The following is a 72,089-nucleotide window of genomic DNA, read 5'->3' as shown; positions in this document are numbered from 1 at the left end:
CCCCTGGCATCCTGTTCCTCCTTTTCTCATTCTTTCTTCTTCTCTATTTCTCCTTCTATTTATTCTCTCTGCCTGGCAGCCCTTCCTGTCTCTCTCCCGCCTTACTATTGGCCATTCAGCCCTTTGTTAGACCAATCAGGTGTTTTGAGCAGGCAAAGTAACACAGCTTCACAGAGTTAAACAAATACAACATAAAAGACTGCAACACATCTTTGCATCATTAAGCAAATGTTCTATAGCATAAACGAATGTAACACATCTTAAATTAATATTTTACAATAAAGTGGATTTGGATTTAGAGATTAGGACAGAATTTCCTAATGGCCTAAACACATTTCTACCAGTCTTTACTATCTGCTTATGTGAAACACCATTATCAGCACTGAGGATTATAAAATCAATATTTGGATCAACTCTGAAAAACTTTGAAGATGTTCCATGTCCTTCACTTATCAAATATCCAGCTAAGGTTTAATTTTTTTAAATTAAAAAACCCACAGCTATCTCATTAGTATGCAAATTTGTTTTCTTTTTAATGAATAGTGAAAACTACATGCTGACCAGAGAAATGTTTTAAAATAATTTATGATTTATGATCACCAAATGTTTCATTTGCATACCTACTTTATACACTCATATATCTAGAGTCATGTAAAAATTTCCATGGTGAAAAAAGAACACAAAAAGTTTACCAAACCATGATCTAGGTAGCACTGAATTCTGTAAGATCCCTTAATAAAGTGTTAAAAAAAAAAAAAAAACCTCAGTATTCTTGTAGTTGTCTGTCTACTTCAGCCATGATGATCTCAATCAAGTATGTACAGTGTTAACTGTCATCTCAAAAAAACTCAAAATTTATTTATCCAGTCTACAGATCTCTTCGGTACTTTGAATTTATTTATGCGACTTCTTTCATTTGGATCTACTCTTTAGAATTTCTCTAAGCCACCAACATAGAAGCCAAAGGAAGCTCACTGTCTTCACCAGATGCTGTCCCAGCTGGTGATAATACCATCATGAATGGGTCCTTCAGGGTTAGTATGCCAACTTGCTTTGAGCCTCATAGGCCACATAGGAGTCCTGGCTCATGCTCTCCAAGACACTCTGCGGGCAGAGGCACCCAGTGATAGAGTAAAACTTCACCTTAGAGGTCATTGCTGCCAACCTCAAAGCCATGTTTGTGCTAGGCAAAGACATTGTGATAAATATATTGACTTTTTCTTCATTTTGATCTGTCAAGGCCTTTGTGGTAGATCAGCAAGGAGACTTAAAGAGCGGACCTGCAGCAAGAGTCAAGGTTGATTTTTCTTGATGAAAATATAATCTATTGAAAAACGTAAGGTAGGTGTGCTGTAATCCCAGTACTTGAGAAGCTGAGGCAAGAGCATTTCCAGCTTGATTCTAGCCTTGGCTACATAGCAAGACCCTATCTCAAATAAAAGCAAAAATAAAATAAAATTGAATAAGGATACAATAAAGTAGCTATTGCTTAGTGCAATTCTGAGCAAAGACTGCCAAACATCAATCCTAAATGTTGAGGTCCTGAAATATGAAAGTCACTGAAAACCCGTGATGCTTAATGAAGAAACCCCTCGTATTGAAATTCTAAATGCTGGAATCCTGAAAATCTTGTTTGAGAGCATTTTAAAATCAAAGTTAAGCCAGTTGGCATTTGCTGTGTGACTGGGGTAGGTTGGGGTGATCTTTTCAGGTTTTCCCATGGTCACTTGGCCATTTGAATACTCTATCTCTTCAGTTAACTTCAAACTCTCAGACTTCTCTGAAAATTGTTTTTAATTAGCATATTTACTTAAAGTTAGTATATTTACTTAAAATTCTACTTTCTCCTACCTTTTTTTTGTTTCTGAGTTGATGACCAGAAATAAAAACTATTACATAGCTGGGTCTCAGTAATATATATGAAAATATTATAAATAATAGTTCTAAATGAATTATGTTTGGATTGCTCTTCCTTAAGTGATACAATCACAAATAGTATTCACTGGGATGTTTTTCTTAACAAAGTGTCCCCTATCCTCCTTACTCCTCATGATGAGGAAATAATAAACAAAACTCAACGTTTTTCCTAATCACTGTTGGAACAGAAACCAACTAATATTCCATGTGACATGAATATCAGAGAGCTGGTGTCACTGTGGAAGAACCAAATCTGAATATCTACCACTCACCAGCTGAGTCGTTATTCAACATTCATTAAGGAAGTAAATGAATAGGAGACAGAACACCACTGCTTATATTCTCTTGCATGCATTTCTTTCGACTTTAAAAATTGGAGTAGAAAGTGGTTTCAGTTAGACAAATTTCAAATTACATTTAAAAGTAACAAAACATAATCATTAAAAGAATCATAAACCTCTGCAGTAGCAGATCAGTTTAGAACCAAGGATTCACTTTTATTTCATCCAACTATATAATTTGCTAAGTAAGAATATATTTTCTTCATTTTTTTTGCAGTTGCTAAATGTGGGCTACACATGTTCATTCAGTAGACCATTCTTGCACATAGTGTGTTAATATTTAGAAAACACTGTTAGGGGATGGCAGGATAGCTCGATGGGTAAAAGCACTTGCTGCTGAAGCCTGGCAACCTGAGGTAGGTTGACTAGACTCCATATAAAGGTAGAAAGAGAGAACTGACTTCACAAAATTATCCCTGTACATTGTGGCACACACTAATAATGTAATACCGATAATAAACTATTATAAAAAGATGTAAATTTTCCACTGGCCTAAGGAAAAAAATACCCTAAAATTTGAAGCTAGTTATCCTTTGATACAGTTTAGAAAACCAAAACATTGACGCATAACTTAATGAACCGGATGATTAAAGATAACAACTTGAAGAGTGTAGCACAGGTTTTAAAGCTTTTTAAAGCAGGCTTGTATTCACACCATTCTACCATTTGAAACTGGTAAGGTAAGCAGATGGTAACAATTTTATGTAAGAAAGAATAGTATTCATAGCATAAAGAGACATGTCAGTGTTTCTTGCCAAGGGTAGACCTTTGTAATACATCAAATGAATGTAATGACTCTGATTGGGTAACAGTGGTGAAAGCATGATTGTTCGTTCTCAGTGGTGTGGCTTCATTCCAAATGTTCTCCTTCTCAGCTCTCAACCTAGAATAGCAAGGTGTGCCTTTTGTTGGCAAGAGCACACCAAGGGGCACACCAAAACAGACTTTTCTTCCTTACACTGAGTTAAAGACAAGTTCCCTGCTGGCATTGTGGACGTGGCTACTCACAGTGATGTAGTTCCTTTCAGTGAGGGAAGTGGGGAAGGGAGAGAGAGAGAGAGAGAGAGAGAGAGAGAGAGAGAGAGAGAGAGAGACCCAGTGGAGAAGGAGAGATAACAAGAGAAAGGAGAGAAGAGACTAGAGCAGAAGAGAGGAAACAGTAATGTATACATATGTGCTAGCTCATGGGCAATTTTTATGATAATTCACAAATAGCTTCTTACACCCGGTCTCTGTCGTTTTGAAAACATATTCAATTTATTGCTATGAATTTCCTAGTTTCTCTTCTACTTTTTCTTTTTCACTAGGTAGACAAAAGAAAAAATGTAATTAGCTGTTATAAATTTTTTTTGCACAAAGCCAAAGTAACAGCTGAGGTATTGTGCATTAATGCTTTGTTAATATTTTAGATTTCAGTGTTGACATTAGCAACTAAAAGTTAATAAAAATAAACTGCTATGTCATGATAATCTACAGCAACTGTAAGACTCTGAAATCTAATGGAGATAAAACTCTGAAATATGATGGAGATAAAAATTAATCTAAAACAAACATTTAACTTTCATATAATTAACAGTTACTACCCCCATTTAGAGTGGTCATGGGCCACGGTAAAAAAAAAAAAAATCAGGTCATATGTATCATTCAAATAGTTTGTTAAAATTCTTGATTGGTGAAAAACTATGATAATATGATTTAAGTCCTTTCTTTTTGATAAAAGTGAGAATGTTCTGTGTATTTTTATATACTTTAGTAATTTTATCACATAATTACTATGTAAAATAAGGAAAAGTCACTAGAAATTAGCATGTACTTTTTAATGATGCTTCTGAGTAAACTGGTCCCTTTCATACTCAGATTTTGTTCTGCTATGGTGATTAGGGAAAATTTCAAGTTCTTTATTATTGCCTCATCTTGAGGAATGAGGACGGTAGGGGACAGTTTGTTAAGAGAAATGCCCAATTGAATACTATTTACAATTGTTTTTGTTACTGATTAATAACTCACAACAATTTTAACATGGAATCCTCTTTATAATAAAATAAATAAATAAAATAACTCAATTTGTTATACATATTAAATTATGTGTTAGCTACCTATTTACAATAATTTAGATTATCAGTTTATTAAGAAAAATGCTTATTTGTGCTCACAGTTTGGAGGTTTCAGTCCATTGTTTGGATAAAAAAAAAGAACTACTCATCTCATGGCAAGGAAGCAAAATAGAGATGAGATCATCTGTGATTTCAACACCCCACTTCAGGCCAATCCCAGCCACAGGGAACCCGCACTAGGTCCCAGGGAAGTTAGTATCACTTCCCAATGACTCCAAGAGCCTTTTCAGATGAATTACCCAAGCCATAACAAGTTGAAACAAAGGTAAAATGTTATAGTTATCTTCCCAAACTACTGGTGGGCTAGGCAGGACCAGGAAAACTCCAGCTACACAGAACTTAGGCAGAGGCAAGAGAATCAGAAGTTCAAAGCAAACCATAGCAACAGAGTCAACCCAGACTACATGACAACCGTGTCTCAACAAATAAACAAAAGGTAAACAACAAAAACAAAGAATATCCAAAGTGACATTGGAAAACTCTGAAGTTCAAGTCAGAGAAAGTTTTTTTTTAATGATAATGATAAATAAATAAATGCTTTAAATATGAAGTTTAACAGAATAGACTAGTTTTCATTATGTTAGATATTTAATTGGTAATAATGTGAGCTGTGCCATTTGGTGGCTTCTTTAATAAACTGTTATGAAATGCCCACATTTCACCTCTGAGAATGTAATATTTCATTCACATAAAGTGAGATCTTAAATCATTGTCTCATTAGCTATACTTCTCTTATAGACGTTCAGTTATAACAAAATTAGAATGTTACAATAAATTGCCATTTTATCAAAACTCTGTCTATGGAAGCCTCCACTAGATTACTGAGTGTGAAGCAATTCAGTTTTGGGTCAAGGTTATTATTCTTATAAAATTGTCTATCATGTTTCATCTGTCTGTCAAATATCAATTTAATACTTTGCTTATTAAAAAGTCTGAACTTTTTTTTAACTTTCAAAAAGTCTTGCCAGGCGGTGGTGGCGCACACCTTTAATCCCAGCACTCGGGAGGCAGAGGCAGGCGGATCTCTGTGAGTTCGAGGCCAGCCTGGTCTACAAAGCAACTTGAGGCCAGCCTGGTCTACAAAGCGAGTTCCAGGAAAGACGTAAAGCTACACAGAGAAACCCTGTCTTGGAAAAAAATGTCTCTAAAGGGTATATATTATTTATTAATAGTACTTATAAACTTGTCGGACCTGCCTAAAATAACCAACTGAAAAATTCAGGTCAGCAACAAAGTCTTTGAGAAACTTGTCAATAAATCAATGATAATTTTTTCAGTATAAAGGAATCCAATGCATATCATCATTACAAATCTAAAAGAAATTGAGTTTTTCAAGCACAATATTTTGTCATATTATTTCACATTTTAATTTTTATGTTTATATTTTACCTAACCAAACTCTAATGTCGTTCAAAATGCTATAAAATGATTGGAAATTACATTATCAACATTTCTTTTCAGCATTGTTATAGTGACCACTCTTATAGCTACGAAACTTTTTCTTCATTATGTGTAGTTCACTATAATTTACAATCTGACGTGTTCTTTAACTCTCATCTGGAACTTTATATTATTTATATTGTATAATTATATTTATATTATATAATTATATTTATATATATAATTCTATTTATATTATATAATTATATTTATATTAATGAGATATTTTTAAAATGCTTTAGTAAACTTAAAGTTCCCAAGCCTTTCCTTAAAGTCCTAGAAGTGGGGGACACATTCCTATCAGTAAAATTATGTTTCACTGTATATCGATCATTTCATTTTGTCAGGCTCCCTTGACTTGCCGACAGGAATGTTTACCGGTGGAAGAGGAGCCCTGTGAACTGTTCCTTTGTGGGCAGTGCTCTGAAATCTGCCCAGCATTCCACTGGATGCTTGTATTAACCACATTTCTGCATGTGACATTTGAAGATGATGGTCATATCAAAGTACAAAAGGGTCATGTTACTTCGCATTTATATTTCCCTTGTTTAACTTTTCCGTTTTTGAGAAACAAGATCACAAATAGCGTTAGAGGTCCCAAACCAGGCTCCTATGACCAGCTAGTGTAGAACTAGTAAATCAGCTGACCAAAACAGATATTTTCACCTGGAAAGAAGGACTTGATTTGTTTAGAAAAAAATGCTTTGCATGCCCACTTTGAATAAGGTATTCGGTGTTGTCTAGTGCTTCTCTGCTCACTGACCCTGCCAGGCCGGGTATTTTTCCCTCCCTCTTAACTAAAGCATGAAATGAAAAACCCCCAAGCCTCAAATCTCAACAATTTCAAAGATGATCCTCTAGAGGGCACCAACGTGCTCACTGTTTTAGATGATGGGGGATGGGGTGAAGGTGGGAAAGACAGAAGTTTTACAGAGTGAGACAGTGTTCTTGGAAGTTCCTCACTCCTCTAACACCGAGGCAGTAGGTTAGCTCGCCTTCCTTCAGCTCTTTGATATTTTAGGGCTTCTCCTCTGGTTCTCGGAGCTCTAGCACACAGCACACTTCTCGTTGATGAAGGAAAGGACTTCCTTGCAAATGGAATCTTCAGCAGTACAGATTTTCCTCCACTGACTGGCACAGCATTCTGCAGGATGCCTGCACCAGTAGCAACATCACCATCTCCCTTCTGTCACAGTACACGTTCATCTAACTTTCAAGAAACTAACATAACTTTACAGCTCTGTTCTCCGAAAAAAAAAAAAAAAAAAAAAATGTGAGCCATACAGGCCATTTGTCTTGGCTTCTAACCAGCCCTGTTCAGCAATAAGCAAATAAATAGATAAAACTTCAGGGGAAAAAGAACTTTACTTTCTCATAAAGGATTAGAAAAAAAAATCATCACTGTATTTAAGCAGATTCCCTCAATACATACAGTGCTTCTAGTCACCTAAAATAACATCTGCAATTATCTGCAAGAGCAGTGGTCAGGAGGTCCTCTCAAGTGTTCTTAGGCTAGAACAATCCCACTCCTTACTAGAAGCAAGAAAATGTATGTCCAGTTACCCACCTTTAAATCTTCCCCATAAGGTCTCATTTTGGAGGCTTGGTTACTTAACGACATTCTATCGTAAATAATTAATAGCACAGTTACCTTTTTGACTGATTAAACCTAAGTGCACACCAAGGAGCCTTATTGCCTTTTCTTTTTAATATGTATCTACCAGAAGAGGGAGCAGTCCACCTAGTCTGTGAGTACTTGATCTGTCTATCTTACTTCAACCCTTCGAACAGGAACTACAGTTTTATGTGAGTGTGCATTTGGCAGTTTAGAGTTTTATTTTGTGTTTATCAAAATAAAATGTAAAGGAAAGTAATAACTCTAACTTACAGTAAGTAGTGGGCAATGAGTGTTTAGGGAAGGAACTACTTTCAATTACTTTTCTGAAGGAATTAAATGAGCCGAGCCTTTGGTACAGTCAGAGTGGAATCCTGGAGGAAATAGAAACGTAATTAGGAGGTATGACTTCAGCACAGTAAGGACTATCAACTGCTTCCCTCCATTTTATCGAAACAATTTTAACCATTTACACAAGAAAAGATCAAGTGGTATTGGGTGATTTTTTTTCCTGTTATATATCTTGCATTTACATTATCTTAAGAAATAGAGTGTATAATGGACAATGTAAAATTATTTTGATGCAGTCACTTGAAGACTGAATAGTCATCCATTTTTACTATTAATCATAGTGTAGAATACATTACCTTCAAAGACCACCCAAAATGTGTGGTCATTTATTTTGCAGTCTAAACAATAGGGAAAATAATTATTTCAATCTGACCTGTGTTGTGATTAGACTATGCCTATGGCTGATGCTAGGCTGGGTAAGTCCTGTGAACCTTTCCTGAGGAGACAGGAATACATATCTATTCACCCAACACAGGGCCCTCATGCCAGAAACAAAAAGCCAGTTCCACCCAAGTGTGATTTGGTCAACCAATGCGCTTAATTGGGATTAATTACAATGATGTGGGCAACTAATGACTGGCAGTGACACTAAGAGAATACTATCTATTAACTAACTATGAATCCTGGGGTGGGACACTTCTGAGTCCCTTCCCCAGTCTATGGCAAAAATAACGAGCCCAGTTCTGTATAGGTCACCTTTGGGTAATTACAGCCGCTCTCAAGAGGGTTAGGATAATGCCCAAAGTATAACATTCCATGCATTGAGATTATTACATTTATTCATAAATTTCTTTTAAGTAATAACTTGCCCATGTGAAATAGTAGAATGTGGACATATATGAACTAAGAAACTCATGTGGACACCTGTTAATATTTAACTCAGAACTAATATTTTTCCAGGGCTATAGTGAAGGAAGGTTTGGTAAGTCAGAGCATGGAGTCCTCTCAACATGATAACCTGTGAACCGGAAAACTATTTTCTCTTTGTAGCCTGGCTCACCTCCCTTCAAGACTCACCTAGCTGAACGCTCTGCTACGTTTCTGAATAGTCTTTCTCGGTGTCTCTTTTAAGCCACAGACACTTCTCAGCTCACTCAGTCTTGGGAGAGAGGCTTGGGCAGAGTGGATGTGAGCCAAGGCTGTTACTGGAATTAGGGCTCCACAGGGCCAGGTCAGTGTGAAGATGGTTGTGGTGTGGTGTTTTTTTTTTTTTTTTGGTGTGTGTGTGTGTGTGTGTGTGTGTGTGTGTGTGTGTGTGTGTGTGAAGTAGCTTTCTCTCTGAAGCTGTCCCTGTTTGAACTTCCAGTTCCTTCTTCCCCTGTGGCCTAAATGGAAAGGGTGAGGAGAGCTGCATTTCACACTGAGCATTGCTTTCCTGTGCAGCAGATGGAGTCCCTGGCTACAGCAGCATATATGTTGAGTTTCTCCATGGAGATGACACAGTATGTCCAACTAAGTTTAAGTCCATTAATACTGATGTGATAGACAATACCATTTCTTGTGTTACATTCACTTCTCCCCTCCAGTGCAGTTTATGCAGTGTCAGCCAGACATTTTTAACGTCACTATTGAAACATCTTCCTAAACACCTAATGCAAGAAAGTTCTTCCCAAAGTTAACAGAAGCTATTTTTTGTCAGAGTATATGATTATAAACATCAATGAAATGGCATTAGGATTTTAATTTCTTTAACAGCGAGACTATGAGCTTTGGCGAGAAGGTTATGTTCTCTTCAGCAGTTTTCACTGGAGAATGACTTGAAATTCCCCAGTTTTCTTCCAGCTTTCAACTTGGCTTGACAACTAAGAGTATTCCATGGCCAGTAGGAACTAATAGGCTGAGTGGGAGGGCTACTGTTCCTCCTCTGCCTGGTAACCTTACAGATAACGGACTTTGCCTTTCCCTCTGTACATCTGAGCTGCTGGGAAACCTGCTGAGGGGACAATGAGTGGCTGTCAGCCATGAAGTGATGGAGAGCAACATTCAGGACCAAGGATTTGCCCAGGCCCCTTCGAGGACCCCAGGGAAAGTACTAGCAACACATACATCTGCTCTTCTTACATTTTTGTGAAATTTTCAATGCACTGTACTTTGATGAGAACCATGAAGTCTCCTTCTCTTCCCTTTCTGTTTCCTCAATGATGCTTCTCTTGTTCAATAATGTGGAAGCATCCAGAGATTTCTGGGTCATGGGAAGTGACTTAGGCTCTCATCTACCATTTATAATGGGATGAATGGGCTTGTGTTATTTACATTTTTCCAGGTATAAATTATTGCTAACTGTCTATATTAGAAATAACTTCTTTGATTAGCCATACTAGAGGGAAAAAATCTTGCTATTGTATCTTAGAAACAGTACAAACTGTTGTCATATAAAGAAGGAAGAAAGATCATTCATCCAGAGAATAAATGATCAAGTACTATGGAAGTGTTTCATATAGTAACAGATAAGCTGAAACATATTTTCTCATTTCTCAAAATCCTCTTAGGATCCTCCTTGCAGATCATGTCTGTCAACTTCTCATTCCTGTAAGTTACTCCTGACACATGCTTTTTTATGAAGAAATGAGGTTTTTTTAGCTCACAGTTTGGAAGATTCAAGAACATGGGATCTGTATCAGCTCAGCTGTGGTGAGGGGCCCATGGCAGATGGGGTATGAGCAACAAGGGTGGCAATGTAGCTCAGGGCAGGCGGTCTTTTCCTCATCTGGGAAGCAGAGAGAAAACAGAGAACAGGACAGGCAAGGCTGAGTTCTTCTTGCTCCACTTTCCCAGGAGAACTCAAAGGGCTGTGTGAGAACTACGCTGTGAAAGCATACCCTGGAAGACCTCGGAACTCACTGGGTCTTCTTAATGTCCTGCAAGTCCCCATAACACTGTCTCGGGACCAAACATTTAACACATGAACTTTGTGGGGGTTAGAGTGTATCTGAAGCACCTCATTGGAAATGTATTTGTGGGGGACTCTGGTAAAGAGCTCCAACAACTTAACTTCTGGTTTCCTATCTGGGCAACGAGAACATCTTTATTAAGAGAGAAATAAGGGTGTCAGTGCTGATCTCTTGGTTCCTCTTCTAAAAGAATTGGGTGTTTCCTTATACTGTCAGAGAACATGATATCTCACAACAAGTTTCTGCTGAAGTTGTTAACACCTTTTTTAAAGAGCTGAATAAACTAAGATGCAAAGAGCACGAGTGTTTATGACTTCCCTGAGTTCAGAATGCTGACAAATGACCTCCGTCCAAACTCCACACTGTCTCCTGATATAGCCAGCAGCAGGCCTTGCTAGAAAATATTCTTGGAGCACAACAGCCTAGTTGGCTGACTCTCTCGTATTGCCAGCTTTGAGTAAGTCACTGAGAGTCTCATGGTGTCTGTTTCACTGTATGTGTGTAGGGAAAATGTCCTTTCCTAAACTTACTACAAATGTTTTCAGCCATACTGACAGGGGATCACAAAAGTTCTATGAGGGCCTGGGATAAGAAGCCTGGAAAAGTTCCATAGTGTAAGGATTCTCTCTCTGTCCCTCCCCTTCCCCGTCTCTCTCTCTTTTAAAGATAACAGATAGCAATGTCTTACCCAGTGACATCCCTCTACCACTCTACCAGTGTATGAACAGTGTAGCTCATGTTTATGCTAGTGTACTTTCCCATGTGTGTCTTCTCTTTGCCCACAAAATACTTAGGTCAATAATAGAATGTACTTGATAGGTTTTTAGTATGAGAATCCACTTTTCTGTGCTTTTTAGTAAAAATTGATATTACAAGGAGGATGGTGTTTGTTTTCACACCCGAATTAACCTAATGAATAACAAGATAGTGTAATTCTCCTAAATCTTTAGATTACCAATTTCTCCTCTTGTTTCCTTTAGCATTTTCCATAATTGAGTCATTTGTGTTTTACTGAATGGCTTTTGTGGTTGCTTGCGTATTATGAATACAAATCTATCACTAATACAAATGTCATAACAAATTTCTTTTTAAATATTGTCATTTAATTTGATGTTTTATTTTATTATGCCAAATATGGCAAATTTTGATTTAAATTTTATTGGTTGAGAATTTTATATATGAGTTCTCTATTTATATAATTTCTATCCCTCTTTTTCTACTTCTTCCATGTCACCTTACACCACACACACATACACACACACACACACACACTCTCAAATTTATAACCTTTTTGTCATAGTCAAACATAACAAGTTTACTTTTGTTATTGTAATATTTTTATCTTGTCTGAGAAATTCTTTCCTTATTTGATAATATAAAGATACCCCTCTTGGCTGGGTGTGATGGCATATGCCTGTAATCTCAGCACTGTGGAGGCTGAGAGAGACTGATTTTAAGTTCCAAGGCCAGCATGGGCTACAAGTGAGACCCTGTCTTTAAAGGACAAAGCAAATAATCCTTTATATAATCTCTAAGATTCACTTTAAGAGTCTTTAATGGAATCAATGTCATATTTATTTGTGAAGGCAACTTCATTTTTCTATATCAAAGACATTTCTTGTAAGACAATTTCTTGAATGACCTAATGCAACTCTTTAATACAAAATATCAGATTTGATATACACTAAACTTTCACACACACACACACACACACACACACACACACACACGAGAGAGAGAGAGAGAGAGAGAGAGAGAGAGAGAGAGAGAGAGAGAGAGAGCGAGCAGTGGGGAAGAACAGGGAGAGAGGCTTGTTGTTTGCTGGCTTTTAATCCCTGAGAAAGAACTGTTTTAATGACAAGCAGAGAAGACTTTGTTAGTGAAGGTAAAAAAGGCTCTGTGGCAGCACACATGGACAGCCTTGGTTATTACTTCTTCCCACACTGAAAGATTTTGGTTGCTTCACTTTGATTATGCAGAAGTTATCATGTGATGCTCTCTACAAAATGGACCTCAGCAATCACCTTAGAGGTGACCTGGTGAACACTTTTGTACATAATAAAACTCAGTATACAAGAAATATCTGGGTGAGCTACCATTTCATCATCATGATGCTCTTTATAGATGGGATCTCTGCAATTCTGGTCTTAGGAAATACCACCCTGCCAAACTTTGTCAGCTCTGGTTCCAACAGTATCAAGAACACGGCTTTTCCGAATATCTAGGAGATGAACAACCTTTGCTTATGACTTGGCTTTCTAGGTTTTCCAAAGTCAAAATTATGCAATCTTCTGAACTTTCATCTGGGATCATTTGATTTTGTTGAGGTTTGTCCAGATCAGTTCTAGCAAAGGACTGATGTGTAGACAGACTTTGTGTGTATAGCAGGACTTTGTTTTGTATGGGCCTCTTAAAGTAAAATTTGTGATTATTTATATTTGAAAAAATTAAAATCTTCTTATATATTCTGAAAATTTTACCTTCCCAAACCATAAAAAATAATTATGATATATCCGAAAACTTTGCATCTACATAGAGTAGTGGAGAAGACTCACTGGCTCTGGTTTTATAATCAGAGTGTTCACCCACTCACTCTATCAAAAGATGTATTTTTCCATGGATTGTTCCCTCCAGTCCTTGTTTGCTATGAGAACCTGTGGTACTTAAGCCATCTGGTCTTGATAGTAGGGGAAAAGCTAACACACTGTCAGGACATGCCTGAGACCCTCATCTGGCATGGCCTCAAGGACTTATCTCAGATTTCACCCCAAACAGTCAGTTTTGTTGAAAGTTCTTTCAAGTGGAAGATTACTTGACTAGACTTATAAACAATGAACTTTAAGATACAACGTGGTGTAATGTTCATAGGTTGGACTTTATTTATAAATTATTCTTCTATTTATAAAAGGAATAAACTGGAATAGCTTTATAAAAATTCAAAAACACAAGAAAGGCCACAGAAAATGTCCAGGTGTGCTCAATATTTTGAACTCAAGTTATAATGATTGAAGTATAATTCTATCAGGCTTGAATCTAGAAGCAAAAGTGATTTCTTGTATTGGAAGTCTGGAAATAGCAACGAACTAAAATAAAACAGTGTTGGTGAAGTTGGAAAAAATAGGTGGAAATATTTTCTCAGAATATGTCCCTAGGAGATACTATGGCCTTTGCGTGTACCATTTAATTAAGGCGATATCATAATGAATGTAGTACCTTGGGCACATTTGGGGTTTTCAGATATTATCTTTTGGGTTAAACTTCAAAAGTCGACTGACCTTTGGCTTTTGCTATTTTCTTATAGTCACGAAAAACATGATTCTTGCTTTTCACAACAAACCAAATTTTGACATTTTCTTGGTAGGAAATTGTTACCATTAGATTGGATTTTTGTGAGGTGTTCATGTGTATGCAGAGGGTGGAGTTTGACTTCAGGTGTTTTTCTCCACTACTTTCTACTCTATTTTTTGAGACTGCATGTCTCAATGAACCTCCATATTACCAAGTCAACTAAATTTGCTGGCCAGGGAACCCCAGAGACCCCTTTCTTTCTGCCTCTCCAGTGCTGGGATCTAGGCTTGGTCTGCTGTGCCTGGCTTTTTCCATGGGTTCTGGCAATATGAGCCTGTGTCCTCGTGCTGAAGTACAGCAGACATTTGACTGACTGACTGACGCATCTCCCTAGCCTCCCATTTGTAGTTTCAATTTTTTATTAATTAAATGATAATTTGGCTTAGAGTCACTCTACATTCATAAATCTGCACCACAGGGGATGAGCATTTTCTTTGACCTGAACTTGCTTCTTAGTTAAAAAAAATAATAAAGAAAATTTCTTTTTCATATACTTTGTGATCTATGATTATGCCAATAATGATAGGGGGAAGCTCAGTTCTATAATCAGCTTAAAGGTATTTGCCATGTTATTATTAAAAAAAATGACTAACTGAAAACTACATGATGAGGAAAATAGATTTCCCAAGAGTTGCTGACACCCTTGGTAGGTATTTTCGGGTGTTGATTACCAGTGGAAAGCAACCAGTCTTAGGACTTAAGAAGCAGGAAATCATGATCACTGACTACTCATAAATGCCAGGACAGAGCCACTTCTGTCTAAGGAAATTATATTCACCTTGGATGGCTACAGAAACAGAATGATGCCAGGCTTATGCCACAAACTGAAGATCAATTGCAAGGTATGTTTTACCAAATTAAATAGCTTTAGAAAAGTTCCGAAAACAGTTCATAGCTGAGTGCATGTTTAAGACATATAAAGTTGCTAATGTTCAAAGTAGCACTGAGTGCCAGAAACAAAAAGTTGTCTTTTGAAAAAGACAGAGGAAGAAAAGGAAAATTGTGGAGAAAACAGTAAAATGGCAAGGAGAAAGGAAATGGGTCTGTATATCTTTAGATGATTTTCTCCCTGGTTTGCATTCCTTTAATTCTATCCCTGTCCCTCGGATTAGCAAACTGAGCCAAGGGCTGGCTTTAAACAAATCTTGAGAAGCCAGAAGTAGAACAGGAAATCTGGTTAGATAGAGCAAGGCAATTTGCTCAACATGTGGGTGCAATGTTCATCTTGCTAATGGATGGTCTGTGAGCCGAATAGTTACCAACAGATAAACTATTAATTTAAAGTAGAAATCAAATCCACCTTTTGGGATTTGAAGAAGTGAAAAGCTTTTCTTACATGTTCCTTTCCAAATAATCCTTTTATAACTACAGGCAATGTTAATTTTGACATATTCAAAATGTATAGTTAAAATTACAATTTCACCTCAATTTATTCTATGAAATCTTGAATGAACTTGGATAGACTGCTGCCTTGGCAAGTGGCGAAACGTGTCTTGAATTTTTCTGATTCCTCGCTCAGCCATTCTGTTGGCCATCTGGACCTTAGCCACTGTTCACGTCTCAAAACACACACCTAGTACTTCCTTCCTGGCTCAGGCTTAGCCTGACTTTGCAGAACATTGCTTCCTTTATATAATAATGTTGAGGGCAGAAAGTCTTTGTACCTCATTTTTATTTTTTCCATATCAAGAAATGTGTCTCACCTTGGATTTGACCCTGTATGCTTCCTGCCGTTCATTTTTTTTTTTTTCAGTCAAATGAGTGTTCTTTTTTTGCAACAACCAGCTCTTTCTAAAGTAAAAAATCCTGTTTGGTTTGAACCATTCTTTCTTTCAGTGTTATATTTTTCTTAAGCAACTCATGTATTAAAATGCTATGTAACAATAGGATATGATTGACTAAAACATGCATTTTTTAATCTAGAAATTCTTTAGAAAAGCAACTCAGTTCTTCCAAGTGGAACAATCTTTTAGGAGGGATAACTGTGGAGCAAAGCTTGGTGCAACATTTTATCCTCTGTTGTCCTGCTTCTCTTTAAAATTGAAGTACCTAGGTGGGGCTATTCTTGTACTTATTTGTTGTTCTGTTAAGAGGCACTAACTGGAATATTGACAAGATTCATAGAAAAACAAAATTTAAAGAAGATAACTTTTCAAATGACAAGCCACCAGTGAAGTCAGAAGTAAGTGTTAGACATTTCAAGACAAAATGGTTAGTGCAGATGTCCACTTAGCTTGCTCCTGCCTCCTACCTCCATCACCGTTCTTGCATTGTGCAGATTTTCACTTGCACTTTTAAGAAAGCATCAATGGGTGGAGCAGGTTTGTTAAGGAGAGTGCTCTGGCAAGGACATTAATTTTGAGGAAAAGATGGGTCATCAAGTACTATTTACTTAATCTCTCTGAACCTCAACAACATTTATTTGAAATGGCTAGCCCACTACTTACAGTGTTTGTTGACCAGCTGGGCTTTTTCTCTGATGATTTTTGTGCAGCATACAACAGTAAGATTTCAGGAGCTTAGAGCAACATTCCCTGGGCATTCATGAATCTGGTAGGTGGACTGTGTGGTCTTGGATAGTCTCAAGAAGAATAAGGTGAATTCTGTGGTTTGGAGTCCAATTCCGGCCTATCTTGAAAGAGTAATTGCAAGGTGGTGTGCTGCTTCATGACAATGGGTGTGTGGGAGTGTGAGGGGGATTCCAAGATGTCAGGTACAAGTGCCTATGTCTTCACAGTGTTAGTTTGGTATAAACGCTCTGTCACTTCCACCAATATTCAAATTGGCAATGAAAGTGACATGGCCAAGCCCAAAGTCCTTACAAAAGAAAGACTTGTGGCCCAAACATTTAATCTATCACTACAGGAGGGATATTATTTTAAAATGGATACCCAAAGAAAGAAAGAAAAAAACATTTCCATAAAAGGGTACACTTTTTTAATCCAAATTACCGCACATACATACAAATAAATAACCTAGTTGTGCTTATTATAAGTATATATTTATTTCAGATAAAATAGACTATATTGGGAAGCTGGAAAGATGGATTAGTCAGTAAGATGTTTGCCACACAAAGATGGGAGCTGAGTTTGGATCCCTCACACATACAAAGCCAGGATTTGTGGTATGTGCCTGTAATTCCAGCACTAGAGTGCAAGAGATAGAGGGAACACAGGAGAATCTAGCTGCCAGACAGGCCAGCTGAATTGATGAACTCCAGATTCAGTGAGAAACTCTGTCTCAAAAATATATGGTGATCTGGGCCTCAGAGATTCCTCAGTGATTAAGAGTGCATATTGCTCTTGCAGAAAACCTGAGTTTGGTTCCCAACACTAATGGCTAGAGGTTCAGAACCATCTGTAACTCCGGCTCCAGGGGAGTCTGAGATCCCTGGCCTCTGCAGACTTGTGCAATCATGTGTACATACCAACCCCCACCACTCTCACACATACAGATGATTTAAATATAATTCCCCTTGTAATGAAATCTTACCAATCTCTTTAGGTCTAAAAGAAATTACAGTTTTACTCTTAATCTTGACTTTCATTGAGTGTTTTAGGCTATATGCAGATTTTAGAGTATAGGTGAAATATTTTACAGTTGGACAACCATGAAAATTTTTTGGAGGAATTAGGATTTGAAATAAAAGGAAAGGAAAGAGATAAGATATCTGCAGCAATTAAAGTTCCTTATAATTTAGGAAAGGATTTGCTCAAATGGCATTAAAAAAGAAATGCTTAGAATCAGTAAGAATTCAAAACTTGGTACTGAAATCCAGACCAATGAATGAAGCAGGCCAGATGCAGAAATAGATGCCTCCCGACAATGGCGGGGTTTTTAATACTAAAGTTGTAGATGCTTCAGATGTGTTTGCAAACACTGGTTACTTAAGCATATTGTCTATTTGCCCATGTTTTGCTTATTGTTTATAAAGTCATTGGTCACCCAATATTTTATTTTGTAGTAATTCTCTCTCTCTCTCTCTCTCTCTCTCTCTCTCTCTCTCTCTCTCTCTCTGTGTGTGTGTGTGGGGGGGGGGGTGTTCATTACTGTGTATGTGTTTATGTGAGTGCATGCGAGGGGATGATGTCAGTTATCTTCCTCAGTCATTCTCCACCTTAGTTTTTGAGACAGGGTCTCTCACTGAACCTGGAGCTCACTGAATTAACTGACCTGTATGGCAAATAAGCTCCAAGGATCCTCCTGCCTCTGCCTACCCAGTTCTTGTACTGCCTTGTCCAGGGCTCTAGAGATCCACACTCAGGTCCTTGTGTTTACACAACAAATGCATTATTGACTGAGCCATCTCCTCGTTGACCATTTTTAGACCAGAAGCGTTGATAAGATCTGTACTAATTCTTGGGCTATATCTGTACTACTCTCAGGAGCATGATTGGAGGTTATATATTACATAAAACATTGATCATTTCTTCCCTATTCCCAGTGTTTTCTGTTTAATTTGTCTAGTTATAATCAAATTTCATTAATACCTCCCCTGATATGTAGTGAAAGAATATTTAATACTTAGGCACTACACACACACACACACACACACACACACACACACACACACACACTTCTTTTTTTTTTTTTTTTTTTTTTTTTTTTTTGGTTTTTCGAGACAGGGTTTCCCTGTGTAGCTTTGTGCCTTTTCCTGGAACTCACTTGGTAGCCCAGGCTGGCCTCGAACTCACAGAGATCCACCTGGCTTTGCCTCCCGAGTGCTGGGATTAAAGGCGTGCGCCACCACCGCCCGGCCACACACACTTCTTAATTGTAGAGCTTATCTATATGTCAGACACTAGGATTTTCTATTCATTTTAATTAACTCTTATTCTGTAAAATTGTAATTTAAAGTGGAGCACAGGACTTTTCGTCAGCTATTTCTTCACAGGCTAGCTAATGACAGCCGAGGAGGCTTTCATCCCCTTCAGGCAGAAATGAAAACCTTGTCTGGGCCATTAATTCTTCTGATGAAAAGGTGAGGGCTTCCCCTGTCACAATACTCCTCTTTCAACAGTTCTTCCCAATAAGCCTGGAAGCCTGGTACTGCAAACACGCCAAGGAGCACATCTGCAGGTCCATAGGGAGACGACGTCACCCCGGAATGCGCCTCAGAAACTTCTTTAATTTGAAAATAGCTTTGTATTTCTGTCCATTGTGCTTTGAAAAGGTGGAAACACTGCTCAAAACGGATGGTTTTATGTCAATGAATGCATCTTTCTATGGACATGCTATAGATGAAAAATTGGCCTACAGTGTAATTATGCACATAGGCTATAAAATGATATGTGGAAACATAACCTACCAGTTGAGATAATATTCATAACGCAATACAGCACCCTCCTGAAATATAATGTGACTTGTCTAATAGAAAGGCTATATGGAAAATAATGAATGGTTATATCTGCATTGCATTTATTTATTTAAAGAGGAGTTTATATTCATAAATTTTAACTTAAAAGAACGGCTTAGGGCGGTACTCCTTAACTAGAAAGCACTGAAAATCTGTTAATGTTGTTGGTCTGGACATACTTCCTGGAGTTATGTCCTGTCCACTTTTTACATTTAAAATCATCTGAATTGCTCCTCTGCTCTGTAGCTCACTTGTCTCCCACATACTTACTTCAGCCATAGATGTTTCCCCCCAAGGAAGTATCTTAGGTGACAATCATCTCAAACATGATGATCTCTGTTTACTTTGTGGATTCCAGTCCGTCTGCCATGCACATCCTGGAACACATGCACTGTTACGTTTGAATGTGTTTACACACTTGGTCCTTGGCTACTGGTGCTGTATCTAGAGGTTGTGCAGGCTTTGGGATAGGAGGCCTAGCTGGCACATGAGGGCCACTGGTGCTGGACCTTAAGGGTCATTGCCTGACTTTTCTTCTGGCCAGAGCTCTGCTTCCTGTCACCTCACATTTGTGACTGGACACCTCATGCTTAAACTGCTCTTCCACCCTACTGAAGACTATATACACCCTGTACTGTAAACCCAAGTTAATCCTTTCTCCCCTGAGTTGCTTCTGTCTGGTATTTTGTTAAAGCAACTAACAAATGTATTTTCCCAAGATCATGCTTTGTATTTCCCAAACTCCAATTCATCTGTGTATTTAATTGTAAGCGATAAAAAGCAATATGTACACACAACTTTCTCTGCCAAGAATTTTTAGCATTGCTGGGAAGTGGGGCAAGTATATAAGTATCTATCACTTGAGAAGTAGAAAGAGGACTGTGAAGTGGCAGAAAGGATGGCTAAATTGTGAAAACCTATGTGGCAGAGGGTAGTTTTGGTGTAGATGATCAGACTAATGTTACAGACTTCATGCACAGACACGAATATTAAGAAAGGCAGAGAAGCACATAGAAATTATTGAATGTTTTTTTAATGCATAGAGACCAGCACAGCTGTGAGAGAAAATAATTTAAAGGTGAGCCACTGAATCTAGTGAGTGAAGAGTAACCAGACTAAAAAAATAATGACAAAGTGTCTCATTCAAACCAAAAAACAGGCTAATTTCTTTCCTAGACATTGAGACATATTTCAAGGAATTTTCTACTTGTGACGTGAATATGGGTCTGAACAGTTACAGTCTTTACAAATTCAACTAAAGCATCATAATATGCCTGGCCTCAGCAATGGCATTTATTTCTCTGTCTTAGTTTTGAAATTTGAACTTTATGCTAAACAATTCATAACAATTTCCTAGGGATGATGACAATAAATGAGGCTCTTTATAAAACTGTGTCCCTTGTAAACTGTTCCTTCTTCACAATATATTACAAAATCCATCCCATGTGGAATGAAGAAGATACGATGGATAAATGGCAAGTGATATGGTTAAGAAATAACATAGCACAATTTTCTTCATGGCTTTGGATAGGCAAGTATTTCTCCTGCAGGGTCAAGAGCTATTGAAATGACTTGGGGGTTAAGAACACTTGCTGCTCTTGGAGAGGACATGGGTTTGGTTCTCAGTCCTGATATGGTGACTCACAACTTTCTGTAACTCCTGTTCCGGGCCACCTGACATACTCTTCTTGCCTCCATGGGCACCAGGCATGCCTCTGGTACACATACACACAAACAAGCATGCACTTATTCATACATGTAAGAGAAAAATAAATAAATCTTTAAAATAAATAAATAAATCTACACCAGTTCTATTTCTTAAAATACCAAGCACATGGAATCTATTATTACATATCCTCAGGAGAAGAATTGAAACAATGTCTTGACAGATGAGATATGGGGTCATAATGGTTTAGAGCGACTGCCATCCCTACAACACATACTCACTTTTGGAAATTCAGGGGTAGGCTAGAACGTTTTAAGGTAATTCCTTACTCTGCCCATATATAGAAAATTACAGCATGAAGAACATGACACTGGCAAAAGAAGAATCATTTCAGAAAGGCGTGGCTTACAGTGTTTTGGGCTGCACGTACTAAATACTCAAGCCAAGCTGGTGTGGCTTAGACATGCATTTATAATCTCACATAACAAGAGAATAGAGGCGGAGATGGTCTAGTGATGTGTCAGTAGCAAGGAGAAACGGGCACACTTTGTCCTTTTGCTCAACAGGCAAAGAGGTCTTTGCCTTTAGTCTATCTGTCTTCTTTACACATGACAGCTGATTTACAGATCTCAGAAATTAGCACTTAAAGATACATTTTCTTTTTATGGACCTCTTTTGATCACAAAAGAAAACCTTTCCAGCTCCTTTCCTCAGCCCTGACTACAGGCCTGCCTTCCTTGCAGTATGAGCAAGTACTGCTTGAGCTGTCTGTTAACGAAGCTAATCACTGCTCCTCCAATCTGTTGTGATGACTTGCCTAGAACAAGCCACTCTCCCAGGTTGCTGTCTGACATGAGGAGGTAGACACCCCATAGTAAAACCAGTGGCTGTGGACTTGGAAGGAATAAAGAGGTGGGAGATCTGGTGTTGGCCAGGTACCCAACGATGTCTGCTACACGATAGCAGAAATGCTACCACCCACCGTGGCTTTACAAGGGAGGGACTGCTTCAGCCGAAAACCAAAGTTCTGCTTTGACATGAATTTTGTGTGGACACGATGTTTTCTTCTGTTTACAAATAGACTTGGCAACAGTAAACCAAAACATGCACAGTCTACTTCTTGAGTATTCAAAACAGCTTATATACTGAATTGGGAATGAAAAGCTTATTGAAAGGTTAATGTTTAGCATGGCGACTATTTAAGCCATTCTTTTATTAAAATATGACAATTTCCTTACCAAATTTCTTACCATTTTAATTTCTTTAATCCCAATAAAAATCTTTTCCAAATATTTCAAATATATGCAGTTACTTTTAACAGGTTTAACTCAGTTCCCTGTGTGGTTTTCAATGATGCATAAAGTGTGTGGTATATTCACCGTCTCCATCTTCAGTAATACGAACATTCCTCTACAAAGAACTCGGACCGTGAACTCGCCTATCATTCGCGCCTGCCAAAGCCAGTCTTCTGAATCCCAGGCATGAGCATCACGAATTATTTCAAACCTACAAATTTACGGCCATTTTGTGTTTAAGAGGCTGAAGATAAAAACTGTGAGTCTCCACCAAAGAAAGTTCTACGTGGCCCACAACTTACTCCTCCTGATCTCTGTTTCCCATTCTTACCTGTGCCAGGCAGCAGGGACTCGCCGGGCACAGAGGGGCAGCTAGCTGGGCAGTGAAAAGAGGCAGGTAGTGCTTGGAATGATCTGAGAAGCCCTACCACAAGGCTTTTATTTGATCTTGTGTGAGACTCCAGATACAAAGACAAAGTAAACCTGTTGCGATGAGGACTCACTAAGGAAGAGAGACAGAGCTGAACTAAATAACCCACTTCAAAATAAAAATGCACATGTACAACACCGCACTCGGTAGGGCGACACGTTATGAATTTAAAGTTAGTAAGTTCCTACTTTAGGTTGCAACATGTCTGTCCTGGGACTGAGACTTGAACTCCTGTTAATTTGTCAAAGATAAATTAGTTAAAGGACCCTCTCTTATTTTCACAAATGCCAAGTGCTGCGATCTCTTTTGAGAAGTCAATGTTGCATGTTTTATGACTGGAGAAGAGGTCTCAACTGTCAGTCAATATCTGCCTCAAAAGTCTTCTGAACCCCTTCTGCATCTGGTCCTCATTAAGGCTTCTAAGCCAAAGAATGATTTCTCCCTTCTAGAATCTAGGGCCTAGAGACCTATGGGTCCCCATGAGAGAAAATGAAAAAACATTTTTCCCTTCATCCTGGCCCCTAAATCTCCTTTTGTGTGTACAACACCGAAGGTTCTGAGCGCACCTCCACCCACCTCAAGTTCTGGGGCCAGCTCCATTGCAGCCAAGCTATTGAGGAATCTTAGTGCCTCATCAGAGAGGAACAAGGGGGACGGTTCCCGATGGCAGATGAGCTGAGAGGGGCGGGAGAAGTTGGGGCTCCCCCCCCCCCCCAGGGTCCAGACCATCCCCGCCCCTGTAGCAGAGGCTCAGAGCACGCCCACGAAAGCTCCTGGCTTGCTGCTAGTCGACTCTCTCGTGGGCCTCGGGCCAGGACTGGGTGGAGGTGGAGGTGGGGGTGGGCAAGGAGGGCTCTGGCGTCACGTGCCTGAGCAGGGACCTCAATAAATGCCCGCGAGCGCTGGGGAGCGGCGGAAGCGCCTGGCGCCGGGGCTCTGCACGCTGAGACTGCACCGGGCCGAAGCTCGAGGTCGCCGCTCGAGGAAGAAGCTCGAGGAGCCTTCCCCTTTCCCCACCCCTCCTCCAGCATCCACGGCTCAGGGACACAGGGGGGCCCACTCTGCCCAGAGAGCTGCTTTCCGCGGCCACTCCGCTATCTAACTCGGGGCCTGCGTCCGCTGCTCCTCCCAGGTTTGCGAGGAGTCGCGGAGGTAGGGACTTCAGCCAGCTCAGCGTCCCTCGGTGGCCCGGTCCCTCCCCATCGCCGCGTCTGTGCCGTCCTGTGTGGAGAGGCTGGGGGCAGCTGCGGACACCCGCCGTCCTGCTCGGCTCAGCTCTCGCGCGGGGGACACCACACTGGAGAGGTAAGGGCGACTCACAAGCTGCATCCAGAGAGGTCCAGCTGCCAGGTTTTCCCAGCTCCCCTTTTGGAAACACGATCTAGGAAAAACACCAACTTGTAGAGAGAGGTCTGGCCCAGACAGGGTAGGTGGGTTGCAGGGCAGGAACCCGCGGCTACAGAGATGAGCCTGACTTAGTTCATACAAGTGACTTCTTTGGTTTCACGCTGTCCTGGGCGCGCCCTCTCTGCCCGGTTTGGTGAACCGCGGGCTCCTGCTGTGTCTGAGGGGCTTGCTCTCAAGTTCTCCCGGAGCATTCTTGGTGAGGTCTGGTTCACAAGTTGGTCACAAACTTTGCAGAAAACATAACTGATTTCTTCATCTGCGGGTGGGTCAAAGAAAAGTTGATCCAGGGACCCGAGCCATTCATTCGCAGTTATTCACCGGGCCCTCTCCAGGCACCCATGGGTGCAGGCACGGATAGTGTAAAAATCCGCTCGCAATTTCAGAACATTATGGACATTATGAATAGCTATGAACCACAAATGAGATACTGGGTTATTGTGCCTTAAATTAAAAAAAAAAAAAAAACTCTTGAAAGTTTCTACAGAAAATATAAACCTCTAGACAAAAATAAAACACTGTACTAACTGTATTCTTTGAAGGCTAAATGTAATCTGTTATTTAAAACCTTGTAATTCAGAAATTATTCTCAAGCTTTGAGCTTCCTGGCTACTTTCGTCCTTGACTTTTGGCTTCATGGGTAGCTTGGAAAAATATTTTCTGCAAACAGTGCGCTGTGAAAATTCTCTGTGGGGAAATGGGGGCCATAGAAAAGGTGTTTTCAAAAGCTGAGTGGTTGCTTGTTGAAGTTTGCTATTAGAAAATAAATTCATCTCAATCACGTGACATGTCTTATAGCCAAAGGGAGTGGAAGAGCCTATCTTGGAGATTTTCCTGAGGCCGTTCATTATGATGTGTACCGCTCCGGAGTGGCTCAGAGTGACCGCACTGCTCTTCGTGGCTAGAGCGGTTCCAGCTATGGTGGTTCCTAACGCCACTTTGTTGGAGGAACTTTTGGAAAAGTACATGGATGAGGATGGTGAGTGGTGGACAGCCAAGCAGAGAGGGAAAAGAGCCATCACAGACAATGACATGCAGAGCATCTTGGATCTCCACAACAAACTGAGAAGTCAGGTGTACCCAACGGCTTCTAATATGGAGTACATGGTAAGACATCTTTCACGTGGGATATACCAAAGAAATGTTTATTGGTGCATTCAACGCCATAGGTAAATTACTTCACGCTATTCCTTAATTTTTTTTATCACATGTTCTGTTTTAATTTTAAGTTTTCTTCGAGTATATCCTTATCTGCAAGCTCTTTCGTTCATGTTCCTGTTGTTAAGAGCATAAAATTAAGTAACTTCCCATCCACTCTTCCTACTAAGCATTCTAAAAACCTTTGATCCGACCTGAAGGAAGCTCACCACCCTCCTAAATGGCCTCTGTATTGACATTAAATTTATTTTTATTACATATATTTATTTTTTGTGTAGGGGGTCCCCATGCCATGATGAAGGGGTGGCAGTCATAGGTAAACTTTCAGGAGTCAGTTCGCTCTTTTGGCATGTGAGTCCAGGTCGTCGATCTCCAGTCATCAGGCTTGGCATTTATGGGCTTTAGCCATCTGGCCAGCAGCCCCTGTCTTGACTTTCAATTTACTTAGTAGAAAGATTCTGCCCTAATGCTCCATAGAACCTTCCTGTAAATGGTGGAGCTAAATAACCAAGACTGAGACCTTGTGGAGAGTTTTGTATTGTTGGAGCACAGGTATGTCCCCAGGTAGACTTCTGTTTCTTGCAAATATGAGAATCACTTTATGGTTGTTTTATGTTAGACTGCTTTGGCCACGGGTTACCTCCATGTATTTATTGTTTGTAAGCTTCAAAGTATAAATACAACTCTAGGCAAAGAATTAAATTCTAAAGAATCATTTTGTCCTTAATCACCTCTTATAAATTAACTGGCTTGGGAAACAAAATTAGTTCTTTAAAATTATTAGCATGCCTTACATATTTATACAGACTTTCAAACTGTATTATGTTACTCCCGTGAACTCAGAACGCACTGTGCTAGTGAAGTCTGATAGCAAATACTTTGATGACAGCAAAGCGCATTTAATGAACATTCACAAGCATAGTTCTCCTTTAGACACCGTTGTAGGGTGCAGTAGTGACAGCCATTCCAGATGTCCCTTTTCTCCCTGTATTTACCTTAGTCCTGATGGATATCCCTTTAGATAAATTTCTAGAAACGTGGCAGTTCTAACATTCCATGACCCATACAAAATAGTGCATTACATTATTTTAACTTTTACTTGAAAATATTTTACCCTAAAGAAAGCAGGCAGCATTCAAGACAACTCATCAGAAACTGGGAATTGGGGCCCATGTGGAAGGTAGAAAGAAATTCTGGCATCATCACTAACTGACTGTGTGAATGGCCACACAGTAATGTAGCTCTGCTTCATGTTCCTTAAGGCCATGCCAGGAGGGGTTGTGATGATTCACTGAGATAGCCTATAGTTTAATTCTTTAAGATACATATTACGAGGCAACGATGTGATTGAAGAAATAAGTAATGGAATTTTAGGCTTCCTCACACTCTTTACATTTGGCATCTAAAGAGATTGCTCCCTCTTTTCAAAATTCCATGCAGGATGTGACATATCATGCTTATTTTGGAGTGTTTGAGATGAAAATTTCTCTAACTTCCTTCATTAGTGAGCCTCCAATGAGATCAAATTGTGGAGCCTCTCTAAGTTGACCACTGTTCATTTATTCCATGATGGCTGGCCATGAGTGGCTTTATGTGTGTGTGGTTGTGTGTATGTGGTGTATATGGGTGTACATATATGTGTGTATGTGTGTGTGTGTGCACACGCGCGCGTGTGCACATGTGTGTTTGTGGGTGCACATGCACTTGTGTGTGCATGCATGTGGAGGTCTATCACTCCCTGCCTGAGCATTATTTGAAATAGGGTCTCTCACTGAACCTAGAATTCACTGAATCAGCAAGACTAGGTGGCCGATGAGATCCATGGGTCCTCTGGTCTGTGCTTCTCCAGTGTTGGCATTACAGATTGACACCACTTTGCCTGGCTTAGGAGAGTGCCTCACTCAAGGGAGTGCTGAGGATGTAACCAGGTGCTTGTGTTCTGTGGTAAGCACTTTGTAGATTGAACCATCTCTCTAGTCCCTCCACTAACTTTTTATTTAAAATAAAGAAGAACTTGGGGCTTCAATCTCACGAAAGGGAATGTGAGGATCTCTGTATGTGATTTAATATGCAAAGCATGAAAAATATTCTGTGATTTTTTCCCCTATGTCTACTTACAAAATAAAAACAAAAACCCAACAATAACTACCCAGAGTATGTTTGATGTCTAGTTTGGGATGTTTATTTGGGTTTCATTTTTGTTTCATTGGTTTCTTTCTATCCTTGAAATGTAGATCGAGAAAGCAGCCAGGGTTTATGTTGTGTTGCCCTGAGATACTACTAACATTGGAGCTGTGTGCTGGCTTTAACCAGACTGTAGAGCTCTGTGCTCCACTGTAATATTGAGAGATATTAATTTTAGAATACACACTGAAGGGGTATTAAAAAGTGATTATTGGGAATATTATTGACTTTATGAATTTCATAGGAATGAAAGTGCAGATACTGATCAGTCATTTAGAATATAGTTAGCTCAATGATTTAAAATTATTTTAAGAAATAAAGCTTAAATCTAAAAGTTGGCCATAGAACCATTTTCTGTGTAACTTTAAATGTCCACTTACACTCTATATGTCTTTTCAGATTAACTGCTGAGATAGCCAGTCTCCTTATTTATAATTGGTTCCTATTTCAGTCCTACAATAGCCGGACCACACACTGACTTACTAAGGTCATGTCCCCACTCCTACCCTATCCTTACTTCACTTGTAAGTTAAAACCCTACTGTTGAAAGCTATGACTTTTCTTGAAGAGCTTATAACTTGACAGAGGAAAAAGAATAGATAGGCTTGAAATCCTCACATACATGGGATCACAAAATTCTTTGATCATGCCTATGAGTGATGCCAAGGGAACTGAGGGTAATGAATGGTCCTTGTGAGAGATTTTCAAAAGTAACTTTGAGGTGCGTGCTGTTTATTCATGGTGATCAACACCACTAGTTGAAGGTAAGAGCAGATAGCCAGTGTCAGTCTCTGTCAGCCTGCTTTGGGAGAATCAGACTAAGTTCAAGCACAGAGCTGGGGAAGAATCTTGAACCACAGAAATGGTGGCAGAAACTAGAAACCCTAGGGAGAGTGATTTTCTACATTTGGTTTAGAGAGAATTGAGAATTGAGGCGTAGGCATCAAATGAAGGGACAAGGGGATTACCAAGTAAAAACACTGGCTTTGGATGTATACAGCAGCAGGCTCACATCTTGTCCCTGCTGCTTACTGGAATGTGAACTCTGATCGTCTGCTGCCCTTCTGGGCCCTGGCTACGTTAGTGGTAAAGCTGGTGGAAAAATACAAAGCCCAGAGGTTGCACTGAAGTGAGATGTTTGACTCTGTGGAATGGATATGCCTTCTTCCAGCCTGCTGTCATGTGGGTTTATGACTCTGTGGTAAAATTTGGTCATCTATATTCTTCTTTTATTCAACATTGAAAATGTCTTCACAGTAGAGTTGGTCATCTTTTCTTCAACATTGAAAATGTCTTCTCTGGGTTTTGCTTTATCAATTCCATTTAAATACCATCAGGTTTCCATGGCTCTGTCTTCCATACTTCCATCTGGCAACCCTCTCTGCACTTCCTTCATGTGTTTCCTAGTATGCGTGGGGTGGTCTCCATGTAGAGTCATTCCACAGTAGTAACTTCCAAAGAAAGCCAAAGGCTTGTATTCATCTTCAAGTCCACATACCTGATTTCCTACCCACACCCATAAATAAATAAACATCTGCTAATCCAGGCCATAACATTTGTCTCACGGATCTCATTAAGCCCATCTCTTCTGGTTCATTCTCACCTTTGTTCCTCAGCTCAAACCTGCCTTGGCAGCACAGCTTCCCCTTTAGCAGGCTGCATGAATTCATTCTTGTTTTATAGCTCAGGTCACCCTCCTCACAGCTGGTAAAGCTGACTTTCTCCTCAGCTTGGCTGTGTTGGTCACTCAGTTGAACAAAAGTTCATTGGACTCCTCCATGGTTCATAAGTATCTAGAGTTAACTCAGGAAAGGAAACACCTGTAGTCTGCACCAAGGTCCTCAGCTACATGTGTTCACACTGGCACACTTGCTGTTCTTAACCAAGGACATGCTTCTTTGGCTTTTTTCCCTGTTTGGTATCATCCACATTTGGATGCCTGAGTCCACCTCTTCCTATCAGACTCCTGTTTGTCCCTCAAAACTGAGCTCAGATGCCATCCTTCTTATCCCTCATCTAAAGCATTTTCTGGTGTGTAGCCAGAAGTTTCTCTGGTCCTGCCCAGCCTGGCAGTCGGGATGAATCTCTTGTACCCGTCTCCCATAGCCGCTTGGTTCCAAGTAAATACACAGAGGCTTATATTATGTATAAACTAAAGAGCTAGCTAGCCAGAGGCTCTTTCATCTTAAATTAGCCCATTCCTATTAATCTATGTATTGCCACTTGGCTCCTGGCATCTTGTTGTTCCTTTGGCAGCAGGCTGGCATCTCCCTCCAACTCCACCCTTCTTGGACTCGTCTTCAGTCTGAATGTATCATCTAACCTATTTCTGCCCTGCCATAGGTCAATGCAGCTTTATTTATCAACCTATCAGAGCAACACACATTCACAGTGAACAGAAAGACATCCCATAACACTTCTCCTTTTCTGTCTAATCAAAAAGGAAGATTTTAACTTTAACAAAGTAATATTACATATAATAGAACAGTTATCAAGCAATAATTACAGTTACAATATCTAGTCTATTTGTATTTGGCAAAGTTAAAGAAAATATTCTATCACCTGTCCTATATTTGTGAGTCTAAAATTTCATAACTAATTTATCTCTTATCATAACCTAGGAAAAATATAATTGTAACTTGTCTTCAACTACATCAAGGACCTCAGAAGGATATAATATTACCTAAATGAACAGGAAGTACATTGTAAGCAACTTCCATAATTCTAGAAATGACAGAGACAGCTGGCTACCTGGACAGTCATCCAAAGTTCCTGTCCAACATTGATGCATCCATCTTCAGCCTATAGGCTTAGAATCTCTCAGTCACCTCTCCCTATGTCCTGCAGAATGTCTGGCAGTCTCCTCTGAAGCAGGAACCTGAAGGACCATCTTGCTTTGTTTTAGCAAAATGCAGTGGTCATTTTCCTTTGAGTCTTGTATGTCCAGTTTGTACAATATCCTGTCAAGCAGTTGAGGCAAGGGTACTTTTTTGCCTAGTGGCTAACTTTTGCCACAAAGAAAGGAACTCCATCAGTGGGTTTCTTCCATGCCCATCATCTTCCTTGAAGTAATTGGTGCTGCTAGGAGCAGACGTGTCTCATTGTCCAGAAAAGTCTAAGTTCTTAAAACATTTTAAATGCTATATTCTGTAGGTCTTTGAAGTATTTGAAGGTTATTTACCTAACTGAAATGTATCTATGTATACCTAGAAAACTTAACTAACATGACTATAAATTTTATTATCATAGATGACTAATTATTAATCTGTATTTCCTAATTATACATTACAATTTTAAATGAGTTGCATCAACATAATACCTTAAACAAGAGTAGAAATATATGTACAGTATAACAAAATTAACTTTAAATTGTAGCAAAAACTAAAATCCATAGCAATATAAAGCATTTTAAACAAGTTGTTGCTCTTTAAAAGTAGATTCAATAATCTACCCTTTCATTCTATCATATTTATATTATCAGTGGGCCCGTTCCTCTGACCCATTCTAAAGTACATCATTGCACCTTGTTTATATTAAAGTTTCAGTAAAATATATGCATGTCTTATTTCCTTTCTAAGACTTTGACTTCCTAGAAAGGTAAGGATTATACCATATTTCTCTTTATAACTCAGTGCCCACTGCAGTAAAAGAATTGCCTATGCAGCAAATGTTTGTGGTTGGATATTATTAAATTCTAAACTATATGTGTTAAATGAAGGCATAGGAGGAAGAATGAAAAAGATAATATCTGAGACAACTGTGGAGAACACGCATTAATTAAATTAAATTAAATTAAATTAAATTAAATTAAATTAAATATTCTCTCTCAGATAGAAGCCCCTTATCTAGGCCTTTAGAGAGAAAAGGCAGAGAAAAGGTAGTGGGGATTGTACTACTATCCACAAATTTCCTCGTGTGGCTGAGAAAGTATGCCTGGGAAGTGGCATGGAAAATGAAGACAGATATAATTGGGAGGATGTTATGGGTCACCTTTAGTCAGTATAAAAAGCCATTTGAGCATTTGAATAGAAGACAAACTGATTTTAGGATTGTTCCAGGCTCCACTGGAAATGGTGTGTAGGTGGTTGGAACTCAACTTTGTGCATCACTATGATGATGTAGCAGCAGCAGTCCAGTCGACAGTGACCAGGGGTGGGCTGCAGTGGGGAGGGGGTGAGAAGTGGTAGGAATATGAATGTTACCTCCTGGCAATTCGTTTATCCTGAAAAATTCAAAGAAGTTTTGTTCCAAGACACATAAAGTTGACTCGGCTAGCAGGCAGCCAGTAGATGGAATTCCCTCTCCTGGTGAAAGATCTATCTGTCCAAACTGTGATGCAGAATTTTGAAAATTAGTGGCAGTTTCTGCTCTGGTTTGCATATGAATGGAAAACATTATGCATCCTACAAACCTGAAAAGACTTTCAGAAAGAACATTGAGAAAATTCTAGAAATCACTGATTACATGCTATTCAACACAATTCTAAGATTAAAGGAGACAGAACCCACACTCCAGCTTTTTTTTTTCTTCAGAACAGAATAGTTAGTTGTTTTCCTACCTGGTCTGACATCCTCTCTCCAAATCCAAAGTTGTCTCTTACTCTCTCTGTAATAGAAGATGAAAACTTTAGCGTTAGCCGGGTGGTGGTGGTGGTGGCGGCGGCGGCGGCGGCGGCGGCGGCGGCGGCGGCGCACGCCTTTAATCCCAGGACTCGGGAGGCAGAGCCAGGAGGATCTCTGTGAGTTCAAGGCCAGCCTGGGCTACAGAGCAAGATCCAGGAAAGGCGCAAAGCTACACAGAGAAACCCTGTCTCGAAAAACAAAACAAAAAAAAAATTTTACCGTGATATGCACAACAGCACAGAGGCCAATTTCTGTTCAGATTGTCATTGTGCTATCATGGGTGGATCATTTGAGCTCATTTTTAAAAAAGTATTATTGTTGCTTTGCATGTGGCAAATGGCTGTGTGTCCTTGAGGGACTGGCATCATTGGAGGTACCATTCTTTAAAATGGGGAATAGTTTGTATAGAACAGTTTTTGTTATAGGAAGCTGGAGCTCAGTGCTGGACATTACATAGATATTCAAGTGAATTTATTAGAATGTGGTTAAGATGTGCAGCAATAGATGAATGATATCCAGTTATGGTTCATGAGCATTCAGACAGTAAAGTCAGGAAGAGAGCCAAGATCTCCATAGATAGAGACATTCAAGACATGAGCTCTTGACTTCTTCTGAAGATGGGAGGTGTGGATAGTGTGAAGGAACTGCAAAGAAAATGGGGAGTTAGGAACTGGGATAGGAGCAATGAGGATGGGTTGTGCCAAATACTAACTGGAGAACAGCAGAAATGTAAGTAACTTGTAAATGATACTTTAAGAACTCTAAGGCAATGAGAACAAGGATGCTTTATGATGTATTTGATTGTGTGGGAGCCACTAGAAATTTGAGATATTCCAAGGTTGGTTCAAAGAAGAATTAGATAGAAGAAAGTAGCATGTCTTTTCATTTTTTTTCCAAATCAGCAGCATTTTATATAGGCTGGTACTATTCACAGTGCTAAATCTTTTCAGGCCAAAAGTTTTCAATTTCAATTAGAGATCGCGTCTCAAACCTAGTGACAGTTTATAAGAAAATGCAATATCTCTGCATATTCAGCTGTTTTTATTGTGTACCTTCATGAAAAATTGAAAAATATTCATGTATACAAATATAATCACGGTCAAGAATGATGCCGAAGGGGAAATGGGACAAGGTGAAGAGGAAATCATAAGGTCTTTGGGGACAAGACTGAATTTGAAGTGCCATGTCATCCTTAATTCCATTCAGTGTTCAGTGAAGAGATGGGGCTTGAGATAAAAATAAGGGAATGATTATAGATATTGTCAGGATTTATCTCTGTGTGGAGCAGCTTGAGTCCAAGGGAAGATTGTTATGGACATCTTTGTCCGTTGAATGCTTTGGGTTGAGTCTGAAACACAGCACGAGGCTGATAAACCAACAGGAAAGGGCCGCCAGGAGCTGGGTGCAAGGACTCATCCAGAGTGGAGGGACAGATGGCATCCTCAGTTGTCTCTTAAGGCAGGAGGAGAGGACAAAGAAGGCAACAATCTTTCAGTGTTGTTGAGAAGAAGACAAATCAACAGTGACTTCCTTAGCATGCTAGCCATTGGTCACCTTCAGTAAAAGAATACCTGCAGTGAAGTGTGCCCAGAAGCCCCACTGAAGAGCTGAGAAAAGGGAGCTGAGCAGATGGTGACGTCACCTCAACTCCTTGAGATGTTGCTGTGAAGATCAGAGAAATGGGAGGGTGACTAATGTGGACGATGGCAAAGATTCTGCTCTTCATTTGAAGAGAAAGTGTGATCACATTAAGGGAAGGACCTTGAGTAGGAGGGAGGAAGCATCGCCCCCACAACGTCAGTTCGTTTATTCCAGCAGCAAGTCAGAGGCCACAAGTGTGGAAACAGTTGGGTTCATTTGATAAAGAAAAGAGATTCTTTTTTGTGTGACTGCTTTTGGTTTTCCTAGTGAGCTCTAGAGTAAAATCCATCAGCTGAGTCTGAGCAGACAAGGACGAAGAGGGTGTGATGGGGAGTGGACGTTGTGACATAGCATCTTTGTCTCTTCTATGCAAGGGGCTTGGTGGAGTCAAATGCAGGTGGGGTTTGAGTTACTGCAAGCTCACTTGTTTCACACTGCTCAGAGTTCAGGGATGGGACCCTGGGTTGGGGATGCAGAGCTATATTGGAAGACACAGTCACCATGGACAAGGAGTTGGCTTGGGATAGAAAATATATTCTCTGACTACCCTTTGTCTTCCACTGATTAGAAACAGCCAGAGTCTAAGGAACAAGTGAGCTCAGGTAACAGCTAAGTGTGAGTTGAGCCTTGAAGCACAGAACATAGCAGGATCTGAGATGGCTGTGCAGAGATAAATGAAGACTGCTTATCATAATTGTTCTCAGATGATCAAATAGAAATACTTGAAAGCCATTATATATATGTATATATATATATATATATATCCACAATATATAAATATGAAATATATATTCATATGTTTGTGTGCATTTATTCATACTCATACATATAAAGTATCATAGTCCTTGTTTATTATTATTTATTATTTAACTCTTCAGGGAAAATTATTCCTCAGCAGTCCCTAGAAGTCTCATAGAAAATATTCTGTTTATCAAACTGGTTTTACTTCCCTAGCAATCAAGGAAAACAGAGGATGTAGGATTTATGTAGCTCCCACTAGCTGGAAAGATACCAGTTTATCATTTTGGGGAAGAATTATTAATACAGATAGCGTAGACTATGAAGATAGTTTTGTTGAAAGTATGTAAACTTACATTTGAATGATTCTAATATGTCTTTGATTTAAATGGAAGTTTTTTGTGTAAATTGTGGTTTCAGTTTATTTTTTTCCATATGCTTTCTTTCACTAATTTATCCAAGAAGGAGCTTTTCATTTTCAGTCTTTTTAAAAAAAAATGAGACACTTCCAAGTACAGCATCATCTGGAAATTAAAATTCACAACAATGGAGACAGAGAAAGAAGAAAAATAACAGTTGATAAAGTATGTGTTTAAACATATCGAGAGGGTGGTCTAGTAAAGATTGTTGGAATGAACATTTCTTGACCGATGTTTGGAGTAATTAAGGACAAGAAAAAAGAATGACCAGTCCTCTTGAAGAAACACTAATGAATTCAGCATCCAAGAAAGATGAATGGACAGGGGTGGACTCTGATGCTTTGTGTTCTTATTGGTCCTGACTCCAGGTGTTGGACATGTCAGAACTTCTCTCCTGTACAACTGAGTTGTCATTTGCATTTTGACAAGAAGCCCCTTAAACATGTAAAAGTTTGGTAGTGTAAGTTGTAGAGGGCCAGCATGGAGGAAAGTCGGGCTATAAAGGCCTTGACAGTGACGTGAGATTAATGAGTACAAATTCTGTATAAAAATGTAGGAATGGTATCAGATTAATGTCTGCTCTACCCCACAAGGATAGTCTGTCCTGTCTCCTGCATCTCTTTGATGCTGAACATGGTATTCGTGTAATGTCAGACCACTGAAGTTGTCTGTTGAGTTTATCTGCGTACTAAACTTCCATTTCAGAAATTCAACTTAATTTAGACATTATTCTAAATGGTTAGTTTGCTGCTTTCTGTAATGGTATCAAGGCTTTGTTTGAAAGTAGATTTTGAGAGAAGCCCGCCTTACATCTCTGTGGTTTCCAGGAAACCCTAGTAAGAACATCCATTGTCTCAGGGTAATGCTGCTTTCTCAGTCTCTGCAGCCTCTGAGGCTACTGAGTCCCCTCTCACTACAGAGTCCTTGAGAACAAATAAACCAGAGTCCTTAAAACCTGAAGTCATTCCCAAACTGGAAGGAATGTTGTTACAGCTCTCTCCCATAGGGCGTGTGTGTATGTGTGTGTGTGTGTGTGTGTGTGTGTGTGTGTGTGTGTGTGTGTGTTATATGTAGTTGGGAAATAACCATGTTTTTCTTTTCAACATACCTCATGCACTCATTTTATGAAGAAATGATAATTTTAGTATAGGTTGACTTCAAATTACTGCTGGGTGAATAGTTCAGAGGAAGAAAAAAAAAAAACAAACCTCTTAAGCCATCTTGATTTGATTTACAACCAGAATTTAAATAGAAATGTGTAGAGTTCAACCTACATTTAAATAGTATGGGTATAAATTATTGGCAATCTTAAAGCCTGAAATATTATGTTGTAGAACGAAAATACACATGTACGAAAAAGCACACATATATGTACTATGCTGTCATTAGGGCTTTGTAATAATTCATCCAAGACAGCTATATTTTCAGCCCTTTATTCTGGAAAATTTTTTAAATTTACATTGTTTGTCTTGACCTAGACACTTAGGCATGATTAAATTAGATAATCACTTTAAATGATTACAAATTAATATTTATTGAATATTGATTTAAAGTTAAATTTAGTTACATGATTCTCTGCTGTAGTTCTTACAGTCCAAAATGATTTTGTGAATATATTTATATAGGTATGATTATAAATGAATTCTGTTGATTTTTTTCTCTTATTTTCAATGGGTTATAAAAATACTTGATGCCTTTAAAATAAGCTGTTTCTTTTTTTTTTTGAGATTATAAAGTGATCACATAATTCCTCACTTCACTTTCCTATCTCCAAGCTCTCCCATATACTCCTCCTTGCTCAAGGCCTTTTCAAATTCATGGCCTCTTATTTTCACTAATTTTTGTTTTATATATATATGGATACGTATGAGTTATCCACAGTATGTACTGAGTTACTTTGTATTTCATCTGACAGATTTTATAGTTAAGGAAGGTTAGTCTAACATGTTTGAGCATGTTTTAAATTTTATTTCACTTTCTGTGTAACAGATATAAACACTGTTTTGGAAAACGCAGATTTATGAGTTAGTAGCAATTGAATATCTTCTCTCAAAAGTTCCAGTTTCTATGGAAAACCTCGCAGCCCAGAGTATACAGTCAAGTGCAAAGCAAGAAGAAACTGGCTTTCAGTAGTCTCCAGGACTTTCCTGTGGGCTCATCTGGGTGGTCCTTAGGAGAGGGTGGTGGGTGTGAAGCTCTCACTTATTTACTGGACCGGGGCCACCATCACCTGAGGGGCTGTACTTTCTCTGGTCTCAAGCCTGGGCCAAGAACTTTCACAGCTGCTGCTCCCTCTGTGTGGTCCCTCCACAGTGTCCTTCCCGCCAATTTTCCTCTGTGATTGGCTGCATAATGTATTGGCTCAAGTTAGTCAAGATGTATCTGAAAAGAACCGAATAGAAGCTCTGTTTCATAACCTAGCCCCAGAATTCTCAGGGCCTCATTCCATTTGTTAGAAGTGAGTCACCGAGGCTCTGATTGAAGGCAGGGAGACAGGCATTCTACAATAGGTTGCATAGGATGAGTACTTAAAAATCAGCACATGCTCTGTTTGTGCTTTTGCTCTTGTTTCTGAATCTCCTTTAGCATGAGGTTGGCCTCCTGGGAAACCTATGGATTGGTGTGGATTTGTAATGTGATTTAACGCACTGTGGGAAACCCAAGTTTTAAGATTGGAGACAAAACATTTTTGTCTTTTAAGGACACTCTACATTCCTGATGACTCTGCCTGAAAATCTGATTGCTTTGGAAAGTGATTGTTTTTTCAAATTTTCTGGGTACAAAAGGAAGACAGCATTTTGCCCGTGAATGAAGTATCCATTCATATTTCTTATGTAAATTTTTGTTGAATAGGCAGCAACAGTGACTTGAATATTTTGTATAGTAAATTAAAATGTGTTATTTAACTTAAACAAATAATGAAATTAATTAATAGCTTATATCTGCAAATAAAGTACTTACCTGATAAATATTTATTGGCAGCATATACTTTTGATGTCTGTGGTAATTTGGAATATTTGATATCAATCCAGAGTAAAAGTAAAGTTTTTAGTGAAAACCAAGTATTGTTTACCTCTCTTGAGTTTTTGGTTGGATGTAGAAATGTTTTTGTATTTTGGGTAAATAATAAAGGTATAGTATATTAAGAATATACTTATCTAATGTAAAATTTTATTTTGTGACTATGAAAGTATTTTCCATATTTCAAATCCACAATTGAAAAAGAAGAAATACTCATATATGAAAAATTATATGAATGAGGAAGAAAAATTTCCATCCCTGTATGTGTTTGTGCATGTGTGTCTGTGAGTGTGTATGAATGTGTACGTGTATATATGAGTGTGTGCATGAGTATACATGTTTGTGCTTATGCATGTGCATGCACACCTATGTTCATGAGTGTGTGCATGTGTATGTGTGTGTGTATGAATGTGTACGTATATATATATATATATATATATATATATATATATATATGTGTGTGTGTGTGTGTGTGCGCACAGGAGTATACATGTTTGTGCTTATGCATGTGAATGCACAGCTGTGTTCGTGAGTGTGTGTGTGTGAGTGTGTGTGTGTAGGGCCGAGGGATTCTTCATGAGACCTTTCAGCTGTGGTCCTATTATGGTTCTTTCCGCTTTTAAAATCACAAGCAGCAGACAAGTTTCCTTGGACCCTGATCCTTACTTTCTTAGCTTCTCCATTACCTCTCTTCTAAAATGGTGGGGAAGTCAACATGCTTGAGTTTGTCTTCTATTTATTTTCTAGCCTCTATGGCCAGATTTCTCCGTCACTGATCTGGACTTGCTCTTATCCATGTATTGCTACTTAGCGAACCTTCTGTCTTGTTCTCTTTTGGCATCATTGCCCATCTACTCTTGAAATCTCTTCGGTCTTGTTGAAGTTGAATTCACCATTAGCTATCTTTTCGCCTTTATGATTTATTTTTCTTGGCTTTTTTTCTTTTTTCTTTTCTTTTCTTTTTTTTGTTTTGTTTTTTCGAGACAGGTTTTCTCTGTGTAACTTTGCACCTTTCCTGGATCTCACTCTGTAGACCAGGTTGGCCTCGAACTCACAAAGATCCGCCTGTCTCTGCCTCCCGAGTGCTGGGATTAAAGGCGTGCGCCACCACTGCCCGGCTTTTTCTTGGCTTTTAAAAAGTACCATTTCATTGTTTTTCTCCCTTTGAGTTTTAATAATTCTAGAATCTTTATCACTCTCATTGTTCTATGTCGTTATTAACATCTGTATTTTTCGTTAGATCTAACTGCCTTTGTGTGTTCTTACACTCTATTTCGTGTGCATGTCATTGTCCTATTGGTGTGCACATTGCAGTCTTGTGAAATCCCACCAAAGGAATACACAGACAAGTGACTGTGATTTCCTTTATGCCTTGGTGATAGCTGCATTGCTCCGCCATTTCTTTTCCCTGTCCGCTTACCCTCAGTTACCAATCGACTTTGAGGTGTGTAAATACCTGTGTATTGTTTTTTCCTGTCTGCTCTTCTGCAACCCCGTCCCTTAAACTGTTCAAATGTTCCGTTCCTGGGACTGTTTTTCTGTCCCTTCGTCATGTGGGGTCCTGTTCAAAAAGTGCTGGTGAGCTCAGTTCTACATGGTTTTGTGATTTTAATATTGTGTGTAGTGCCTATGTTCTGAATCAGTAACAACTTGGACACTAAATCCAGAACTTGGAAAACTCATTAAGTTATCAATTTGTATTTTCTTTATAAATTATTTTGTAAATAAGTATCATATGTACTCTATTGTAGTCAGTTCCATTATTTTTTCGTGTATCCAACATGTATTTATTTGTCACTGTGTCTATATAACGGACACAGAAAATAGACTAAAGGTCTACCAGTAGAAGTTGAATGATTACCTCCAGGCAATTCATACTCTCGTGGGAGAGGTAGACATGTAAATAAACATTGCCATGCAGGCTGATATTGCCAAACAAAGGAATGTAACAAAGCTCTGAGAGCACCCAGGCGGGTGGAACTTACTTCTGGGAGATTTGGAGAGGTAACATGGAAACCATGTTAGGTAATGCAGGATAGAAAGCCAAGAATAGAGTTCTGCCTGGCGAATAACCAAAGGATGCTTAGACCAGGATCAAGCCCTGCAGGTATAACATGCTTTAGGTATGGAGACCTTGAACTAGATGCCCGTGGGATTTTGTTGGCCGCGTTTTAGGGAGATGAGACAGGTAAATGCCTTTGCGATCACTTTGGCAATTCTAAAAATGTGCAGGCACCTTAGAAGAGGGAAAGATGTAGTCAAGGAAGTTGAGCAGGAAGGAAAAGTTCAGGGTGACAGATGCGGAAACACCCAGACCAATGTCTTCACTCAATAAAGAAAGAAGAAAACAAGAACCCAGTAATTTGTATTTGAAGGAATGTCCGGTGTGCACACTGCATGTCTGTGTATATTCTGTTTTCCCTGTAGACATGGGATGTGGAGCTGGAGAGGTCTGCAGAATCCTGGGCTGAAACCTGTTTGTGGGAGCATGGACCAGCAAGCCTGCTGCCCTCCATTGGACAGAACTTGGGAGCGCACTGGGGAAGGTAATGGAAAGCACAGCCTTTTGTTTCTGGAAACAGAGATGTCATGAAGGAGATGTTTGTTAACCTATCACTGCAAACTTTCTAATGTTTGGTACCTAAGAGTCAAAGAGCTAATCACAGAACAAAGAAAACTCTAACACACTACCAGAAGAGTCACCGACATTCCAGCTTATTTTTGCATCGTTTGTGTGTTTGGGATTTGTAGCTTACACGGGAGCTTTCTGTCAAGCCTTGTCAATCTAAGTTGGTTTTATATTTTCTCCAACTTTTCTTGCTCCTTGTGATTTTTTTTTTTCTTCTACCAGATATCGACCCCCGACGTTTCATGTACAAGCGTGGTATGATGAAGTGAGAGACTTTAGCTACCCGTATGAGCATGAGTGCAACCCATACTGCCCTTTCCGATGCTCTGGCCCTGTGTGCACGCACTACACTCAGGTATGCTTTGTGGGAGCTACAGTCGGTTCCTCCAGATTCAGTTACTGTAACTGCAGGAGAACATATGAGCAGGCGTCTTGTATTATTTAATGTGATTATATAAGAACATTTGTATTGTTGTTAATCTTGTGGAATAGACAAAACAATTTCTGTAAGCAATAACATTATCACAGAAGTCTAAATACTTCTTTTAAAAGGTTATTTTAATGACTTTATGTAGAAAATACTTTACTATGGCTCCAATAGATAATAGTCGAGGAACAGTTTGCCATCTTCTAAATCAATTTGATGCCAAAAATATACTTTACCATTGACATTTACTATTTACATATGTGCAGAAGTTATAATGCATGCTTATATATTTTTCCATTCACATTTAGCATTGGGTGTATTTCTAATCTCTAAATTGAACAAAGGCAGGCAGGCTCAAGGAGACCAGGGTCACTGCTGTCCTGGGTTTCTGAACGGAAGGCCTCTGAGCCTTGCACTTTTGCTTCTTGTCTGAGATAGAGAGTTCTGTCACTTTGATTAGTAAGCGTCTTCATAGAAACCTTCATAGCATAAGAGGGAGGTGTAGCTTTGAATTATTTAGTAAGTTTGTGCTTTGAAAATGCTGACACTGCATTGCAGAGAGCACTATTAACCTGCAAATTTCTTTTGTAAATTGAATAACAATCCCAAACCCAAAGCTCAGGCAAGATAGTTGTCTGACACTTCTCACTCTGGTGTGGATAATCAGTGTTAGCTTCTGCGGTTCCGTTTCTACCCGTTTCTCTTGGACACACTGCTGTCTCATTTCCCATCAGCCCTGCCTGAGCCTCTCTTTTCTCCACCACAGGTGGTGTGGGCAACCAGCAGCAGGATAGGCTGTGCCATCAATCTGTGCCACAACATGAACATCTGGGGGCAGATATGGCCCAAGGCAGTCTACTTGGTGTGCAATTACTCTCCCAAGTGAGTGGACACGGCACAGGTGTCTTGGGGGAAGCTTTCTTAATGTGAAAATAGTTTTATAATCCTGATTTCTCTCATTTTCAAGGTCTATTCGTAGAGTGCATTGCTTCACTCAGTTTATCTCCAATGGCAGTGATTATAGTTGCTCAGTGCATTAGTCAGTGCTTAAAGGGAATGCGAAAATTGAAACTTCGATCTTCCATAAAGACATTAACATTTTGTTTGTTTTTTGAGACAAGGTTTCTCTGTGTAGCTTTGGAGCCTTTCCCAGAACTCACTAGGTAGCCCAGGCTGGCCTCTTAACTCACAGAGATCCGCCTGCCTCTGCCTCCCAAGTGCTAAGAAAGTAAACACATTTTTATGTTTTTCAACTTTACTTGTTATGCTGGTCTAGTCAATATTTAGTAATTCTGATGAGAGATTGCCAGCTACACGTTAGTTGGGAAATACATATATTTTATCTGTGTAAAGAAGACTTGAATGATTATGTTAAAATTTCACAAAACCATTCTGAGAATCAGATTTAAATTATTAGTATACATGAGATGGGTGAATATCCTTCTGAATTCAGTTTTCTGTTAATGTTTGATTTTTTTAAATCTTAACAGTATTCATGCTAGTTGCTTAGAAAGTTTTCAAACTAATGAGACATTTAACTGTATGTGAACCTAGACCAAAAGGAATTCATACTAAAATATATAAAGGCCTTTATTCTAAGATGCCTGTATCATTACTCCCGAAATACTTACGTCATGATATTTGCAATGTCTTAATAATCTATAAGATGTCTTAATGGAGTGGATCATCTCTTTAGGGGAAACTGGTGGGGCCACGCCCCTTACAAGCATGGAAGGCCTTGCTCAGCTTGCCCACCCAGTTTTGGAGGAGGCTGTAGAGAAAACTTGTGCTACAAAGGTCAGTGTTATGTGGTTGTAGTTTCCACTTGAAAACCTCTGTTTATCCAGCTTTGTATCATTGTGTATGTTTTTTTTATTTTTTGTTTTTTCGAGACTGGGTTTCTCTGTGTAGTTTTGGTGCCTGTTTTGGATCTCGCTCTGTAGACTAGGCTGACCTGGAACTCACAGAGATCCACCTGGCTCTGCCTCCTGAGTGCTGGGATTAAAGGTGTGCACCACATTAACCAGGAGTAATAGTACTCACCTTTAATCTCAGCACTAGGAAGGTGGAGACAGGAGAATCAAGAGTTCCAAGTCATCCTCAGCTGTTCAGCAAATTTAAGGTCAGCCTGGAATAGCTGAAACCCTGTCTTTAAAACATGTAAACATAAATATAAGGCCCTATTAATAATGCCTGTGGATAAAATGCATATGACAAAGATTTGTGAAATGTCATGAACTTGAGCATCTATGTGGTCACATTTTACCTTCTACTTTCTATTTTTTGATTAATAATGAAGATTGATGTGGATCATTGTGTTGGAAAGACTTGAACCATGCTCAGTGCTCATGGAGAGACATGTCTTTGCTTTCCTTAGTGACTGAATACTCCTTAATGGTGATGAGCAGACAGGAAACACCCATTGTGCCTCCATATTGTATGAATTCCTATCCTGTTTGAATTCCTCTCCACTTTGTAGCATGCCGTCCTTCTGTGATGGTCTTGGTACTCCCCATTCCCAAAGCTACCACCTCTCTGCCCTTCACCAGTGATTGATGTATTCCTCTTAAACCTGACACTCCTCTGTATTCACACCTTTCTTCTGGGTTCTGAGATTATGGACACAAATGAAAATTAGTACCTTTTTACACCACCACACTGATGAGTTCTTGAGATAGGCCAAACCAGGGGTGGGCAGAGTTAAAATTCCAAGCTAGAAACTGTTCTGTCTTTAAAGCTAAAATCTTTGCATTTTGAAGTTTATTTTAAAAGAAAAAATGATGGAAATTGACATTGTAACAGATAATACGGGCATACCCACCCTTGAAGGGGGAAGTGTGCATTTCCTAAGCCCTGATATTACTAGAGAACAAGGTGAGTTTCATGGTGTCTTAATGAAAACAAAACAGTGATACCATACTGGAAGTAGATGAGTTTACTGAATGTTAGCTAGCTAAGTGCTAACATGAAAAAATCAAGAGCGTGTGGCTATAGTGTGAATTTCACTTAGGTGCGGTACACAGAACCATGAACTTGTGTCAAAATCTGTGCCAAAATAGTGCTGAATTTTTGGTTTTAAATTACTTAGCAGGTGTAGAAAAGCATTTATTAGTAACTTATTTTGTTCACATAAATAAAATCCGTACTTTTTAATCTTTTCCCTCTGACAGAAGGGTCAGACAGGTACTACACCCCGCGTGAAGAAGAAACCAATGAAATTGAGCGGCAGCAGGCTCAGGTCCACGACACACATGTTCGGACAAGATCGGATGATAGTAACAGAAATGAAGTCATCAGCACCCAGCAGATGTGTAAGACCTTAACCACGTATCAGTCGCTTATACTTTGCATGGATGATAACTGCCATAGTTTTATTTGCACATTTTCAGAATATAACAAGCATGCTTCAGCTGGGTGGTGGTGCACGCTTTTAATCTCTGCACTCAGTAGGCAGAGGCAGGTGGATCTCTGTGAGTTCAAGGCCAGCCTGGTCTACAGAGTGAGTACCAGGATAGCCAGGGCGACATCGAGAAACTCTGTCTCAAAAAACCAAAACCAAACCACCAAAAAAAAAAAAAAAAACCCCAAAAAACCAAAACTAAAACAAAACAAAAACCTTGCATGTTTTCATAATACATAAAACTCACTTTAGAAGCTTTAGAATTATTGAATCTATTTTGGTATTTTTGTTTTCCTTCTAGCTCAGATTGTCTCTTGCGAAGTGAGATTGCGAGACCAGTGTAAAGGGACCACTTGCAACAGGTAGGCATCACTGTGAGCCTCAGCACCAGCAGACAAGATGTAAAAGAAGTGCTTGCATTCTGTGTGCAGAGAAACTGACATTGCCTTCCCATGACAATCTCTTAGGTATGAGTGCCCTGCAGGCTGCTTGGACAGTACAGCTAAAGTCATTGGAAGTGTCCATTATGAAATGGTAAGTGGAAATGAAAATTATTTGGCAATACAATCTTTTCATGTAGTATCTGTTTTCAGTGTGGAACATGCAACTTATGTTAAGTGTAGATATTTTTTCCTGGGAATGTTTATTTAGGTTTAAGTCATATGCCGAGTAATTTGCTTCTTCATACACAACTTGAATTCTTTAAAATCCTGTGTCTCTTCCTTCTCTGCAAGCAATCCAGTATCTGCCGAGCTGCTATCCACTATGGGATAATAGACAATGAAGGCGGATGGGTAGACGTCACTAGACAAGGAAGAAAGCATTACTTCATCAAGTCCAACAGAAATGGCATTCAGACAATTGGGTAAGCAGCTGAATGATCTTTTCTATCAGATGAAATGAAGTTGTAATAACGAGCTAACATTTCTTTTGACCCAAGCATAGAATTTATGGGAGAGCAGTTGCTGATTTTCAGGGTTTGTTTTATCTTAGACTTCCCACATATAAAAAGATGGGAAAAGCCTCCAAATTCAAAGCTAAATCTTCTTGCTTAAGGGCATGATAAAATTCCGAATTGTCAAGAGAGTCCATAAGTACATGTAAATTTATTGTTAGTTCTCAGGGCTTGACAGATGGCTCTTTGTTTAAAAGCACTGGCTCCTCTTTCATCAGACCCAGATCTGGTTCCCAGCACCCACATGGTAGCCCACAACTGTCTGTAGCTCCAGTTGCAGGGGACCTGAGTCTGTCTTGTGGAATTGGCAGGAACCAGGCATACCCACGATGGACATTCACATATGTAGGCTAAACTCTTTTACATATAAAACAAAAGTGTTTTTTCAATTATAGCCAATTTTTAAGGTTAAGCAATAGATTTTCAGCTGCGTCAAAAATACCCCAAAGAAGACTAATTCATTGCATGTTCTCTCATGTCTGTGAAATTAAAACACGTGAAGAGTATTGATTCACTTTTTAAGTGGTTCCCAAATCTAGTATAGTGTGTCTCATTCTAAAACATGGTACATTTTCATATGTGCTTTAAGGTACAGCAGTGTAGTCTTTCAGACATCATTGTGTAGTGTCTTTTTCCTTCTAAGTAAAAGAACAGTGAACTTCACATAGAAAGCTTTCCTTAGGAATTGTAACATAGACTCTAAAAGAACAGTGAACTCCACATAGAAAGCTTTCCTTAGGAATTGTAGCAGAGACTCTTTCCTTGTAAGTGTACAACTGCAAGAAGTTTCACAGATTCAATTGGAATTCTTTGCTGAGTGTAGTGGTGCATGCCTTTAATCCCAGCATTTGGGAAGGAGAAGCAATTGGATCTCTGTGAGTTCAAGGCCAACCAGGTCTGCACAGTGAGTTCCAGAACAGCCAGAGCTTCTGTTGTCTTGAAAGCAATCCATTAGGGTGTCCCTTGCAAATCAGTGTCCTGACTTGCTATCCACGCAGCTGTGTGGTTTCAGTCATTGGCAATGTCTCTTTTTAGTACAATGCTCTTAATTGATTCACTTAGCGAAATTTATAAACCATCATCAATAAATAATAGTCATTAGTAAAACAGACACTGGCTGATGATAGATCACATTACTAATTAAGCATTGAATTTGAAACTGGTGGAAACAAAATAATATTAAGGTTTAGCATCTTTAATGCTGAGCAAGAACTAGGGGGGAATAGAGGGGAAATAAAAAGGAAATAAAAAAAAATACTAAACAAAGAATTTAAAGAGTGAAGTATGTTGAAATAACATTGCAAATTAGCCATACCTCAATAACAAATGAGTTTTTCAAAGTTTGAGTGTATGTAAACCAGTTAAAATTTTAATACATAATGATATCCCTATTTTTACATTCCCCCTTTTCTGGATGATTCGTACAATAAGAAGAGCTTCATTCATTTTCTGTATACACTTTTACAATAGTGAATAATTGAATAACCACTGCCCCTTTAAGACAGTTGTTATTTTTCAGGGTTTTTTTTTTTTGTCTTATATTGATTATTGTAAAGGCTTAAATTGGTTCTGGGGATAAAGGCCATTAGTGTATAGGTTTATTGTGAAATAGATGATGTGGGCTTATACTATTTGTCCAGACACTTTAGTAAAAATGTTTAAAAGATAAAGACCTGAGCAGTATCAGGAGTTACATTGCTGCGATTGTCCATATGCAAATGATTGACATTTCTTTTTTGTCTGCAGCAAATATCATTCTGCTAATTCCTTCACAGTCTCCAAAGTAACAGGTTAGCTCTTTTCTTACTTGTTTTCTTACCATGTGTGGGATGTTTTGCTCGAAATGGATTCATTTGTTTCATGTTTTAATTGTTCAGTTCAAGCTGTGACGTGTGAAACTACAGTGGAACAGCTCTGTCCATTTCATAAACCTGCCTCACATTGTCCAAGGTAAAGCTTTCCACATTTCTCTTTCATGTAATAAAAATAGATACATGCATATCTGTGCGTGCACCTACATAGTCACTTAATGTGTATGACTTTGGTCTTGCGATATCTGTTTTTATCTGAAATTCTGGTTCTTTTCGGGTTTAGAATTGTTTATGATCTGAAATTGCTACCTAAAAGGAGCAACAAGACATCACATACTACATGTACACAAAGGGAGCAATAAGACGTCACATACTTCATGTACACAAGTACCCCTACTGTACTTAAGGGTTGGCCATTCCATAGTGTCAGAACTTACACATGTGATCATGGGTTCATATGTGCTACCTAGAGTTTGTATTAGTTCCCGTGAACTATTGTTATAAGAAGTCACACTGGGTGGTATAAACGTCAGAAATTGATTTGTCACATTGCTAAAGACTGGAAGTCTAAGAACAAGGTGCTCCTGACTTGGTTACTGATGTAGCTTTCTTTCTAACTTATAGGTGTCCACTTACTGTGTGGCTTTACATGGCGGGAAGAGCTCTTTCCCGTCTATCCTTTTTGCAAGGCCACTAATCCAAGTGGATAAGGGCTCTTCTCTTGGGATCTCATTTAGCCAAATTATCTCCATAATGGCCTTGCCTGTCTCCAAAGAGTAACGTGGATTAGGACTTCAACATGTACATGTGGTGCTAACAATAACATACATTCTATGACAAGTTCTTCCAATAGAAACAAACACAATTCACATTTAACATCACTATCTAGTTCCTATATTTGAGGAATATAATTGCAATTGGTAAGTGAAAATAATGCCAATAAGATTGGATAAGATTCTTCATTTTCTGACTGTAGGAAATATCTCTCTTTGAGATGTGGTGTGGACAACTGATCTTGCACCTAGACATAGCTATCCTGTATCCTTTCAAAGAAATTACCCCCAAAAGAATGTGAAGAACCATGTCCTTGGGGATTCCATATCTGGCAAGACAACCCAAAGTAAACTATGAAACAAATAACTATTAAATAGACAATAAATAGTTATTCAATATTAATGGAAACCTTATATGCCTTAAATGTAAATAATTAGAATTATAAATACCTATTGAATACCAAAATGAGTCATTGACATTTTTTTCAGAGCATACAGGTAAATGTGAGTTAAGGACTGGTTATTAGATCACCCCCTTCTTAGTAATACATGGAATGATATTAAAACAGCCAAACAAGCATCCTTCCCCATCTTTCTTTCACGTGAACTTATCCACTTAGAAAGGAGGTCAAGTTGGAGCTGTTGACACTGATCTTCTGCAGGTTAAAAGCCAGTTAGGAGTAAGGGACAGTTTATCCACGCAGCCTGAGCCTAGGGCGAGGGAGGTGGTTTGACAGCCACAGAAGGAGAATGAAGATCCAGCAGTTTTCAGATTTAAGGAGACCAGTTCTAGTCAGTGGGGACATATTTCATTTCTCAGAAACCCCAGATAAGTTCTTTTATAATAATCAATCCTCAAAACAATTGTCATTTGTTACTTACATTGAAATGTTTCTGACTTACATTTTCTATGAAGTGTTTACAGTATAGAGTATTGTACGGTGTTATGCTAATTTTAGTAACAACTAAATCTGTTTCTTGAGGAAGATGTATCTAAATTGGTAAGGGTAAATCCAATTCAGTTTTTTTTCTTTTTATTAACATTAATAGAAAACTCATGGATGTGATCATGTACAAGTATATAACAACATATAGCTATCATGTTGAAAGTCTCATACACAATGTAAAATGATGTTTTCTCAGTTTTAGTTTATACTTCCTTTAAGTGACTGTTTTGGGGTGTGAGGGAGACACATACACACACACACACACACACACACACACACACACACACACACACAGACACAGCACATGCAAGAGAGAGACAGACAGACAGACAAACAGACAGATGGAGACACAGAAAGAGTATCAAAAAGAAGCAGCTGGTTATTTTTTTAAATCATCAGTTGATAGTATCTTGAACTCCAGGGATGGATTTAATTATTATGGATGAGATGTTTCAATTTAAAAACAAAAAGCTTTTGGAAGCTTTTAAGAAATGTGTCCAGCCAATCAGATATCTATATGGCAGTAGGCTATCTGGAGAAAAAGCATTCCATGCAAGGAGAAGAGAACTGTAAAGGCCCCGAGGCATGAGCACATAGCATATTTTGTATGTTTGAGGAAAAATTATCCTTCATTAGAATGTGAAAAGGAAGTAGAAGAAGAGCCATATATAAATTTATCAGACATACAGAACATATTGTAAGGATCTGCTTACGTAATTTCAGTGAGGAAGAAAGCCTTTGGAATAATTGGAGGGGATAAATGGCATATTTGGACTTGCATCTTTCAGCTTAAATATGTGTAAATTGATTGGAGAGGACCAAGTAAGGCAAGGTCATAGGAGAGGGTGTTGCTGTAAGTTACACAGTGGCTGATCGTGTCTGTACTTACCATGGTTTAAGTTCTTTTAGGGAAGCCCTGATCTTGGTTGTATTAAGTATAACTGATAAGTATTACTGCCCAGTTGAATGTAAGGTATAAGATAAAGAAGAACCAAGGTACAATAGAGGCTTCTGCAGAGGTTCCTGGAATAATGGAATTGCATTGTGTTGTGATGGGAAGCCCACAGAAGAACACAACTTGATGAGAGATACATTTTATTTCATGCCAGATAAGTCTGAGATATTTATTAGATGTAAGTGGAAGTGCTGAGGGATTCTCAGTGGAAATAAGAGAAGTCCCAGCTGGAGATGTCAACTTGGAAATTAACTGTTTGTAGATGAAACTAAGACCATGAACCTGAACAAGACACCAAAGATGTGAGCGTAGAGAAGAAAAGCATATTCTGAAGCATACTGTGACAGGCAGTCATGGTGATTTCCCACGCCATCCATTTACTAAATTCTGCTGACACTGAGTTCCAAACTCAGATCCACAGGGCTTTGTTCATGTTTCTTTCTCCTTTGAGTTCCCAAGTCAGAAGGCTTCTGTGCAAATGTAAAAGAAATAAAGCATAACAAAACAGAAAAAGTCTATCTTTGTTAAAACCTGGAAGTGAGTGAAAGAAACCACTGTGCCAACTGCTGGTTTCTGCAGTTGATCTGTTTCAGAGGAGATTAAGGTAAACAGGGCCTACATTGTTGACTTTATTGCTATATAGGAATTTGGTTTTATTACTAAGAAGCAATGAACTTACCAGCTTACTTTATGTGTTTATTTATTTTTTTCCAGAGTGTATTGTCCTCGCAACTGTATGCAGGCAAATCCACACTATGCTCGCGTAATTGGATCCAGAGTTTATTCTGATGTAAGTATGCTACCTTGTATGTACTCATTTAAGTGTGAATATAGGCTCTACACAGAGTGAGGGGATCGTTTCTGAACTGGTACACTTATTTTCAGAATAGCTAATCATCAGTGTCACTGAAACCAGTATTTATATAAAATATGCTTGTGTAATTATTTATTTTGACCAATTTTTCCTCATGTCTTGCCCATGTATCAGACACTTAACAAGAGAATCTGGAAGCATTCTTGGAAAGGAAAATGCAGTTTGCTTCTCCCCAGTTTTATCTTTTGACTCTTCTGTGTCTGAACTGTGAACTGGAAAGTTAATAATTTGTCAGATATATGCGTCATATGCTCATTGCCAAAGATGCATTTGACAAGTAATACAGGGTCAAAACCAGATGACGTATTAAAATACATACGAAGGGGAATGACCTGCCAACACATTGTAATGTGTGACCTTAGGGCATTTAGAAAAGGAGCTCCAGTATGGATAGCTTCAGAATGGATACACTCATTGCAAGTCAGTTCTATAGTACTGGTTGCTAAAGGGTTCTAGGGAAATTGTTCCAGTGGTAGGAATAGAATATATATAAATATATGTATATATATATATATATAATATTTATGTATTTAAAATAAAATGTATCTATATAGAGAGAATATATATGTAGGAAGAGTAGATGCAGCAGGCACAGGAGACAGCATTGGTGAGCTCTGGGCAGCGGAGAGAGAAGGAAGGAGAGAGGGAGAGTCTGTATTTGTATGCTGATAAATTCAGATTTCATTCAGTGGATATTTGAAAGGCACTGAAGATTTCAAAGCTAGAGTTGCAGAAACAAAAGTAGGAAGTAGTCTGTTGATGTATGTATTCAGTGGAACATTCTAGAAAATTGGTTGCGTAAGGTGGCTTGGATTGTGGACTTCACCTCACTTCTCTTATCACAATCAGTTATGTCCAATCCCTTCCCAGTTCAGTCCTGCTTTTGATGTCCTTGCTAAGCCTCCAGGCCTGGGTTTGGTGCCAGGAATTTGCTCATCCTCCTGCATCTGAAACATTCTCTTTCTGAATTTTTTCTGTCATGATCGTGCTCATTATTTCTCACTTATCACCACTTTCTTTGTGAAGTATATAGTGAGCTGCCTACTCTAGGAAGATGTCGTCCTTATTTTGACCCCTATTACTCCCCGCCCCTTTTCTCACACTAGCCTATTTACTAGGCATGGGGACCCTTGTTATGATTAATCAACAAGTTCCTTGAAGGCAGCTGCTGGGCAATTCAGTCGTTGCTTTTGTCTGTCAAACTGTGCTTAGTCAGGACCTAGAACGTGCAAAAGACGTTGTTCCTTGCAGGTTTTCTCTTGAATTTAAAAGTTTTTCATTTTAGTCATATCTGATAAAAGTCTTTGAAAATATCCTCCCCACTCCTCTGCCTTTAAGGCATCTCTTGCTAGTTAGGGGATATTGCTAGAGCTTCCACCCTAAGAGGATCTTCAAGTCCTCTCTTTGTGAAGTGTGTAGGCGACAGGTGTTGGTAGCTAGAGTGAGTTGGAAGTATAAAGATTTCTATCACACAGTAGTAGCAGAGCTGTAGACTGTGCCTGCCAACCTTCTCAGCTCCCACAAAATGTGTTGTGTCTCCAGTGAAAGCTGGTGTGGCAAGGTATGGGGGAATCAGCCAGCTTCCTCCTGTGGCTTTGTCTCCCCTCCATGTTGTTCTCTTCCTGCCTACAGAGCTAGTAGTATATTGCGTATTCTGCTACTATGGACTCCTTTTGTAGCTTGTTACAAACCATATTAATTCTGCATTTGTTCAAAATTCTACTATATTCACAGATGAAAGTATCATTTCAATAATATATTCATCTAAAGTATGGATAGGAAAAATATTACCATTGAACTCAGTAAGAAAGCCTGCTGACTGTATGCTTGTAAGCAAAACAGTACTCTAAAAACATCTACAGGGCTTGGATTTTAGTGAATGTCATATGCAAACATTTTCATTGCCTTGAGGAGAAAGTGCTGATAATACTATTTTAATAAAACAAGAAGAACACTGAAATGTGCCGAGAATTACTTTTAATTTAATCTATGAGCAGCATCTGTCCTGGATGCAATGATCAATGCGGTCTGGACTGTAACCTGCTGAGTGAGGTGCCTCCTCCTCAGAGGGAGGGGACACAGTGTTTGACAGACAGCATTTTGTAATAGAGCATAAATAGAAGGATTAGACACCCCGATCTTCAGGCTCTCGGAGCTAATAAGAACTGACTGATGCCACAGAGTTCAGAGCACCATGATAAAGCAAGGTCAGGCCCGCTGACACCCACGCTTGCGTGAACTTCAAAACCCTTATGAAACCATCCACATGTGAACTGAGATAACCCAATGGAGGCCTGCCACAGGCTGGGGAAAGACTAGGGAGATGAAGTGGATTGTGGGGGGCTGAAGCACTTTGTGTATGTCCTGTGCAGCATTGCCTCGGTTCCCAGCTATTGACACGTTTCCACAGAACACTTTGATTGAAGCCAGTACTTGGAACGAGGGAAGACTTCCGTGGGCCAAAGGAAAGGATTCGACTTTTGGAAGACAGTAGTTTTAAACATTGAAAATTTGGACCTGTAACATTAAACAAGGCTTTTTCTCCATATAATCTCTGTTTAGTTTGAATTTTATAGCTGAGTATATGAGCATGGCACAGTAGAATAGCTGTGCATGGATTATTTACATTAGGGCAAATGCATCTCCAGTTCATGTAAGCCTGCATTCTGGGAAATGGATCTTGGATATGGGCAGAGCCATGGCCAAGTTGTGTATATGCCAAATCTGAATGTAAGTGAGGTCATCTCCTCCATATTGTGACCATTTCATCACTTGTGTCTCCATAGCCGCTAGCAAAGGCTAAGACATGAATGGCAAATCGTGCTTGAAGGATTAAAAGGAAATAATTTGCTTTGTATTGCTTTGGTTATAAAACTCTGTTACCGGGACAGGACAAGTGTTTCCAATATTAGGTGGTGGAGAGGTTTCCCTATGCCAGCTACTCTTAGCCTCTGCATTCAGACTTGCTGAAAATTGGTTTGACGTATGACGTTCCAAGCACTCCTTTACGTGTGAAACATTATTTAACAGCTGTTTACTGGCTGCACAAACAGATGCCAGAGACCTCAGACTATAGAAGCATGGGCTAGGCAAGTCCAGCAGGGGATTTCTTCCTAATGGTGGCTATTGTCTTTGCTTCTGCAGCTCTCTAGTATCTGCAGAGCAGCAGTGCATGCTGGGGTGGTTCGAAATCATGGTGGTTACGTGGATGTCATGCCTGTGGACAAAAGAAAGATGTACACCGCTTCTTTTCAAAATGGAATCTTCTCAGAAAGGTAAAGTCGAACAAGACGTGCATTATTTTACATTTCAGTCTGTGGTCTGCCCTATTTGTTGCTCGTTTACAGTTCTACTTAGAGCGGCGTCTAAGTGGCTGAAGGGCATGTTTCTTTTGAATCCTTGCATGGCTGCTTTCTGGTCCCTCGGGGATGAGAGGAACTGTAGTACCAGACGTGGATGTCTCCTGCAGGCTTATGAAAAAGCAACATGAAAATCGGATTACCCGGAGAACTACTCTTTTGTTAATTGATCTTATAAAAAGGAAATTGCCTTCATCCTCTTTCAGATTTTCTAGATTAGTTTTCATATTTAATTCTTTCTAGGTGTGCAAGGCACTGAGTATTTCTCTAATCCAGTTATCTGACAAAGTATTTGACCAAAACAACGAGTCTTATTTTCCCTAGAAACAAATTCTCTTTTTGATTTGAACTTGGATGCTGAGTGTGATGTAAATGAACTCTTTCATGCTATCTTATGCCATTCAGCTCATTAGTGGCACATAATTTTATGACTTGGAAAAATTTATCAATTAGTTTATAAACTGTGAATAAACATTAAAAGAAGTGAATTTTAGTGAATTTTAAAAAATCCTCAGTGTTTATGGAACTACTGTGAAGTTCCATTTATTTGCGCAGATGTCTACGTTTTAGCTATTTCCTGAATCATATTTCAAAATTATAGCAGAAGATTCAGGTTGCTAGTAGTTTCTCTAAGAACTCAAAGACTATCCCGTAGAGAGTCCAGATTGCCATCCCCAATTAAGATACACACACACACACATACACACACACTGAGTGTCTGCTTTCAGATGGGATTATATCAGGAGACTATGGTTGAGAAGGCAACTTTCTGTAGCTTGGCTCATGACCTTCCTAATCAGGCAGAACATATAAAATAGGTTCCTGAGTTATGAAATCCAATATATCTTTTACAATCTAAGTGGATTTCATTTAGCTCTCACACTTAAAACTGATAAGGATAAGTAATATCCTACCAAAACTGAGGATAGCATTTAATTTTTAATTACTGTGAATATCCCAGCACTTTGACTGTCTCTGGTGGATCCTTCATCTGAATAATGTTGAGTGTCTGAACCCTAATTTATATATGTGGTAGCTGAGGTTCAGATTGGTTAAGTAATTGATGTATGCCAGGTCATGTAACAGTCAAGCTCTAGGTTTAACACTGGTTCTGTACGTTCAGAGGTGCAGATTTGCCCATGATATCACTATCTACAAAGAAATACTACAGACACATACACTTTCCAGAGCTCGTAGTCGGTGCCCTGCAAAAAGACAGATGACTTTGGGTTGCTCTCCTGTTTGCATGACCCCTGGCATGGCCCATGGGTGCATTGAGTGTGCTTAGCTGTATGAGTGTAGTCATTTTCTCCCTCTAAAATTCTCTCCCTACTTATTGTATGAGAATAAATATAGAAAGGTGTTTCACTTTGTCCTTAGAAATAGTCAATGTGTCCATCCTTAAGTTTTTTTTAAATTATTACAAAACAAAATTTTGTGAAAAATGCAAATAAGTTATATTTTTAGAATAAACACAAATAGTTCTGTATTGCTTTCACTGTCCGCTTTAAATAAAAATAGCTCCAAAATGGCATTGGGTGGAGAGGGAGAGAGAGAGAGAGAGAGAGAGAGAGAGAGAGAGAGAGAGAGAGAGAGAATGAGAAAAGTAATTTCCATTTTACTGTGGAAATTTTTAGGTCTTTCCAAATTTGCACATTAAATTTCACTGACTTTTTTTTCAGAACTATCGATGATAACTTAGACAACATGATGGTATTATAATTCATGATTGTATTAGAGTTAGGAAATGATAGTAAGCTAATACTTTACAGCTTTGCTTAAGTATCTGCCAGCTTAGGTTGTACATAACTTTGCAACTGAGATAAACCAATTGCAAAGTCAAGTCTCAAAATCTCCACAACAGAATGAAATAGCAGCTGAACTCTGCTGTTTTAGAATCTAAGGAGGCAATGCGTGAAAACATGCTTCAGATGCTGTGAAACTGTATAGCGGCTGCTCTCCTTCCCCGTAGGCTTCTCAAGTTTCTTTAGTAAATTTTCAGTCCAGTAAGCAACCAAGATCTCGAGGATTATGTCATCCTCACTGGAGCTTCCCAGTAGGTGTAAATTATGGCAGCCTGACACCGTTGGCCCATCTGGATTCAGGAGCTACTTGCTTGACTGTCCCCAGAGAGAATGGTTTATTGGGAGGATTATATGTACAGATGACCTCAATGTATCTTTTGTGCTCTTGCAGTTTACAGAACCCTACAGGAGGAAAGGCATTCCGGGTATTTGCTGTTGTGTGACGGGGGCACTCGGAAAGAGACTGGAAAGACTGCGCCACATGCCACGATTCTGAAATTTGTATAGAACTGTAACTGTACAGAAGAAAGCAAGTATTGCCAGCCCACCCCCAGAGTGCAAATGCATGTCACTCTTAAGAAACAAAGTCTATAAAATAAAACATGGGACATTAGCTTTGGGGAAAGTAATGAACATTTAATGGTTTTAGAAATCCTGTGTTAAATATTGCTATATTTTCTTAGCAGTTATTTCTACAGTTTTTTACATAGTCGTAATGTTCTACATTTCATATATTATATTATATGGTGCTTTGTATATGCCACTAATAAAGTGAATCTAAACAGTGAATGTGAATGGCCCTTAGAGAATTATCTGGTGCATTGAAAAGCAATCAACCCTAAAACTAAAAAAAAAAAACTTTTAAGTCCCTCTACCAGTCCAATGCTATGTTCTTACCTACCCTAAATCTCTAACTGCCTTGCCCTTAGGACTGGGCAGTTTTTCTCTGCTGTCAAGTTGTGTTGTGCAGAGTATTAAGTCCTGATGTTGCACTTGCTATTGTGTATAAAATAATCCTTTCATTTCCAAGTGAAAATATTTGGTTCCTTGTAAATGGCCTCAGTCGTATGTGGAGTAAGGTCCAAGTAGTGCTGTGAGAACACTCCTGGTGATCGTGTAGTAGCTGGAGGATGAGGTGGCAGCCAGCGCTTGCTAGCATTGTTAGAACTGAGTTCCCATGGTTTTCTTTTGTATCCTGGCAAGTACTCCTGCAGGCCAGGAAGTATAATAAAACAGTCTAATGAGGATGAATGGATGCATTACATTATTATTACCTCTGGTTTTCATAATGGCAAATGGCTTTGTGTAGAAACCTTCCATTAGTGTGATCCTCTGGTGGTGACATGTCTGTTTCTGTGAAAATGTATTGTGCTTTGATACATAAATTTTGTAAAATGTTAGTATTTTTTTTCTGCTGGTGAACTTGTTTCCCATAAATGTATTAAATGAATTAAAATGAATCAATTTCAAAAGGTTATTTTCACTTTTACACACATGCTTTGATTTAGAATTCCTCTAAATAAATGAGAAGAGTTGATTTTACTTTTCTAAATTTGACTTACTGACATCAGTATAAATAAGTGCTTACTAGCAGAAGCCCGCGAAGTCCACCTACTCATGTAGCTCTCTGTTTTAGGAAAATAGTCATTTATTTAGAAACATTATAACAAGGGAACATTTGAATAAGAGGGAGCTACGAATTTCACAAAGGAGAAGAAAAGTATCAGACAACAAGGTAATGGTTATAATTATGAAAGAGCTGAATAGGCAGTAAATAATTCAAATATTTTTAAATGAGTAGGTGTTTAGAAGCAGGTAAAATGGAGATAATTTGCATGCAGGGATCAGGGAAAGCAAGAAAACTGGGTAATACAAAAGAAAAATGTCAAAAACAATAGTTTCAGAAAAGTAGTTTATAAATAAGCCAAATTGAAGAGTTCAATTGTTCAAAATGTAATCAAGAGTTATAAAGCATAATTTCCTGGGATTCCCTCCGACACACACAAATACATATCTTTTTTTTTCCTTACTGGGATGCATTCTTTACACACAGAACTAGATTTCATAAGGACATTGTATACAAGTGTTTAATTAGAACTTTCCTATGCGTGTGTGGCTTTCTTCTCTTGTGTTCTGGTCTCAGTTCTCCCTGGAGAACATCCATCATTTTTGACAGGCATAAGGTCCTTCAGACTGGTCCCTAGTCTACAGCTCCATGGTGGATCCGCCCTGCTGTGGCTGTATCTCCTCCCAGCTCCATCCCTTCATCCTGTTCCGTTCCTCTTCTGTGCGTGCATCCCACAAACCCTGATAGAATTGCTCCCTTCGTAAAATTTCTGTTGCCTAGGAAAATCCAAACCTATTGTAAAAACACTTACTTCTTCATAAGGTAGTACATCTTTGGGTAGCCTATTTAGGTCTTTATCCCTCTATCACTTTACCTGTAAAATGAGACACGTACTGTCTTATAGAGATGGTGATAAGAATTAATTGAGACATTACATATGATGTGGCAAAAGAGAACAGTAAACATGCAATATGCCATCAGCATGTGTTAGTTTTTATTATACTCATTTTTATTTCTGTTTTTCTTGGGAAAATTGTTCACATATCATATTACACTACTTTTTTCTGCTGGTGAACTTACTAATTTTCCATAAACATACTAAAATTAATCATGTTCGAAAGCTTTCTTCAACTATCATTCACTATCCTTATTTCACTGATCCTTTGATAGATACCTCACTAAATATGAAATCTTGCAGAAATTTTCCTGCAATTCTTTTGATATGAATTAAATTCTGTCCACTGTCACACCCTTTAATTGGTCTACACTATAAATGTACCTCCTATTATATATAGTTCTTTGAACTTAATGAATTGTTTGGCTGCTCAAGATGAAGAGAATATGTGACAGATGTGGGGCCAGTCCTACACCATTCACTTTTTCTTGTAAGTCTCAGGAAACGTTGTGGAAGAGGAAGTACTGAAGAGCTGGAAGATAGATAGGGTACAGAGCTAGGAAACACCATTCTTTAGACTCATCAACTACTGCAATCGTTAACTTGTGAAAACTGCAGTTACCTGCACTGGGCCCACACAAGAGTGCCTTATCAAAAATCAGTCAAGGAAAGAGGCATGCTCATGAATCTATACCTTTTACCTCTTGTATTAGTTAGGTTTCTTTTACTGAGACTCAAAGCAACTTTGGAAGGAAAGGAGCTATTTGTCTTACAGATTGTTGAGGAAAGCCAGTGCAAGAACCTGAAGCAGGACCATGACTAGCTTGCTTCCGTGGCTTGTTCAGTTTGCTTTGTTATACAGTCCTGGACCACCTACCAAGGAGTGGGTCTTCCACATCTGTCGCTAATCAGTGCCCCATAGACTTGTGTACAAGCCAGTCTGATGGAGGTAATTCCTCAACTGAGATTCCCTTTTCCCAGGTGTCTCTAGTTTATATCAAATTGAAAAACACTAACCAGCCCAGCTCTGCCCTATTGGCCATTGATGGATTCTGGGAGGAGGAGACTCACTGTCTTTAGTTGTGAGAAACTGTAATAAAATTCTTTTTAAAAGAATGAGCTCTTTGTGAATAGTAGTTTTACTATCCATTTTCTGCCAAGTAGTAAAATTTTATGGGTGATTTTTATTCAGATAGAAATTGCTTTCTACAAGTGATTGGTAAATATTATTGAATGAAAATTCTAGTAGTTTATTGTTTGATTCCTGATAGCATAAGTAAATATTTTCTCATATAATCATATTAGAAGTCAACACAAAGATAAAGTATTATAATGATTAATATGCTACCTTCTCTGTATTTAGGTTTTTAAAAAAGAGGTCAGTGTTAATAGAACAGTGTTAGTCTCACTACTGGGGCTTGTAAATCTAAATAAACAGAACGTAACTTTATAGCTCCTCATTTATTAAAATAATCTGTATTTTTTAAACAAAAATCGCTCTTCCAATTTGTTAGGTTTTTTTTACTGGTGACCATTTATTTCTTTTTCATATTTTATTCTATGAAAATTTCATATATGTTCACATAGGCACCTCCCAGTCCCTTCCTTCTGATCACATCTTTCCAACACATCTCCTTCCCAATTTCATATCTTCTTTCTTTTATAACCCACTAAATTCAGCTAGCACTTCCCACACGTGCATGGGTGTGGGGTCATGCACTGGAGCATCACAGTCTACCAATGCTCCCCACACACACCAAAGAAAAGTGACTTTCAATTCATCAGCAGCCATCACTTGCCAGTAATGTCTCAGGTAGGACTGGGAAATCAAGGGCCTCTTTCCCTTGCAGGCTGGAATTTTTGACTAACTTGATCTTCTGGTGGTTTGTTCAGGTAATCACAACTATTGTGAGTTCATGTATGCAACAAGCTATCACATCAAGAGACTAGCATGCTACAGCACTCCATCCCCATCTTCTGGCTCTTACATTCTCCACCCCCAACCTCTTCTGCAATGTTCTCTAAGCCTTGGGATGCTGGAACAGGGTTGATGCACAGGTTTCATCTGCTGTACGGCATTCACAGTCACGTGTTCTCAGCATGGTGAATAGTTAAAAGTTTTTGTGTTAACTGTTGTGCTCCACAATAAGAAACTTTATGACCAAGGTTGAGAGCAGTATAAGCCTATAGATATAAACACAAATATTTAGTAGAAAACAGTTTGACAACAAAGACATTCAGAAAAAATCAGCATCAATAGATTCTTCCTTAGGACTGATAATTTCCCTAGGCAGGATGACCATGTTTACCGGACCAGGCTGAATTCCCTTCTATGGAATAGGCAAAAAATTCAATGAGGAGAGCAGTTATTTCTCCCATAGAAATTCTAACCAGTGTTGCATCATCAATATTGTAGCATGCAAAGCCCAGCCTGGGGAAAGATGGGAAGACCACTGATGCCTTTTATTCTCCAGCGAGCAGCCTGTGTAGCACGTTCCAGCACTGTGAAAGCCAGCTAGCAGGCAGAGAGTTTCCTGGTCAGTTCTAGATTGATTTTCCTGTGTCCTGGCATCTAGACATGTGGTTTCTTCAGCAAAGGGTCTTACCACTGGTTATAGTGGGCAACCAAGAACAGTCACAACAACCTGTACTGTTGTGGGTGCCTCTGGGGGCATACTTGATCAATAACTCATAGGGAGATAATCTGTGCCTAGTTTGGAGATTTTCATTTAACAGTTTATGGCTTCTGGGAGCAATGTTCTTCACCCATGAAGGATACCTCTGCTTAAACTCCTTTAAATAAAAATATATTTTAATTATATATATATATATATATATATATATATATATATATATATATACATATACGTAAATTAGCTTACACTAGTGGGGTTCATAAGACTTCCTCATGAATCCTTAGTCTGATTAACCCATTCTCTATTCCTCTTTTTTCCTTATCCCTGATTTCCATCTTGTATTCAATAATGCAAATTTTAAAGTCTTTACTTTCTTTAATATTTTTAAAGTACTTTGGGAAGATGTAACTCTTCCTACTAATATGAGCTAAGCAAAGAAACTGTATCATTTTTGAATTTCCAAACTTCATATTTAGAGTAAGATAATTTTACATACAAAAATTCTATTGTTTAGTTGATATAAAGAAATTACATGAGGCGCAAGTCCTACCCTGATACCATAATATTCCCAGGGCTAAATGAATAGAGCAGTAGATAATCTGATCCTATTTCATTAATTCATTGTCATTAAGACTGAATTGAATTTTGCTAACGCAGGTGGGGGCTGTTTATAATTCAGCTATTTCTGCTGAGCAATCAGTTCTCTTTCTTCTGGTCCCCCTAGACACAGTATTCAAAATAATGACTAATTTTATCTAATTGAAACCATACTAGTTACCAATTATGCTCGTAATTATAGTCAGGAAGCTGAAAAGCAGAGGATCCACGTGAATATACTCATAAGTTCAAAAGAAGCATGCATAGAAGATGTGGAAATTGAGAGCTCATATTCTAAATCCTGTGTTGATATAAAATACCATTATTTTATGGGAGAAAACAGACTGAGTCCTTAAGTTCAAGTTAAAACAAACCAGAATTTTTAAATGACCCATATGAGAACAGTATGGCTAGGAACAATGCAGTAAAAACCAGTAAATAAACAATGGTGTCTCCTAGAGCATTCTAGTTCCATTCATTAGAAAACACTGAGTCTTATTCAGTCTTTTATGGGATATATTAATCACTGTAGAAGTTCTTAAAAACATAAAATCTCTCAGAAAATAGATTCTGGTTAGGGAGATAAATATTCATGTGATCAAATGTATGATGTTCGACGTGAAGATTGTAGCACTGTGTAACTACAAAGGTATTATGTGACAGTGGAGAAGGGGTGACAGAAGACAATTATCTGTGTAAATAAAAGACAATTATTGGTCGTAAATGATGAGTGCTTATGGATACAGGAAAATGATGAGGGAGAAGAGCAATTCCTGTACTACAAATAAACAGAAGGTGCAAGTTATTGCAGAGATTCTGCAGACGAAAACTGTGTTACAAACAATAGTTAAGATATGCCTTAAAGGCAGCTAGGAAGAGATATTGTATCTTATATGTCTGGAGTAATAAAAGTTGGAGGGGAGAAGGCTGGGCACTGTCTCAACAGCCCCTCCCCCAGACAGCCTCTTCTTTAGTACTAAGCACCAAACCCAGTTGTGTTTACTAGGCTAGTGCTCTCCCATGGCTACAATTTCCAGACTCTCAAAAGTCCTTTTATTTCCAGACAGTGTGTCATTCTATAGCCCAGAGAAGCCTACAGCTCACTGCAGAATGCAAGTTGCCTTGAATTTATGGGCAATCCTTTTGCCTCAGACTCTGAATGCTGGGGTTCCAGGTATGAGCCTCCATATCCAGCTTGGTAAAGTTGAATATACACTGCTAAGCTTGAAGAGATGCCTTCCTTGAGTCACACTATGAGGTCACACACAATATATTCACTAGGCATTCTTGTCTTCACAGTTTGAGCAAAGACAAAAGAATGCACTTTATGATAACACAATCTAAGGAGCTAATATTATTTCATGGGGAGGTAGTTGACATGCTTGGGATCCAAGGAGTCTGACAGTTAACATAAGTAGCGTTTTCATATGCAATGGCTTGTAGACAAATGAATAAGGGAGAAAGAATGACATACATGGGTGTGTGTGAAATACCATTATAATCTTATACATCATTTGCTTCTAGTAAGAAGCAAGAGGTACAAGATTATATTCCTGTTCCTAGGACTAGCACACAGACTCTAAATCTAGCACACAGAACATTGTCTAGGGACCAGAATTTGTATATAATTATCATCTCATTTCTCTAAATTTAATATTTTTTCATGCTAGTTGATGATCTCTGCTGGATGATGCCATTCTCCATCATCTAGATTATGACTTCACCAAGAGACAGGCATTTTATAATCCTGAAAAATGCCACAAATTTGCTAAACACAGGAAGATTGTAGAAGAGGAATAGAGATTTAGTTTTCCCTAAATTTGGTCTATAAAATAGATTTACAAGAAAATGACTCAACACCAGAAAAAAAAAAGGCTAGTTATCTTAATCACTTCTCTATTGCTGTGGTAAAAACACCATGACCAATGCAATATATGAAAGCAAATGTCTAATCGGGCTTCAGTTCCAGAGGTTCGGAGTCATGGTGGCAGGCAGTAGGAACTACTGAGCGTGTGTATTTTGAACCACAAACAGGAGGCAGGGAGCATATTGGGAATAACATGAGTCTCTTGAAACTTCAAAGCTCATCCCCACTGAAACACCTCCAACACCACCTCCTAATCCTTCCCAAAGAGTTACATCAACTAGGGACCAAGAATTCAAACATGAGAGCCTGTGGGGGCCATTCTTACACAAACTACCATACATTTTGAATGAGTCAATTACTTCTTCCAGAGAAGTAATTTCTCTCTCTCAATTTGTAAAAGAAAGGACTACAAAGTGAAGTACACATGCCATGACAATAAAGGCATGGGAATCCTGAGAACATGGCAGCTAGGTGATTGGATATTATACTTTCTACTTCCTGCCAGATGTCTTCTCAGACAGCATCCTTTGTTTGTCAGCCCCCTGCTGACAAGACCCTCAACTAAGTTCAAGACAAAGGCAGAAAGGCTCATCAGATAAAAAACAGATATGCAAATTTCACATCACCTGACACCAAGATGCAGCCATTACAAAGTCACCTCTAAAAATATAAATGGTTTCCAAGGCTATTTAGAAGTGGTATGTTTACCAAGAAAGAGCAGGCTACTGTGGAAATGGAATATTTTGAAGAAAAAAGTACCAGATTTTGGAGATTAGTTAAAACTCAATGGCTTGATTCTTGTTTGTGAGACTAAAGATCAGCTCCAGAGGCCAAGTGTGACTTAAAAGTGAGAATTTTTATAAGCAACGAAAAAGGGGGAAGAGATAACTGGGTATGTCTTGTTTGAAACTACAACAAAATGTGTATTTCCATCCAAATGTATGATTAAATTGTAATGGCATGTAAAACTCAAGGCAAACGATGCCTGAGCACTGAGTTTTTATGATGGCATTCTATGTTATCATGTCAGTATTGCTCCCTTTCTTATTGGATACCATAGAAGTTTTGTTAAATCTTTATTATAGATAATGCTATTATGATAATAACCTTCTCACAGTATTGGTAAGAGGATTTAATGGAAGAACATGATAGAAATTACCTAGTGTTTCCAAAATATTATGTAAATTATCATTACATATGCATAAGTATATTTGTAGAATAAGATGATGGAGTTAAAAAAATTACATTTTCAGCTGGATTGCATGGATTTTTATCTTGTATTTTCCTGAACTATTCTCAATTATCTTCAAGAAAATGTCTTGTAGTATGATTCAGATGCACAATGTGGGTTCTTACAGTTATTTGTTTGGATGAGTTAAGTTTTTTGTAACTGTTGTAATTGCAGTTCCCCCAGACCGTCTCTCAAGAGAAATGTATGCTTTTAGTTCTGAAGTCTGAATGTTGGGGACTAAGGTGCTGGCTGGACATTAATGGCCCCTTTGATGGTGGTAGGGAATACTGATCTATTCTATGTCCTTCTCCTATCAGTTTGCTGTTCATTTCTTGGATTTGACAGAGAATCACTCTCCACAGATCATTCTGTCTGTGTGTGGCTCTGTTGCAGATTTCTCCTTTCAGTAAGGACACCAGCCTAGTTGGGTTAGAGATCCACCCTACTCAAATATGGTCTCTTCTTAAGTAATTACATCTGCAATGGCTCCAGCCCAAGGTTAGATTCTGAAGCACTGGTGATTCAGACATAAGCACAGGAAATTTCAAACTGTAAGTATTGACAAACATACATAAACATAACATCATGACATTTAAGATGGAACACATTTCTATAGCCCTTCCCAAATTTTCCTGTACTTTCCTGGCAATTACAAATTGCTTTATATTGTGGGAATTAATTTTTGAAAATTAATATTGATCAGAATTTTCTAGAGTATACTCTAAGTGTAATTGTGTGGTACCTACTGTCTTATTGCTCTAAGATTTAACTCCATTGTTACAGTTATCATAAGTTTTTTCCTTATCATCAAATATTATTTTTGTTTTACAAGCACATACCAGATTGCTTATCCTTTCACCTGTTGAGAGGCATTAAAATTGTCTTGTGGCTGGGCGGTGGTGGCGCACGCCTTTAATCCCAGCACTCGGGAGGCAGAGCCAGGCGGATCTCTGTGAGTTCGAGGCCAGCCTGAACTACCAGGTGAGTTTCAGGAAAGGTGCAAAGCTACACAGAGAAACCCTGTCTCAAAAAACCGAAAAAAAAAAAATAATAAAATAAAATAAAAATAAAATAAAATTGTCTTGTGTCTTATCTGCTCTCAACAAGGTTCTAGGACATTCTATGAATAACTCTTCACATATACATTTACTTTCATTTATTTGAGGTAAGTAAGTAGAATCCTAGGTAACATGGTACACATATGACTATTAAATTTTGCTAAATTATTTCTCAAAATGTTGTGATGCTTCACATTCATGCAGGGATGTTCTAGAACCTTTTATTGTATGAAGTTAGGTAAACTTGGTAATTTTACTGTAACTTTAGCTACTCAACATGTGTGCAATGTTGTCTTCTGTGATTTTCTTTTGCATTTATTTAACAGCCAGGACTGCTGAATATCTTTTCCCTTCCATTTGTTTTTCTCCCTTATAAACTCAGTATTTGTTCAAATCTTTTGCCCATTTTTTTTTTTTTTTTTTTTTTTATTTTTTATTTTTTATTTTTTATTTTTTTATTTTTTTTTTTTTTTAAATTTTTATTTTGCAATACAATTCAGTTCTACATATCAGCCACAGATTCCCTTGTTCTCCCCCCTCACGCCCCCCTCACCTTCCCCCCAGCCCGCCCCCCATTCCAATCTCCTCCAGAGCAAAGCCTTCCCCACAGACTGAGATCAACCTGGTGGACTCAGTCCAGGTAGGTCCAGTCCCCTCCTCCCATGCTGAGCCAAGGGACCCTGCATAGGCCCCAGGTTTCAAACAGCCAACTCATGCAATGAGCACAGGACCCGGTCCCACTGCCTGGATGCCTCCCAAACAGATCAGGCCAATCAACTGTCTCACCCACTCAGAGGGCCTGATCCAGTTGGTGACCCCTCAGCCATTGGTTCATATTTCATGTGTTTCCGTTTGTTTGGCTATTTGTCTCTGTGCTTTATCCGACCTTGGTCTCAACAATTCTCTCTCATATAAACCCTCCTCATTCTCGCTAATTGGACTCCCAGAGATCCACCTGGGGCCTAGTCATGGATCTCTGCCTCCAGGTCCATCAGTAGTTGGATGAGGTTTCTAGCACGACAATTAGGGTGTTTGGCCATCCCATCACCAGAGTAGGTCAGTTCGGATTGTCGCTCGACCATTGCCAGCAGTCTGTTGTGGGGGTATCTTTGTGGATTTCTGTGGGCCTCTCTAGCACTTTGTTCCTTCCTATTCTCATGTGGTCTTCATTTACCATGGTCTCCTATTCCTTGTTCTCCCTCTCTGTTTTTGATCCAGCTGGGATCTCCCACTCACCCAAGCTCTCTTTCCCTCGACCCTCGCCCTTCACTACCCCCACTCCTGTCCAGGCTGTTCATGTAGATCTCATTCCATTTCTCTGTCGTTGGGCGATCCCTGTGTCTTTCTTGGGGTCCTGTTTTCCAGGTAGCCTGCCTGGTGATGTGAGTAGCAGTCCAGTCATCCTTGTTCCACATCTAGTATCCTGTTATGAGTGAGTACATACCATGTTTGTCTTTCTGAGTCTGGGATACCTCACTCAGGATGATTTTTTCTAGATCCATCCATTTGTCTGCAAACCTCATGATGTCATTGTTTTTCTCTGCTGAGTAGTATTCCATTGTGTATATGTACCACATTTTGTTTATCCATTCTTCAGTTGAAGGGCATCTAGGTTGTTTCCATGTTCTGGCTATTACAAACAACGCTGATATGAACATAGCTGAACAAGTGCTCTTGTGGTGTGGTTGAGCATTCCTTGGGTATATGCCCAAGAGTGGTATAGCTGGATCTTGGGGGAGATGGATTCCCAATTTTCTAAGAAATCGCCATATTGATTTCCAAAGTGGTTGTACAAGCTTGCATTCCCACCAGCAGTGGAGGAGAGTTCCCCTAGCTCCACATCCTCTCCAGCATAAGGTGTCTTCAGTGTTTTTGATCTTAGCCATTCTGACAGGCGTAAGGTGGTATCTCAGAGTTGTTTTGATTTGCATTTCCCTGATGATTAGGGATGTTGAGCAATTCCTTAAATGTCTTTCAGCCATTTGAGTTTCCTCTGTTGAGAATTCTCTGTTTAGTTCTATAGCCCATTTCTTAATTGGACTGTTGGGCATTTTGATGTCTAATTTCTTGAGTTCCTTATATATTCTGGATATCAGTCCTCTGTCAGATGTGGGATTGGTGAAGATCTTTTCCCATTCTGTAGGCTGTCGCTTTGCTTTGTTGACCGTTTCCTTTGCCCTACAAAAGCTTCTCAGTTTCAAGAGGTCCCACTGATTGATTGTTTCTCTCAGTGTCTGTGCTACTGGTGTTCTATTTAGAAAGTGGTCTCCTATGCCAATGTGTTCAAGACTACTTCCTACTTTCTCTTCTAGCAGGTTCAGAGTAGCTGGATTTATGTTGAGGTCCTTGATCCACTTGGACTTAAGTTTTGTGCACGGTGATAGATATGGATCTATTTGCAGCCTTCTACATGTTGATATCCAGTTTTGCCAGCACCATTTGTTGAAGATGCTTTCTTTTTTCCATTGTGCACTTTTGGCTTCTTTGTCAAAAATTATTTGTTCATAGGTGTGCGGATTAATATCAGGGTCTTCAATTCGATTCCATTGGTCCACATGTCGGTTTTTATGCCAGTACCAAGCTGTTTTTATTACTGTAGCTCTATAGTACAGCTTGAAGTCAGGGATCGTGATGCCTCCAGAGGTTGTTTTATTGTACAGGATTCTTTTGGCTATCCTGGGTTTTTTGTTTTTCCATATGAAGTTGAGTGTTATTCTTTCCAGGTCTGTGAAGAATTGTGTTGGTATTTTGATGGGGATTGCATTGAATCTGTAGATTGCTTTTGGTAAGATTGCCATTTTTACTATGTTAGTTCTGCCTATCCATGAGCATGGGAGATCTTTCCATTTTCTGACATCTTCTTCAATTTCTTTTTTCAGGGACTTAAAGTTCTTGTCATATAGGTCCTTCACTTGCTTGGTTAGTATTACCCCAAGGTATTTTATGTCATTTGTGGCTATAGTAAAGGGTGATGTATCTCTGATTTCCTTCTCCGCTTTTTTGTCCATTGTATATAGGAGGGCTACTGATTTTTTGGAGTTGATCTTGTATCCTGCTATGTTGCTGAAGGTGTTTATAAGCTGTATCAGTTCCTTGGTGGAATCTTTGGGGTTGCTCAAGTATACTATCATGTCATCTGCAAATAGGGAAAGCTTGACTTCTTCCTTTCCTATTTGTATCCCCTTAATCTCCTTATGTTGTCTTATTGCTCTGGCTAGAACTTCAAGTACTATATTGAATAAGTATGGGGAGAGCGGACAGCCTTGCCTCGTTCCTGATTTTAGTGGAATTGCTTTGAGTTTCTCTCCATTTAATTTGATGTTGGCTGTTGGCTTGCTGTAAATTGCCTTTATTATGTTTAGGTATGTTCCCTGTATTCCTGATCGCTCCAAGACCTTTATCATGAAGGGGTGTTGGATTTTGTCAAATGCCTTTTCAGCATCTAGTGAGATGATCATGTGGTTTTTTTCTTTGAGTTTGTTTATATGGTGTATCACATTGACAGACTTTCGTATGTTGAACCATCCTTGCATCCCTGGAATGAATCCTACTTGATCATGGTGGATAATTGTTTTGATGTGGTCTTGGAGTCTGTTTGCCAGTATTTTATTGAGTATTTTTGCATCAATGTTCATGAGGGAGATCGGTCTGTAGTTCTCTTTCTTTGTTGTATCCTTGTTTGGTTTGGGAATCAGGGTAATTGTAGCCTCATAGAAGGAGTTTGGTAATGTTCCTTCTGTTTCTATTGTATGGAACAATTTAGAGAGTATTGGTATTAACTCTTCTTTGAAGATCTGGTAGAATTCTGCACTGAAACCATCTGGTCCTGGGCTTTTTTTGGTTGGGAGACTTTTAATGACTGTTTCTATTTCGTTAGGGGTTATTGGACTATTTAAATAGTTTATCTGGTCTTGATTTAATTTAGGTATGTGGTACCTATCCAGAAAATTATCCATTTCTTTTAGGTTTTCCAGTTTTGTGGAATAGAGGTTTTTGAAGTATGACCTGATGATTCTCTGGATTTCCTCAATGTCTGTTGTTATGTCCCCCTTTTCATTTCTGATTTTGTTGATTTGGATGCTCTCTCTCTGTCTTTTGGTTAGTTTGGATAAGGGCTTGTCTATCTTGTTGATTTTCTCAAAGAACCAACTCTTTGTTTCATTAATTTTTTGTATTGTTCTCTTTGTTTCTATTTTATTGATTTCAGCTCTCACTTTGATAATTTCCTGGCATCTATTTTTCCTGGGAGACTTTGCTTCTTCCTGTTCTAGAACTTTCAGGTGTGCTGTTAAGTCACTAGTGTGAGATTTCTCCAGCTTATTTATGTGGGCGTTTAGTGCTATGAATTTCCCTCTTAGTACTGCTTTCATAGTGTCCCATAGGTTTGGATATGTGGTGTCTTCATTTTCGTTGATCTCTAGGAAGTCTTTAATTTCTTTCTTTATTTCTTCCTTAACCCATTGGTGATTCAGGTGGGTATTGTTCAGTTTCCATGAGATTGTAGGTTTTCTGTAGTTTTTGTTGTTGTTGAAATCCAACTTTAGACCATGGTGGTCTGATAGAACACAGGAGGTTACTCTAATTGTTTTGTATCTGTTTAGATTTGCTTTGTGACCAAGTATGTGGTCAATTTTAGAGAAGGTTCCATGGGGTGCTGAGAAGAAGGTATATTCTTTTTTGTTAGGATGGAATGTTCTGTAGATGTCGATTAAGTCCATTTGAGTCATGACATCAATTAAGTCCTTTATTTCTCTGTTAAGTTTCGATTTGGGGGATCTGTCCAGTGGTGAAAGTGGGGTGTTGAGGTCTCCCACTATTAATGTGTGGGGTTTTATATGTGATTTAAGCTTTAATAATGTTTCTTTTACATATGTGGGTGCCCTTGTGTTTGGGGCATAAATGTTCAGAATTGAGACTTCATCTTGGTGGATCTTTCCTGTGATGAGTATGTAATGCCCTTCTTGATCTCTTTTGATTGATTTTAGTTTGAAGTCTATTTTGCTGGATATCAGGATGGCTACACCCGCTTGTTTCTTAAGACCGTTTGATTGGAAAGTCTTTTCCCAGCCTTTTATTTTTAGGTAGTGTCTATCTTTGAATTTGAGATGTGTTTCTTGTATGCAGCAGAAAGATGGGTCCTGCTTTCGTATCCATTCTGTAAGCCTATGTCTTTTTATAGGTGAATTAAGTCCATTGATATTGAGGGATATTAATGTCCAGTGATTGTTCATTCCTGTTATTTTTTGGTGGTGATGTGTGTGTACTTTTCTTCGTTGGGGTCTACTGCTGTGGCTTTATCTATTGCCTGTGTTTTCGAGGTTGTATCTGACTTCCTTAGGTTGGAATTTTCCTTCTAGTGCTTTCTGTAGGGCTGGGTTTGTGGATAAATATTGTTTAAATCTGGCTTTGTCATGGAATGTCTTGTTCACTCCATCTATGACGATTGAAAGTTTTGCTGGGTATATTAGTCTAGGCTGACATCCATGGTCTCTTAATGTCTGCATTACATCTGTCCAGGACCTTCTGGCTTTCAAAGTCTCCATTGAGAAATCGGGTGTTATTCTGATAGGTTTGCCTTTATATGTCACTTGGCCTTTTTCCTTTGCTGCTCTTAATATTCTTTCTTTATTCTGTACGTTTAATTGTTTAATTATTATGTGGCGAGGGGACTTTTTCTGGGGGTCTAGTCTGTTTGGTGTTCTATAGGCTTCCTGTATCTTCATAGGCATTTCCTTCTTTAAGTTGGGAAAGTTTTCTTCTATGATCTTGTTGAATATATTTTCTGTGCCCTTGAGTTGGTATTCTTCTCCTTCTTCTACCCCTATTATTCGTAGGTTTGGTCTTTTCATGGTGTCCCAAATTTCTTGGACATTTTGGTTCATGACTTTGTTGACTTTAGTGTTTTCTTTGACTGATGAATCTATTTCTTCTATTGTATCTTCAACGCTAGAGATCCTCTCTTCCATCTCTTGCATTCTGTTGATTATACTTGCATCTGAAGTTCCCAATCGTTTTCTCAGATTTTCTATTTCCAGCATTCCCTCTGTTTGTGTCTTCTTCATTTTTTCTATTTCCTTTTTCAGGTCTTGGACTGTTTCCTTCATTTGTTTCATTGATTTTTCTTGATTTTCTTTCAGTATTTTATTGTTCTCTTCCAGGACTTTATTGATTTCTTCTAATTTGTTTGCCCTTTCCTCTAGTTGTTTACAGCGTTCTTCACATTTTTTTGTCTTTTCCTCTACACGAGCCTCTAGCTTCTTCATGATGACATTCATAAGGCTATTTTCTTCTGCTTCTTCCAATTTCTGATGTTCAGGTCTAGGTGTTGGAGGGGGGCTAGGGCCTGGTGATG

At 38.8% G+C, this 72,089-nt stretch overlaps 1 protein-coding gene across 1 annotated transcript; it reads left to right on the top strand.

Moving 5' to 3' along the window:
- Nucleotides 1–25,007: 25,007 nt before the first annotated feature.
- Crispld1 (cysteine rich secretory protein LCCL domain containing 1) lies at nt 25,008–56,675 on the top strand. The gene is made up of 14 exons (XM_059255674.1): nt 25,008–25,275; nt 40,379–40,497; nt 40,803–40,935; nt 41,774–41,889; nt 42,704–42,804; nt 44,178–44,318; nt 44,709–44,769; nt 44,875–44,941; nt 45,142–45,272; nt 47,109–47,152; nt 47,240–47,312; nt 50,563–50,638; nt 53,867–53,997; nt 56,278–56,675. The coding sequence occupies exons 1-14, from the start codon at nt 25,018–25,020 to the stop codon at nt 56,327–56,329; spliced, it is 1,503 nt and encodes a 500-aa protein (XP_059111657.1). The 5' UTR covers nt 25,008–25,017; the 3' UTR covers nt 56,330–56,675.
- The last annotated feature ends 15,414 nt before the right edge of the window (nt 56,676–72,089 follow it).

Source organism: Peromyscus eremicus, chromosome 2, assembly GCF_949786415.1.
Source record: "Peromyscus eremicus chromosome 2, PerEre_H2_v1, whole genome shotgun sequence".
In the NCBI taxonomy this organism is placed as follows: Eukaryota; Metazoa; Chordata; class Mammalia; order Rodentia; family Cricetidae; genus Peromyscus; species Peromyscus eremicus.
Note: the sequence above shows the minus strand (reverse complement) of the source record. Positions and strands in the feature narration are given on the sequence as shown.

Coding starts and splice junctions, on each gene's coding strand:
- Crispld1 (XM_059255674.1), top strand. CDS start 25,018: ATGATGTGTACCGCTCCGGAGTGGCTCAGAGTGACCGCACTGCTCTTC. Junction 40,936..41,773: donor TGTGCACGCACTACACTCAG/GTATGCTTTGTG, acceptor TCTCCACCACAG/GTGGTGTGGGCAACCAGCAG. Junction 44,319..44,708: donor CATCAGCACCCAGCAGATGT/GTAAGACCTTAA, acceptor TTTTCCTTCTAG/CTCAGATTGTCTCTTGCGAA.